This window comes from Siniperca chuatsi, linkage group LG11 (genome assembly GCF_020085105.1).
Source record: "Siniperca chuatsi isolate FFG_IHB_CAS linkage group LG11, ASM2008510v1, whole genome shotgun sequence".
Classification (NCBI taxonomy): Eukaryota; Metazoa; Chordata; class Actinopteri; order Centrarchiformes; family Sinipercidae; genus Siniperca; species Siniperca chuatsi.
Genome location: NC_058052.1, coordinates 20,267,433 through 20,326,732, shown reverse-complemented (window position 1 = coordinate 20,326,732; position 59,300 = coordinate 20,267,433). Strand labels below are relative to the sequence as shown.

General features: G+C 38.4%; 1 protein-coding gene and 1 long non-coding RNA gene across 2 annotated transcripts; one reads left to right on the top strand and one right to left on the bottom strand.

Annotated features, from left to right (window-relative positions):
* Window positions 1–31,426: 31,426 nt before the first annotated feature.
* oprm1 (opioid receptor, mu 1) lies at window positions 31,427–58,574 on the top strand. The gene is made up of 6 exons (XM_044215041.1): window positions 31,427–32,191; window positions 52,467–52,816; window positions 53,814–53,989; window positions 54,795–54,973; window positions 55,195–55,378; window positions 55,831–58,574. Exons 1-6 carry the CDS (start codon window positions 31,923–31,925, stop codon window positions 55,834–55,836), a joined length of 1,164 nt encoding a protein of 387 aa, XP_044070976.1. The 5' UTR covers window positions 31,427–31,922; the 3' UTR covers window positions 55,837–58,574.
* Window positions 46,204–53,804, bottom strand: LOC122884738. Its single transcript, XR_006379954.1, has 3 exons — window positions 53,081–53,804; window positions 49,019–49,103; window positions 46,204–46,505 (listed from the first exon to the last, which is right to left on the bottom strand). It is a non-coding gene; the product is annotated as an uncharacterized LOC122884738 (long non-coding RNA).
* Window positions 58,575–59,300: the final 726 nt, after the last annotated feature.

Sequence of the window (59,300 nt, the reverse complement as noted above, 5' to 3'; positions counted from 1 at the left end):
CATATTAGATAATTCTGATGTGCCCTCCCAGAGGCTATGTCAAATTATTGGCCGAGATACATGTGTATTACTTACCTGGACAACACTGAGAGAGAGAGAGATGCAAACCGCAAACAGCTTCTTTCTTTTAGTTTCTACGCATCTCCCCATGCTGATTTTGACAGAGAATCGTTCATAGATTCATTCATTCATAGGGAATGGGTTGTTGTGTCTGTACCAATGTTGAGACTAAACCTATGCCCTTGCATCATAGATGTAAAAGAAATCAAAGATGTAAAAGAATAACCTCTTTATTGTACCTTTCTGTTACCCTTAAGGAACCCTAAGTCATTTTAACCTGCAGTGAATCCATTTTTCTACCTTTTCAAAGGTTCCTAGAGGAAACTGAAAATCTACTCCAGTTGCTTCAGAAGTCTTTTCATCAAAACAAAACAGCTATCTATTGGTTTAGTGACACATTTACCCTCCCTTTGCTATCGCCTTTGCTCAACTGTTACCTCAGTGCAAGTCTCCGTGAAAAGCAGCTCAACTCTGTAATTAAAAAGCCTAATTAAAACCGGAGGGATGATCTTCCTGTGAGTCCCGTCTGCCCACTCAGAGCAGAGGGAGGGAGACGCAGTCGTGAGAAACCTCTCGTGGTGCGTCTGTCAGCAGCGCGACAGACTGATGTTCCACTGGGAGTCTGAGCCGAGGCGGGACCGAGTCAGTAGCTCTCATTGCGACTGCCTCAGTATTCACTGTAACTGCCTCTTTAAATCCTAACAAACTAATTAACTACTTCATGTGGGAAACATCTCCTGCAAAGGAAGTTCGAAATGAGTAAATCATTCCCAGAAGCCAGCTGGGCCCCTCGCTCCCACAGGCCCAATCAGTCAAAACCACGTTTGTACATCAGACCCTTCACACTCCTCAAAATGTTTGTTGTGCTCGCAGTCTTTGAGGAAGGACTCAAAGAACAAGGGTTGGCCTGTAGACATCTGTGTAAGGCACAAAACATGATATTGGAATGGATTTCTTTAAACAACAGTTGCAGGCGGATTATTTTTCTGGACTGTAACAGAAACCTGCAGCAGCCTGAGGAGAAACACACTAACACACAGAGTCCAAACAGAAGGATGGGGACTGCTGGAGTGTGTTATTGCTAACCAGCAAATACCAAGATAAATAGATACTAATTACACCTTTGTTTTTATGTACAACAACATAGATAAATACGTCAATAAGAGCCCCTTCCACTTTGTCTAAAAATGTCACTATCACTTTCTAATAAGGCATTTATAAAGGGTTTCTAAGTTACAAATGGCTTTGTTAATGGTTAACTCAACACAGCTTTTTGTCCCATGACGCATGAACACAAACAAACACACCTGTGGTATTTTTGAGTTTTTAAAACTATATCATTTCAGTTGACATTAAGATTTCCCGATCTACATTTGTCTGAATTAATATATTATTGTATCCCTATAAAGCTAAACTAAACAAAATCTTTTTCCCCTCCGTCAACTGCACAGCAATAAATCAGACAAATACTTTCAGGAATCATAGATCATAACTCAAAATCTCAGCATAAATCATTTTTGGATTTGTTGGTTTCATTTCACAATTTCCAGTGAGTGGCTGAGGTGACAAAGATCAGTCATGTTCAGATAGTTGTGTTCCATGCACATTTAGAGTAAGTTTTAAAAAAGTGAATGTCACAACTTCATCCAATTCCTAGTATTCATTCTGTTGTCTGCTGTTTTCTTCCCTGCATTTTACTTTCATGTCATTTCAGATCCAGTCACTCCCTCCTGCCCTGCAGTAACCTCTTTCATTCCCATCACCTGACCTTCCGCGCCTACCTGCTCACCTGTTCCCCATTTCCCTCATTACATAGTCTCGCACTATATATACCAGCCCTTTTCCATATACACTTTTGAAAAGTTCACTTGTTTTGACTGCCTTCTTTTTTACATTTTTTTTATAAAACCATTGCCTGCCTTTAGACTCAGTAAATATGCAATTTTATCTTAATTTGACTGTCTTTGTGTTGTAATTATTAAATTGTAAATGTAAATTATATACTAGTTTTGTATTATTTTACTACTTGTCTTAGACTATTGCTTCTCCTTATTTTTGTGCACTGAAGTTTCTGATGTATTCACTTCATCCAACTACAATATGACTACTGGGGCTGCAGAGAGTGACTGTAACTATTCTCCATAAATCAACAAGATTTTGGTTTTGATCACCTCTGATTTTCATGCATTTGACTTATTTAGCAATGAAAGCAGTTTAAAGTGGAAAGTCCTTACATGAATATTCTTAAATCCTTCCTGGCACAAAGCAGGTTATTGACAGAATGTTGTTGCTGCCATTTGTTTCAGGATTGATGGAGTTGAATTGCTGGAAGTTTAATGTTTTATTTGCAAATAATTCTGCAGGGACAGCGATGAAAATCTCCTGCATATCTTCAATTGGATGAGCAGGCAAAAACATTTTGATTAAAGATCAGCAATAGCAGCCGCTTATTATTTTGTGTGTGTGTGTGTGTGTGTGTGTTCATGTTCTTATATCCAGGTGGGGACTTTAACTGGAATGCACACTAACCCATGGGGTCACTGTGGGGGACAAAAATTGAGGTCCCCACGGGTAGAGGCTGCATTTTGAGGGCCGTGATGAAGACGTGATGGTTAAGGTTAGGGTAAGGGGCTGGGGAAAGCATTATGTCATTGACTGTCCCCCATGGGGATAGTGAAACAAACATGTGTGTGCATTAAATAAAAGAAAAAGTGACATCCGTACATTCTTGTCACGTTGTGAATTGAATTAAAAGTAAATATATAAGTTGTCATGAACATTGTTGATGCTTATCTGACAGAGATCATAAAAATACAACTCAGCAATGGACAGATGATGCAGCTGTGCCACATGTCGTATTTAATTGACGTCGCTTTAAAATGACTGCTCCGAAGCAAGGATAACTCATTCGTTAAATGCCTGTTGCCTTGACTCCTCTCTCTCCTCAAAGCTCGTCCTCACCTCCTCTGCTAGCATCTCTGGTTGGAGGGACTACAACGCGAGGAGAGGAGTGAGGAGAGGAATCGAGGAGGTACAAACTGAGAAATGAGAAAGGCCTATAGTTAGCGACTAGCTGGTGAACATAGTTGAGCATTTAGCAGCTAAAGAGCCAGATATTTCCCTCAGAAGTTGGTGAAGACCAAAACAGAGGTAAAAGCAGGGTCATGATTTCTGGAAAGAGACATTGCTGTTGAGTTTTTCAAATGTATTTGTTTGGCACCACAAGCTGAGTGCCATCCAATTCCATTGTATTCTAAAAAGGCAGACATCTCTGCGGCCGATATCTCCAAAACTCGGCAACTCACACCAAAACAATCCAGATGGATAAATACTGTCTCTGTAACATTATTCTCTTCTCTGTGATCCTTTATCCATTAAGCCTGTAATAAAAAAAAAGAAAGTAAGGGTCATCTTTTTCCTGCCTCAGTTATAAAATGTGTTGGCTGTACACGATACAGGGTTTGTGATGAGTTGCATAGCCTTTTCAACACTGTGGCATTTGCGTCAGATTACAGGCTCAAGCCATCAGCTACAGTTGTCAGGTGCACAGTCATATTGTACAAAACAACCATTACATGGTGTCTGAGGGATGAGAGTAGAGAGGAACAATAAAAAAAGGAGATAGAGAAAGAGCACAGAGAATATAATGATAAGACAGTGAGAGAGACAGATGTTTTCAGTGATTTTCCTGGCACCTACAACAATGTCGTCCCTATATGGACAAACAACAACCCTTCACAGCAGATTTGTATCCATACAAACACACACACACACACACACACACACACACACACACACACACACGCACACACACACACACACACACACACACACACACAGACTGACTGTGTTCCAGGAAAACAGCTTCAGGGAGTCTCTCCTAATCACCTACGCAGCCAAGCCGAAGAGATGAGGGTAATAAACCCCAAAGGATGCTGACTCATTTTATTGATGAGTGTAAACACACACACACACACACACACACACACACACACACACACACACACACACAGTACATAGCCTTTATATATTTTATTGTGTTAAGCACTACAAATATTTGTATGAAAAGTACTATACAAATAAAGTTACGTACAGTGTATTATATATATGATATACATTATAGCCTATTATATATGTGATTGTGTTGTATAGGCTACAGTTTATTATATAGGCCTACAGACAAACACACCAACAAATGTAGCCCACAGCCCCAATTGCAACTGTTTTCACAGGACTATACTTTTGGAATGATATTTTCACACAACTTATTGGGCAATAGACTAGACAACATGAAAAAGAGCAAATTAGTGCTGAGAAGAGAATGTTAAGCGAACGTTAGCAGCTGTTTGCACTTCATGTCTTTATATAGCAGTTGAATCGGGTATAGCTGATAAAAACATAATTAATATCAAGGTGAAATGTCATTAAGGAATGCAGTTAGAACAGCGCGCCTTCCCAGGCGCTACACAAACGGTGAAGGGCAGAAAGTTTGATTGCACATTTGATCATCTTAAATCATTAATACAACTTGTGATACAAAAGTATCACACGTGGAGTCCTGCTCCCACCATGGTTTGAACCAAAACAGGAAAGTTGTTGGCCAGAAAAGCAAAACAATCAGCTGAAAGATGCTAAAACACTCCATAGACCAGAGTCGGGTGATAATTATCTGTGTGTTTGTCACTACGAGTTACCTCTTTCATATTACATGTAGTAATTTGATCTATTAACAATATAAAAATATTGATTTTTAATTTTTTAATGACAAAAACTACTGTATGCATTTAATTTTGTAGAAATGTTATGATCACCTCATCAGGTCTTATTTAACTCTCACATACCAGTCAGGCTTGCATGGTCACTAATAATTTTGTATTTTTAAAGTATTATATTTTGCAGTGATTTTTGCCCAAATACAGTTTTGAAGGGAATTCTGCAGCATGTGGGTTGTGGATGCAAAGTGGTTTACAAATATTTAAGAAAAAGTTGCCACATTTGCTTGATTCACTGAAATACCTTTAACAAACACAACTCTCACACACGTATGAATTCACACAGTGTTAGTATCAGTAGTGCAAATATTTAATCATCATCAATCATCATTAATGTATTCATATCATTGGAAGTTGAATGAAAAAATCAATTAGTGAACTTTCAGTTTGGCTGCTGGCTGAAAAAAAGCCTTCCACCATAAAACTTTGCACAGATGTCCCCATAAATCTTATGAGTATATGCAAATACGAGTCAGCGTGCCTTCCTCTTAAAGATGAATGATGGTAATTTGTTTGTTGAACTTATGGTTACTATTGTAAAAACAATTTTCTGAAAATGAGCCCAAAATAAATAGAATCATTTTATAAAGGTAAGACATAACTCTCAACAGTTTTGTCATTATTTTGGCCAAAAGTAAAAAGCAACAAATCAAAGCAAAGTGCTGTACTTAAGTGAAATTTGACTGCACTTGTACAACACTTGAAAATGGATCCATTTTGATTTTCCATCCAACCTTCTGAATTCACATAAATCTAAACGCTGGAGCAGAAGGGAAGCAGGCAGTGGTGTATTCAGAAGAAATGACTGCACATATCAACCACACATTTAATCTCTCTTGCTCATGCTGTGCTAGATGTCATGGTCATACAGTATATGATCAAAAAGTGAAAGGAACATGTTGCTATAAAATTACTTCTGTGCCTGCCTGAACTGCAAATAGGCTCCATTTTAAGAATTTCAAATATGGAATATGTTATATAGGAATGTGTTGATTTCAAAGATATTTTTCATTTTCATTACACTAATCAGAATAAAGATATCATCATGGAGCAAACAGTTACAGAAAGTACAGAAGCAGCTTTAAAGTTGCAACAACTGCAACAGCAGTGTATTTTCTTATTTAAAACAGTAATGCAGAATTTGAAAGGAACCATTCTTCAAAATAAGAACACTAAATAAAGTTTCAAAGTAAAGTTTTAAAGGCAGAACATTTCGTTGTAATGCAGCATTATTTCATTGTCTCCTAGAAATTACGTGTATATATGTCTATGCAGCAAGAAAAAAAAAGGAAAGAATGGAAGAAAAGGTGGCAAAGTAATATAAGTTAGATGAAGAACTGTGAGAAGCTGAAACTGACTTCTCCACCTAGTGGAAATATAACCAGGCTCTCCATCAGGCTTTCTATCTCTCCTCAGTGTCAGCTCACATCAGCCACAGGACAGACTGACATGTTGACAGATCTGTCAAATTGAGATGAGGTGTTGGCAGCGCTTCCTTTCAGCTTTGGAGGAAAATAATGTGTGTGACAAATTTGCTGCTCTGTGTGTGTATGTATGTGGTGTGTTAAAAAAAAAATTCACATCTGACATGTGTTTATCAAGCCAAACACCCCATGACATGCATGTACATAACGCAAAGCTGGTCCAATATCAGCCTCATATAAGTGAAAGAAGAAAAGTCCTTTGGAGATTGCAGAGCATTGTTTCCATGGATACACAAACATAAAATTCAAAGGGATGTTGTTGGGGCAGATGACCCATGTTGGTATGTCTCATTATCTGGAGGGTTTTGAGTTCACAGAGCAGCAAACAGTATTATTGTTAGACAACACAAAGGGATATTGTGCCACAGTCAGGAGCTGCTGGGAATGTAGAGTTAAATAAAACAGAGGAGAGGAAAGGAGAGGAGTTATATCTCTGTGGCACCCCAGTCAAACTACATGGAGCCAAGCCAGTCAATTAAATTGGCCTTTTTATCTCAGATGATTCTGCTAAAATGACCATTTGTGCAGGTGTAAATACGAGTGTAAGATTTTGCACACATGCAGTATGCAGTCTGCAGACAAACAGTCATGTATGTGATCAGATTTAATTGTCATCATATGCACATTTAGTGTTGCTTTGGTCCAGGAAATACAAATGTGTAATGTACAACATCTTGTATTGTGTGTGTTCCTGCATTTACTATATGTAGCCTTCTGGATTGAACCACAAAGCAGAGTCGATTGTTTTACCACACTCTAATCATCTGCTGGTGGTTTATTAGGATTATTCAGATCCTTTACTTAAAGCGGCTATAATATGATATATTTTTTATAATAACAATTAGCTTATCAAATGACAACATGAAAGGGGAATTATCACCTGAACCTGCAGCTCCCCTCTGCTTTATGGAGCTTTATAGTGAGTTTCAGGTCATTGTTTAGCTGTCTGGCCCACAACTTTACTGTTTTGGTTCACTCTTACTGCTCTCACAGTGTTATTTTCAGCCGGCACAGCTTTAAAAACCCACTATACGCAAAAACATGACTCCAAGTAAAAGTAGCAACACCCCCACATACACAGATTTCTTTACAAGTTAAAGTCCTGCATTTACATTGGACTGGCTCATATTTTCTGAAGTAAAAGTGCAGAATTATTATCAGCAAAAGCTTCTTAAAATCAAAATAAAAGTACTCATTGTGTGGAAGGGACCCTTTCAGGGTATTACATAATTATATTATATTATTAAACTTTTAATGTTCCAGCTGGTTTAAGTGGAGCAATTTTTTTTTTACATAAAAACGTAATTATAGCTGTCAAGTAGATGTAGTGGGGAAAAAAGTATTTCCCTCAGAAAAGTAGTGGAGTACAGAACAAGTACACCACTGCCTTTCGCTCTGTGGCAGATTGCGTAAATGCAGAAAAAATATGTACAAAATGTGAGTTTCTTTTTAGTCATGTTTCTTTTCTTCCAGGTTTGTGTTCCTGCACTCTGTTGCAGTATTGATCTGTCTACATCTGTGGACACTCATTTTCCAGAAACGTGCCTTGCTATGCCACAGATAAAAGCACAATATGAGTTCAATTAGTTTAAAAAAATTTCAGTCACAGTTCATTGCCAGTGGGACGTTGCTTAAAGGATGCTCTGAGAAAAATTCAACATTATGTTCAGAGAAGGAAAACACTGCCCAGTCTGCTTACCTCTTTGCTTTTCTGAGATTAATGTGTTAATACTTAGATTTACTATTTAATTGCATCATAAATTAGAAAATAAGGTTTTCCAGTGAACTGTGCTGCTAAATTAAGGCAGCTGAGATAAAGTATTTAAACAGTGCACCGTTCAGTATCTCTTATCCCTTGTTTGCTGTTGCAGAAGAATTATGTTGCTCTCCTTAAGCGGTAAAGACTTAGTGTCAAACACTAATTTGTGACAATACAACCTGTCACCTTATTTGTTCTGTATTGCTCTGTGACTCTGAGTGTGTTTCCATAGAGTGCATCTATCTACTGTATATGTTACACACCTTGCAGGACTGAGTTGTTTTTTTTTAAGTGCACAACACTGTGGAAGCTAGTGGTTCATATTGAAACTCACTGACTTTATCAGAACCTCTTTGTATGACTGCTCTTATTCTAATAAGCCTTTCAAGACTAACATACATGCACATGCACTTACACATGCTATATATTATAACACCCACCTACACACACTAAAAGGGTGACGTATAACTTGTAATTTCACACTGTGAAGGTTGGGATGATTCTGATCAACAACATTGTTTGTGTGAAGGGATTAATTGGTACTTACTGTAATTACCTCCAAACACACTATTCTTTTTTTTTCATTTTATTTACATACAGTGACCATCAGAGGGGGCTGGAATCAGATATTCATGTCGATTACAGGAAGGTTATTTATCCCAACACACTTACCCAACACATTTATCCCCTGGAGACTTCCTGGACTATAACATTAAAGGCCCTGGACACCCATGTCAATCAACCACAGGTGCTTGATTGACATCCCCCTCACTCTCCTGTTAGCTTTGTTGCAGCAGTTGGGGGCGGGACACACCTTTGTCATTGTTATCATACAATGTAGGTTTTTGTGCCATAAAATGCAGGAATCGCAAAGTGATGTTTGAAAAATGATCAATATCCCAAGAAGAAAACATCCCTGTTAGTAGCTGATTGCATCAAATGATGTGGTCAGAGCCTTGGATTTAATAAGAGTGTGGATAGTTTAAATTAAGTTTAGAGTTTCATTGTGGGACTTGGCAGCAGCTCATAGAGATGCAGGCTGGTGACTTTGAATGGAAAATGCATCACATTGTTACGCTTCAAATTTTTCTGAGAAAATCAGGAGTACAGATGTACAGAATCTTGTTGATTCATGATCCCCTGCAGCTCATCAATAGTACTTGTTGAATCTTGTACTGACAGTTTCTTATAAGTGACGTTTTGCCTCTAGAAGCTGCAGTCATCTAATATTATGACATTTGGCATATGTCTAGTGTCTGGTATATTTTGATTGCAATCAGCAGGAATATTATACATGCTAACTTTACTGGGGGGGCCTTCTGTGCTCTTAACCTGTGCTGCCCATTGCTTATCTGGGACACACCCAGTTCATTCCTCGCTACCTGCAAGAGCTTACTTTTTATTGTGTCGGTTAGTGTATTTACTGCTTCTGGCTGCCATTTCTCCCAGGAGAATCTCAATGTCATGTCAGAGCCAACAAATGTCAATCAACTATGTTGGGTAGTTAAAAAGTTTTGAAAAATGCCAGGATGAGTAAAAAAGTAATTTTTACTGGTTTCCAGCAAGTTTTTGTGCAGTTATTACATACGATAAATCAACATACTTTATACATGTTATTTTATAATAACCTGCTTAGACTTAGTGTATACATTAGAATAGGCCTTTTTCACAGCAGACATTTCAACTTAGTCATAGTAGGATAAACACAGGTGTTACTAATATCTTACTATCTAACGATGACTCTGTTCTATTTAAGTGTCTCAGTAAATCATGACAGTGTGACAATACCAGGACCCTGAAAGTGAAGCAGCTAAATGGACTTCAACCATCATTCATTTCATTATTTACACCTGTGTGATTTTCTACTGTAACACGTCAAATTGTTTATGGAGTTTGGTGTAATTTCCTGCATATAGCTCCATCCAACTCCAACGTAAGAAAAAGTCTAATCAGCCAAAATAACCAAAAACACCTGCTGGATGCCAACACTCAACCCTAACCTGCTGGTAAAACTCAGTCAAGTCTTAATCCTGAAATGTAATGGGGACTTGCTTTTTGTCCTTTTCCTTGTCCTTTTTGTAACACACAATAGTACATGTACACACGCTGTAAGAACTGGGGTTCATGAATAGTCAATACTGCAGGCTTTGGTTTGATGTATAACTGTCATTATCTTCTGTTCACATTTTGCTCACATCACAAACTGGCATATGCTGAAACCTGACAGGAAGCAGTTTAATTGATGCCTTCACTGCCTGACATTTGTCTTTGTCCATACAGTCAGAAGGAGTCATGTGAAGTGCACAACAGCACTGTACATTTGTGGGCACAGCTAGTTTCCAACAGTAACAGAAATGATATTCATGCAGAAGTCATTTCTGTCTGGGTTATCCCACCATAATTGGTGACAATACATGGTTGTGAAGTGAAGGAAAAAGCAGACTCCTCATTACAACCTCTCTAGAGGACTGCAAATTAAGTTTGAAGCACACAGGAGACCAACCAGTCTGCATTAACTAAAAGAGAACCATGTCATACCAGTGAAATAAGCTTGCACATTGCAAGGGCAAGAGAAATTAATTTATCTGTACCTTAATGCAAAGGCTAAGTTCATGTCCAGACCTGCATTAAAAATGCAGTGGGGGTGCCATTGCAGGGGGCCCCAGAAAAACAACGTAGTATTGCCAAAAAAAAAGTTGAACAAGGCTCAACTTTTGCTGCAAAGCGACGTCATCTGGAAAATACATGCATAACATATTCCTGGTGGATGAATTTGTAATGTTAAGGCAGGGCTGTTTTTAGTGTCCCTGCGAACAAAGTAAACAACTCATTAAAATTGTATCCATTCAGACAATGTAGTTTTTAAATTGCCACAATATACTGCAGATGCTACATTAAAAAGCATTAAATTGTACAGGTGTTTTGTTATTGCATCTTTATCCCTGTAGTTGTTTTTGTGAAAGCAACAACAACTTTGACCCACCTACTCATCACCGGCTCTTTTCCATTTGCCCCAGTGCTCTTCCCTGTGATAATCTGCTGGCCACCACTGTGATTTCAATCAGTGGGAAAAGAGGTGAGAGATGGGGATTGTCTTGAGTGAGGAATAGTGCTATTTGTTGAATGGTTTTCTGATTGAAGCAACAGCCGAGTGCTCCATGAGGTTTCACACAGCAAAATACAGTTGCAGTTAAATTTTAATAGAAGCTATATACTGGGAATCACAGAATAGTTTAAATTAACATAATTCTCTCATTCTGTGGGTGAGAGGAGAGTTACAAGGTCAAAGCTTTATCTGCATCATCGGAGTTGATTTTGTAAGCCACCTGACAAAATTTTTTCTTCTTATCTCCTCCACTCAGTCATTCACCGGCAAAGGTTACCTGTGTTTCAGCTCAACAAAGCTGCTTTTCAGTTCCTGGAAGGAAAGAGGATGTAAATGTAATTTATCGCAAATGAATCAACATGCATGCACCAGATGGGCTTTGGAGAAGACATTTGTAAACACTGTCTCTAAGGAAAGGGTAACTGATTATCATTCTTTAACCTTGGTAAAAGAAAGGAGACAGTGGCGTGATTCAGAAGGAAATTGAATTTGCAGATGAGGGAAAGAAAGTGCTTACTGGAGAACATTAAGTGAGCATGAAAGTTTAAAGTGTGGCAATGAAAAAACAAAAAACAAACTATATTAATAGTATTAGAAATTAATCATCGGAATATTTAATATTTTAAATATTATGAAATATTTAAAATAGTAAATATTTTTTATTTTGAAATATTCTCCTCCCCTTGTGTCTTGTAGTTTTACTTCCTGTCTTTGTTTGCTTTCCCCTCCAGTTTTGCTTGGTGATAAGACCTCACAGTCTGCAGTCCAATAGGTCTTTTTCACAGCCGACATTTTTACTTGTCATAGCAGGAAAAGCGCAGGTGTTACTAATAACATTAACGATGGCTCTGTTCTATTCAAGTGTCTCTGTAAGTCATGACAGTGTGACAGTGAGCCAGCATGCATAATACCAGGATGCTGAAAGTGAAGCAGCTAAATGGATTACTGCCATTATTAGTTTTTTATTATTTACACCCACCTTTTTTTTTTTATTACTGTGATGTCAAAATGTGGATGCAGTTGAGGTCAGGATTCTGTGCAGGACAGTCAAGTCCTTCCTACCAATTTTTCAAACTGAAACCATTTCTTTATGGCCCCCTTTTTGTGATTGGGGTCATTGTCATGTTGAAAGAGCTTCTCCAAACTGTTGCCACAAAGTTGGAAGGACATTATTGTCTCAAATATCATTGTATGCTGAAGGGAATAGTTTGACGTTGAGGGAAATGGATTATTTACTTTCTTTTCCGAGTGTAAGATGAGAAGATCGATACCACTCACATGTCTGTACACTAAATATGAAGCTGCAGCCAGCAGCCATTAGCTTAGTTTAGCATAAAGACAGGGGGAAACAGCTAGCTTGGCTCTGTCTAAAGGTAACAAAAATATGCCTACCTTCTACAATCCAACACCTTTAAATCTCACTAATTAACGTGTTAAATCTCTTTGGTTAATCTGTACAAAAACCAGTGTTAAAACGAAAAGTTGTGGTTTTACGGGGGGTTATGAGCCTGTCTATTCCTTGGTGTGACCAGTGACTTTCTGGAGTCTCTGATAGTTGCCTGACAACCACACATTGACAACAAGACTTTATGCTAAGCTAACAGGCTGCTGGATAGGTATGAAAGTGGTATCAGTCTTCTCTTCTAACAAGCCAATAAGCGTATTTCTGAAAATGCCCAACCATCCCTTTTAAAGCGTCTCCTAACTGGAACGAAGGGGCCTTACCTAAACCATGAAAAACAGCCCGACATTAAAAGTATCTGGACAGGGGTGTCCGGTGCATCAGACTTTAATGAAGGAGACACACATTGGCATTAGACGTAAAAAAACAAACATTGTAATTGAATTTAATAAATTGCAGTAAAAGCATGACATTTGTTCAGCTACACTTGGGGGAGCATGTCTGCTGGGTGGGAAGGTCTTCTACTTAGGCTTCATTAGGAAGGCTTATTTAAAAATCATCACCAGACACCTGATTGTTGTTGTGGATAATAATCTGATTACTCAGTGTATGGAAATGGCTGCCAAGCTGCTTGCCTGCCACTCACTTTCATTATCTTATTGGTTCAGATGGATATGCAGGTTGGCCAATGACAAATTGCCTCAAACTGACACATCTGAGGCCCTTTTTTGTCTGTGGCTTTCTCCTTTGTGCCACCTTGAGCTGTAGAGTTCAGTTTTTTGAGGGAAGAGTTTGAGTAAATTTAACTGGCATGATTTATTCATTAAAAAATATATAAAAATCTGCAACACAATTGTTTGGAGAGGCAGAAAATTACTTTGGAAAGCTGTTGTGTACCAGAATATAAATATTCTGATCAGACCAGACCTTGACTACAGGGCCCATCGAGGATACCAGTTTTCTGATACCAGTTTTCTAAAACCATTTTGAGAAGCATTTTTCAAATGCAAGCCTGTTTGGCTTACAGATGTCCCTCCGGGGTCTGTGTGGTCATCGTTCACCAATGCCCAATAACAACCCCCACATTAAACTGAATTATATAATGAACACTAATGAAATGAGTCCATAACAAGTTAATATTAATTAACAGTGTCCTTCCTGCTCTGCGGACAGTGAGTGTCACGTCTGGGAGGACGACACAAACTCTCTTAAGGTTATTAAAACTCATTAAGTGGCATTTAACCGTAAAAACTGATGAGATACAGGATGCATGCTGAGCCCAGTTAGTATGAGCATGTGTGTGTCTAGAGTCAAGGAAAAGTCAGATGGGATACCAAGAACTGTCCAGTTATACTGTAAGCGTGACAAAATGAACAAGGAAGCTATGTGTGTCAGTAACTAATGTTAAACAGAGATTTTCCATTTTAAAGAATAACAAATATATATATTACAGATTATAATAACAATGAGGTGACAAAAATAGTCTGGATGAAGGTAGGTGTGTGTACTTGCAGTCAATCCGGCCTGGTGTTCAAAGCTCTCTCACTGGGTTCATTGCTTTGAGCAAATGACAGATTGACAAAGAAGTAACATGAAAAGCTGTTGGGAGTAATGATAGAAACTGAAAGAATGAGGCGAGAATGTGAAGGGATAAAGATCAGATTGGAGAATGAATGTGTGAATACGTTAGGTATTGGTTGTCAGTAAAAATGCACCTTTCCCTCTTGCTCGTGCAAAGCGATTGGTTGCTGTTGGATTGATGCAGTATAGCCAATGTCATGAAAATGAAGAGCTGATTTGCTGCATGCTTTTTTAATAACAATTTTTTTTTTTTTAAATCTTTGGACTTGGGGAAGATATTAGATAGTCATTCCAAGTTAGTCAAAAGGTTTAAATCTAAGGGAAGTCACAAGTCATTGGTGTGAGGATCAAACTTGAGTTGTTTTTTGATTTTGTCAAGTCAAGTCAAAAGTCATCAGATTCAAGACTCGAGTCAAACTCTGTGTCCAGAATCACTCCCTCGTACAATGATTCACTACTTCCTAACAATTCATACCTTTGTCCAACAAGAGAAAATTTTTGCAGCAAAGCAGCATAAAAACACAAACATGAAACACAGTAAAAAACACACTAAGACAACTGAAGACATTAAAAGTGATCTACTACGTACGCAATTAGGAATAAAACAAAGGGTGTATGATAAAACCAATGCAAGCTGCAAAACAAAGAATAAAGATAAGAAAAAGAAAATGCTAAACTGTGTGGGAAACCAAGAGGCAGTTTATAATGTATTAGAATTAAGAGCACTTGTTGCACATGGGATGAATGAGAACTTGAACCTGTTGCACCTAATTTTTGGAAACCTGCATCTCTGATCTGAGGAGAGGATGTCAAATTCCTTAAGGAGAGGATGGTTTGGAGTTCATTGATTTTACTAGCTGCCTTGACAATGTTTCCCAGTTGATTCCTGTTTTGTACATTTAGATTTACATACCAACAAATCGGCGAGAAGGTAAGGACTGATTCTATGAAGATCTGTAAAATAGCACCCTTAGGTGTCTGTCAACATTAAAAACATTTAACCTCTGCAGAAAATACTGCCTTTGTTGTATATTGCCTCAGTGTTCACATCAATGCTCAATTTCTTATCAATATGTGCCATAAGTGCCAAGATACCCGTAGTTCTCCACAAATTCTACTTTCTGTCCTTTAACACTGGTCTGGGAAGGTGGAAGTGATGTTAAGATAACAGACCCTCAGTAGTTTACTCTATAGTGAACAGTAAACTGACATTTCAATCACTTACTGTATGAATCACCCTTCTGCGTCATCACTGTCACAATGCACACAGCTTTTTTTGTTCCATTGTGGGAATTTGCAAGGGCAATATATAGTGCACAAATTTCATACTTGGAATTTGGAAACTCATATATAATGGCAGACAGGAAATATACTATATTGTAAGTAGGGAGTGATTCTGGACACAGAATCTGGTTGTAGCACTGGACCGGCCTGAAGTGGCCACAGTCAGAATTGCAGGTCTTATGTCTAAAGACTTTTTCCACATACACAATCATCACAAAAGAAATGACTGAGAAACAATGAATACATTTTTCTGAGCATCACAAACACTAACAGTTTTACAATGTTATAACAATTTTAAATGTTACAGTCAATAAATGGTAAATAAAAAAGGTTTCAAAGAGCCAAACTTATTTTATTTTCATGCCATTCATGTGTGCAAGGTTTGGCAGAGACCTGTTAAGAAGAAATCAGATTTCAAGAATGAAATTGTACTAATATTGAGAGACTGGTATATTCTACTGTGTAAGTTCCAGCCCTCGCTCCATGATATGTTTCCTCTGTCTGACTAAACACACTGTAGTTCTGAGATAGACAAAGAGAGGTAAGCCTAATTATATACCTTAGCTATTTTAATAAGCTTTATCTTGAAGCAGGGACTTCCTCCAACCATTTTATTTGTTGTTTAATGATGGTTTCAAAACATGTCCCATTGAATGAAGCACAATGCAATGTAGTCATCCAGTGGGAGGTTTCATAGTCCCACATCTACTGAGTCAGACTGGGTGTCCTCTAACAGGGAACAGTGAGTGAAGACCCCTCACATCTGCTTTTTGGTGTTCTCGTTTACCGGTAAATGGAGAATATTACTCATCCTCCCTTTTTTATCCTGTTGGCTTCACTGGAGTGTCTGCGCATAAAAAGATGACGCTGAAGTGAAGTGACAGAGAATACTGGAAAGCACAAACGCACTTCCACGCAGTGATGGCATGAATACAGAGAAGGATGGATGAGGTAAAGGAGAGAATACTAGATTATGTTGTTGAATGGATGATGGAGGTAGAGATAGATGGTGTAAGACTGTGTAATTGTGTGAAATAAGAGGAGGAACAAGTCCAGCTTGTTTCTCTCTCACTGGCAGTTCTCTAAGTCTGCGTAGACTTAGAGACTTGTTCTGGTCAAAAACGCTCCAAAAGGGGACAGAAAAATGTGTCTTCATAAAATAGAATAAATTAATACATAAATCTTTACTTATATAAAAGAATAGTATGGAAATAACAACCGTAACTCCTACTAACTCTTTATATCCTGGCTACTAATTTGAATTGCCTAATGCATTTTGGAGAAAATTATGCTCAGTGGCAATGTTTTTTCCAAACCAGGAAGTATGACAAACTGTAACATCACTAAAGTCCAGTGGTGGAAAGTAACTAAGTACATTTACTCAAGTACTGTATTTAAGTATAATTTTGAGATACTTGTACTTGAGTATTTCCATTTTCTGCTACTTTATACTCCCATTTATTTGATCACTTTAGTTGCTAGTTACTTTGCAGATTCAGATTATTAACACAAAATATAATTAATAAATTATAGTGTATTATAAATTAAGCTACCCGGCAGTATATCAAGTAGTTGAAATTATAGCCCCACCTTTACCAGTTGCACGTATGAATGCATCAATAATTGACATCCAATAATAATATATTTTATCTGAAATGGGACCATTCTGCATGGTAAGTATTGGTGTTGTGGGTTGTCAAGCAGGGACACTGGGAATACAAGGGGTTGGACCCAAATGTAGGCACAGAGGCAGAGCTTGTAAAATTCAATGATGTATTGGAGAACAAGAAGCTTACGTGGTGGTGAGGCAGGCAGAGATCAAAACCAAAAGGCAGTCCAAATCAGGTAAACACATCCAAATAGGTATAAACTCCAAAGTTCAATCAGCCAAAAAGTCCAAATACTGGGGTAGAAAGTTCAAAACACAAGGAAAGGGCAGGAACGCTCGACACATGGACAAAGACGAACTAGCAAAGAACAAAGGAAGAACACAAACTAAAATATACTCAGGTGAAGGGAGAAAATTAGACACAGGTGAAACTAATCAGAGCAGGGCAAACAGTCAGAACTGGCGGGAAAACAAGGCAAACAATCAGAACTGGCAGGAAAAGCAAACAAAGACAGGAAGGAAAATTACCCAAGACACATGTGGCAGAACACTTACAAAATAAAACAGGAAATAACACAACTAAACCCCAAAACCCCAACAAAGTGGTATTGCTACTGTTAAGTAAAAGATCTGAGTACTTCTTCCATCACTGCTATACTCAAAACCTAACCAAGTGTTTTGAGTTGCCTGAACATAACCCAGAACAAGACCAAAGACCAAGAGTTTTTTTTTTTTTTTTTACAACACTAGCAGCTCTGTGAGGCTGCACTTTGGCACAGCAATGCTTTGTGCTAAATGCTATGACAATGACAATGTTAACATGCTGATCTTTAGCTGGTATAATGTTTATCATGTTCACCATGTTAGCATGCTAGTACAACTGAGCTTGGCAGGAGTAGCACAAGTTTTGGAGGTCATAAACCAAAGTATTAGACATTTTGACGTGATGAAAAATCCGGGGATCAGCAAGTTATTACAATTCATCTTGAGGGAAACATGAGTGTCTGTACATCATTTCATGGCAATCCATTTTACATTTGGTGAGTGATGGACCAATCAACCTGAAAATGTTAAGAATGCTTCAGTTTCTAACTTTAAGAACTCACACCGCGAGGTGCAGATCAGTCTGAGCTTCGATGCAAGTCCATTAAAATTAAAACACGCCACACAACTCTTCTCCAGTACACCATGCTTTATTCACCAAACTTTTTTGGTTATCTTGTCTTCATCAGGGTGGTGATTGAGGCTGTTTCCAGTTTCCTTATTTACAGTTCATTGATCAGTCATGATCACAATAGATAATAAGTAGCCTATACAAAACAACATTATCATCATCCTTAAATAACCATAAATACAAAACATAAAATATTGCAACCATCTTTTCAGAATATTCTCTATCAAATACAATCTTTCATCTTAACCCATCGATGGGTAAAAAACAACCATTGTTTAATACAAAGCAACAAATTCTGTATTCTTTCAATCATTCATTCTTTCAACCTCATTTTTGAAGACACAGCATACTCAAATCTCCTTCATCTCTAAATATTTATAATTAATTTCAAAGTCAGTCTGAGGTTGACCTTAACACATCCATCCTTTTACAAAATGTCCTATTGCTCTCAAAAAAGCCTTGTTCTTTGAGAACAAATGCAATCCAGCAGATTCTACAAATAGCCAAAAAAACGTTTGGTGAATAAAACATGTTTTAATTGCTAGGAGTTGATAATGAAATATATTGGCAGTTTGAAGACATGGTCATTCTGAACATTTTGCATCAGTAGAGAACAGTGGCATTACGTTTCCCATAAATGCATTTGTTGATGCAAATTAGTTGTGCATAAACATAATTTTAGGAGACATGGTTGGGTCTTAATGTGTCTGTGCTCCAAAAACATGTCGATAAAATATTCAAAATTACTTCTGTCAGTCCTCAGATTCTTAACAAGTGATCTGCAAACTAAACAGAATCAGAATTCTGATTCTAAACCAAGACTTTGCCTGTTGTATTGTGATTTGTTTTCTTCATTTTTTTGTGGCCACAGGGTAGCATGTGAAGTCAGAAAAGAGCTAAACCAAGATTTGATTGCTTGGTTGTTACACAGAGGAGGATTAAAATGAAAGACTGACAGATGTGGGCTACCAGCCAATAGCAGGGCTGGTGATGCTCGTCCAGTGCTTAAAACTCAATCATTGATAGTGCTGAAGGCTCCATTGATATCTGAAACAATTAAAATTGAACATTCCCCTATAGCCACTGTCACCTGTTACATTTAGAAAGACTCCCTCTGTCTTATATGAAGCTTTAAATTTAAACTGATAATTCTCAAAAAATGAAATATTGCTGTAATAATGATACAAGGTCACAAGGTACCTGCAGTACCAATGCCAAAGGGACTCACAAGATGAGTCACTCTGATCCTGTCATCATGTTGTCTACCTTTAAGGCCACTGTACAGCCAACCTGCTGGTGAAAGTGATTTGGACAGCTTCTTTTGCAACAAAGGAAACATTTGTGGAATAAACCGTGTACACAAGTTTGCTGATTTACTTTTTCACACCCCTGCCTGCACCATGTGCCTGAATCTCACACATAAAATAACACAGAAATAGTTGTTTCTCTTTTGATTTTTTTCTTTTTGTTGACCTTTTTAAGAAATACACGTAGATAGAGTATGAAAAGGTAGTACATTTTCAGTTTACCTCAGTTACCTTTAACTGCTTCATCGTTGGTGTAGTTATGGTTATGATCTGGTGAGTTCACTCCAAATGTTTATATGTAATGTTTATATGTGCTTCTATTTTGTTCAAATTCTATTTAGCTGTTTGTGTTTGCTGTATGTTAAATGCATTTTGACAAGCAACCATCCTTCCACAACTCATGTTGATAACGAGGAATTTTTAAAATCTTTTTAGAGAGAACTAAAAGAAACTGCTCAGATTTCTCAGGGGAGGCTTCAGAGTTACAACAGCAGCAGTGAGATATGAGAAAACAGACAAATGCTGCTCTTGCTCCTTTGTTTTTCTTACCTTTGCAAATAAAAAAATAAAACTTTAAAGTCTATGGTAGTTTCACAGAATGAAATTCAATACATTTATCAAGGACACAGGCTTCATCAAGGGCACCATTACTTCAAAGAGGGAGAGCTGCAGCACAATGACACTGATAGTATGTGCAGTATAATGAGAAAGCGAACCATAACTCTCAAAAGGTGACTTCAAGGTGACCACTTATCCCTGAGTTATTTAAAGAGGAAGCTTTAAATCACAGTCATTTGTCAAAAAACATGTTTTGCATTCCACAATCTCTGTGTTACGGCCATGTGTCTTAATTTGTTTTGAGACAGGAAGAATCCAGTGGGATCTGACCTTGAGGTATATTGAAACGAAAGATACAAAATATGCAATGTAAAGTGATGACAACTTTCATTGTCATCACTGGGGAGTTTCACTGCCTATGTTTCATGTCAATAGTTAGGACTAAGTGTGTGTCTGATCTCCAAAAGACATAAAATGTACAGTAAATGTTGTTTGCTAAGGAGTTTTCTTGTAAACAAACTGTTATGTTTACATCCATTTCTGTGCTAGTGTGGAATGGTGCGGTTTTCTTGTACTGCACATTTGCATTACCACTCTCTGCAGGCAAGAATGTGTAAGCGCCTCTATGTGTCCTCATGCGTTTGCCTGTGGAGCACAAGACACAAACAAATCGTGGATTCGCTCGTCGAAACAGTACTCTATAGCACCACTAGTGGTAAGAAAAACTCCATAGGATACCTTTAAAGGTGCAATCTGTGATTCAAATGTAAACAAAAAGTATCCCCATTATAAAGAAAAAGAATATCACTCCCCTCTTCTACAGTAAAACACACAAAACAACTAAATCTGATGCTGTGAAATGTATGTGAAATCTGATGCTGTGTTTGTATACATTGCATTACAATAACCTATTTGAAATATGGTTGAATTATTAAACTTATAACTCCTGAGGGAAATATATGTCTCTTTAGCTTCTCTAGCTAGTTGCTTACTTTGCCTGCTGGGGCAGGTAGCATACAGTGGGTTTATAAGAGCTTTATGCTAAAAACAGCCTGCCTGCTGTGGCTGGAAATGAGGTTGTTGAGAGTAGTAAGTGAACCAAAACAATACACTAAAAGACCTGCAGAGTCAGGTGATAATTCTCTGTGTTTGTCACTATGAGCAACCCCTTTCACTTTACAAATGGTCATTTGATACAGTGTAAATATACATTTACATTGATTAGTGCCACTTTAAACCTTTTAATCATCTTTGTGAATATACCTCAGATTTAAATAGTCAGAAACATTATAGAATATATAGAACGAGTGATGTGAAGCTAAAAGTTAAAGTGAGCTGAACAGAGCATAACATAATTATGTGATGACGTGAACTAAAATGCATTAAAGCTGATTAACTGAATTGAACTGCAAATGAATGGAACTGTATTAAAGTGAATAGAGTTTAACTGAATTGAGGTAAACTGTAAAGAAAGGAACTGAATAGGAGTGTAGATATAAGAAGTGATGAATGCTGTCTTGCTTCAGTTTACTGGAAGCGCTACACTGATGGAAAGAGGATGAAGAGCAACGCGTGACCCCCGGGCTGCCCCTCTGGCAATCTCCGCTTTGTTTGACAATATTTACACCACAGAAAGACAAAGACTGTATACAGATGTAAGCGGCTTCCTCTGGGGAACAAGTAAGTACCTGCATGTGACACTTGTTGGAAGCATTGCAGAGGTGGTGATCCTAAGTATGACATTAACATAATCTATAATCACAGGAATTGCAGGAGGATTGTGAATACCCTTAGTTTTAGGTTTGGTACAGACTGTCTATGAGGCTGTTCTTGAGAGTTGTGGGGCAAAAAGTGGAGGTATAAAGGGTTAAAAGCAACATATTACAATTACTCTCAGTACTTTGTCAATCTGTTGGTCAGACGGTCCACCGGCTTGAAATATCTCAATAATTGAGGATTGCCATGACATTTTGTACAGACGTTCATGGTGCCCAGAGGATGAATCCTAATGACTGGTGATATCCTGACTTTTCCTCTAGTGTCACCAGCAGGTCAACGTTTTCACTAATCCAATGAAATATCTCACATAACATCTATTGGATGGATCGACACAAAGTTTTGTCCACACATGTTGACCCCAGCATGAATTCTAATAACTTTAGTGAGCCCCAGGTTTTGATAATCTAGCGCCATCATCAGGTCAAAGTTTTGATTTGTCCAATACTTTGGTTTATGACCAAATACCAGCTGTTCTTGGTGTTTAGTGCAAATAAGCAAATGTTAGCATGCTAGCCCGCTAAACTAAGATGGTGAACATGGTTAACATCATTTCTGCTAAATATGTTAGCATTATTATTGTGAGCATGTTAGCATGTTGGCATTAGCATTTAGTTCAGCTGCTAGTGTAGCTATAGAGCTTAATCTTGTTTTCAAAGCAGTTGAGCAATGAAAGATAAGTTCATAGTTTGGGAAGTTCCAGTTCCAATCAGTGGCGTTGTAAAGGGAGGGAAAGCTAGGATGGGGCCCTTGAATCCCTTCTCCAGACCCCCTCCACCCACCCTGTGTTTCCAGTTACCTGGCCTGAACTGTGATATAGGCTACTTTCAATCACAGTTCAGGTCACAATCACAATGGCATTGAATTACATAAAGTAGTTCCTCAGATATTATTACTAAATTATCATTATAGTATTACTATGCATAAGACCTGCTCAGTGTTCTAAATCAGTCATCAGAAAATGTTGGTAGCTGAAATTACAATGGTGAGGTAATCAACATCAGACTACAGTAGCGATTTCAACCTGCAAAGATTCATTTATTATTAACATTTGGGGTTGTCAAATGGGTTTTGCAGGTGTGGTTTGTTATAGCAATTTAGCCTACATGGGTGATTTATGGGGCCCCATTATTATATTCTTTCATGGGGTCTAAAATTTCTGGCGGCACACCTGCCCACAATACTAACTGCCAAACTGTTTTTTCGTACTGCTTGGATTATCATCCTACAGAGATGAGAGTGAGAATTCAGGAGGCAACGCCAAACAAACCCCCAAATCTTCCATGACAAATCTACCATCTGACATTTTGCAGCTTAAAGCCAGTGAGACAGAAAAATATGTACAGTACCACTTCAATAACAATACAAAAATCAGTCAAAGTGTTTTTCAGTTTAAGTATTGTACTTAAATTTTAAGTAGCATACATTGCAGAGTACAAAATACGTTTTACAGCTTAAATACTGTGAGTTCTAAGGTTTTATTTCTTGAAGCCACTGAGATGAAATATATCCTTTGATTTATTATTTACCTTTTGCATTCAATATTCCCTCCTCTTACCATTCACATTCTTTCATCAAAGCCTTGCTCATAATATGCTTGTCACATATTTTATCATCAGTGGCAATGTCAAAAAGTTTTGTCACCCTCTCTTTGATGAGTGTAAAATATTCCATCAAAGTGAGGATCCATAAATCTGTTGAAGCAAAGGAGGGGGTAGCAAGAGCTGCCCGAGGCAAAGAGACAGACAGACTTTCAAAAGGACTTTAACCTCATTACAACAAATGTCCTCATCTTCACTGCCCTAAGAATTACTGTAATAGAGCATGACGGGTCAACAATGCTATACCACTAGCTGTACTTTAAACAAGGAAATCAACAGTAGAAAGGGGATAATAATGTAAACACATGGCTTGGCTGTAGCTAAGAAATTATTTTCACAATCTTTTAGTTTTATAAATGTTGACTGTATCTATAAATGCTTTTAATGATGAAGCAACAGCTGCTCCTAAGGTAGCTGCTGATTTGGTTAAATCCTCTCTGTAAATTGATTTAGTAAAATCTTACATTTAAGAAGTATCTGAACGATATACTGTGACTGCTGATGTATAGATAACTATCATGTTGCGTTTTCCGTGAATTGTAGTGTGGCGAGAGGGTGGGTGGGACTGTGTGGGTGGACGAATTGTATTTTTGTTTGTTTTTTCTTTCTTTCTTTCTTTTATTCTAAATTCCTTTCTATTTCATTTCTTCTCACTTATATGCTTTTCGTCTTGTATTTAAATGTCAGTCAATTGTATTAATATATGATTGTGCCATTCTGTGTGAATGGTGTGAAAAACTAATACAAAGACCTAATTTTGATGTAATTAAATAGCTTTTGCAAACAAGACTACATGGATGCAAGTTAGTTGTTTGTCATACCCCATATACAATGAAAATATATCTTTTGCAAAGTTTCCTCTGAGGACAGGGGGATCATGTCTCTCTCTTATGGTTACAAGTTGAGTGACTCAGCAAAAACCTTTCTAAACAGTTGTCATCTAATTGTCCAGCTGCCATTATTTAGATGAGAGAAGCGAGGAGCTGATAAAAATGCTAATACTCTGGATTGCCTTCAGTTATTACTGTGCACTCTGCAATAATCTTTATGAGCAGCATTAAGTGCTTTGTGACTTTTTTACCCTGGGTTTTGCATACAGGCTGACTGACTGGGGGAGATACAGAGAGGAAAATCTGCAGATGATTTCCCTAACCTTAACTGTGGCTGCCATGCACAGATGTTGTAGAGAGCAAGAATTGTGAAATAGCTGGCATTGAATGTAATCCGGGGTTTTGCAGAAACATCCAATATTGACATTCTCGTCTGGTGATAATGTTGCCTCTGCATGGTTTTAGGGTGAAATATTCCTTATATATGTCAATCTATATTTTAATTCATTATTTTCCTAAAATTATGCTAGAATTAAACAGCGCTAAAAGATTAGTCAGTAAAGGCAGTGCTCTTTGCAGTAAAGATAAAAATGCAACATTATCTGTCAAAGTATCAATATCAATAAAACTAAATGTGATTTTAAATAGAATTATCACATTTATAATACAGAAGTTTAAACGGCATTTCTAATCATTTAGTTAGACTGCAGCACCATTAATATGGAAAGCATGATAACCAATGTCATTACGATTTGTTAATTTCTAGACTAATATAAATGAACATGCAGGATATACCGCAGCAGGCACACAGATTCAGTTTTTTTTTCTTTTTGGTTCTTTTGGTTAGAAAAGCCACTGATTCATCCATGCTGGCTGGTTAACTTATGACCATTGTTCCTATGTTGTTTGTCAGATATAATCATGATTTTCAACTCTGTTCCTCTTAACCTACTAAATAAATCAGCAGTTTTTTGACTAATGCACCTACAGTTTGGGCACAAATGAAAGCTCTTTTAGTTCAGATGTTCAGATATAGTGTTATCCTAATTACCAGACTTTCTGGCAAATGCTGCTAATTTGCATTTAGAGTTGAGTTCAGCGTTTCTGTTTCTGTCTTCTGCATCTAAAATGCTCGTCTCAACCTGTTGTCGATTCTGTTCCTAAAAGGAAAATAGTCTACTGTCTAAACATTAGTTGTGATGCTTTGTAGTCGCTTTGAACAAACACGCTTCAATTTGAGCATTTGTTCTGAATGCAAGTCACTTGAGATAACGTCACAATAACCACGCACTATGCACATTCACATGCCTCATGCCTTAAGATGGTTACATAAACTTCCCCAGATGAAACGTATTTCATCAAATGCAATATGAAAAATTGGTGTAGCCAGCCAGAATGAATAAATATTTGTCTTGTATAAATACGTATGAGTCTGAGTATTGTAAGAAGATCAAAACACTGTGAGGCCATAAGGAGAATACGTCTGGCAAACTGGTGATACATGTGTCCGTTTCTGTGTTTGGTAACAGACACCACTCACAGGACGGCTGTGCCTCGCTGAATATTTTCCAATACTGTTGCCAGTTTTAGTTATTTGGGGATTTCTTGGTGTAAGACATGTAAAAAATGTCAGTGCTATGTGATTTTTTACACAGAAAAAGAGGATTATATTTCTCTAGAGTAATAAAGAACCAGGAATGGTTATTCTTGAGTCACAGTAGGCCTGTAAATGTGAATCTAAACAGTGCTAAGTATTTCCAAATAACTCAATAAACAAAGATATTTGTGTGCATCAAATATACATATTCACTTTATGCTTTACTTTAGCAGATTTTGAAGTCAAACTAATAAATTTACAGTCTCCTCAAGAAAAAGAAATGCTCAAGAAAGACAGAGGAGATGGTCTTGGTGTTCATTGGCTGGATTTACACAGTCACAAAAGCTTTACACAGAATTTCCAGAGAATCTGCAAAAGAAAATGCAAATGAATAAATAAGTGGAAAACGTGATGGAAATGGCATTAATGTTTGTTTCATGTAAGGCAAGTTCATTTGTATAGCACATTTCATACACTAAGGCAATTCAAAGTTCTTTACATAATGCATTAAAAACAAAAAGGAAAGAACAACAGCATAGAAACATAAAAAATGATAATTAAAAGAATAGATTAATTTGAGTCCCCTCAGCGCTCCACAAAGATCTGAAGATTTTGTCTGCCGTCAGTTTTAGTGCTGATAGACATTTAAGTCACATGCTTCACGTACGTCATGATTTTTTGGCAAAGTCTGTTTCCATTGCACTTTGTTACACATTGGTTATATCAATACACCGACTTTTCCACCTCAGCCAAGAGCAAAAACGTTTTTGTGATATTTTGTTTTTCAATTTTCAATTCAATTTCATTTATATAGCGCCAATTCATAACAGAAGTTATCTCATTGCACATTTCCTATAGAGCAGGTCTAGACCGTAGTCTTTATAATATTATTTACAGAGACCCAACAATTCCCAACATGAGCAAGCACTTGGCAAAAGTGGCAAGGAAAAACTTTGAGCAGAAGCAGACTCAGGGTGGGCGGCCATCCGCCACTGCCGTGTTAGGTTGAGAGAGAGAGAGCAGGAGGAAAGAGAGAATACAGTAGTACAATGCAATTTTTAAAATAATAATAATGTAATGGTAGTGGTAATACTAATAAAATAATAATAGTAATAATAATAGCCCTGCGACGAGTTGGCCACTGTCCAGGGTGTACCCTGCCTAAGGCCCAAAGTCACTGGGATAGGCTCCAGTCACCCGCGACCCCTAACGGGACCAAGCGGTAGAAAATGGATGGATGGATGGATAGTAATAATAATGATAGGAATAATAATGATAATTATAATAATTTAATAATAATAATTGTAGCAGCGGGTGTTGAGCAGGAACATTGGGACAGTAGGAGACCTACAATCATAGATCCAGACTCTTCGGCTCATGAGGCAGAAATTCGTGCTGAAAGCGCCAGAAAGAGAGAGGAGATGTCGAGTTAGTCACATGCATTATTGGGATAAGTTTCCACTCAGAGTTTTTATTTATTTATGTGCAAATTGAAAATGCGCATTAAAAAAAAGCTGCATGGAAACACACTTAGTGATGTTGCTGGATTGGGTGTAATTATACTATTTCAGGTTTCAGGTCTAGGTTGGTAGGTTTTCCAAGGGTCCGTTTCAGAATGGAGACTGAAAGTCTTAAGTTGTTTATTCACCACAAACAGCCAATGCACTGACAGCACAGAGGTTTGCCATAGTAAGCTAACAACATACACCAACTTAGCACATGTGTGTGTATAGTGTGTATGTATTTGTGTGACAGCTCAGGGAGGGATGATTTCAAAACTGACCATAAACTCAAGGTGTTTCTTTTATTTTCACTCTCTACTTTGTCTTCCTGTCTGTTCTTTTTTTAAAAGTATTTCGACAGTAGAGAGATTATAGGAAATGAGGGACAAGAGAGATGGGGAATGTCATGTACCTTATTGAAGTGTTGAGTCAGACACCTTGGGGAAAAGTGTGAATTTTTGGTTCAAGCTGAAACGTGTTAAACAATGTTTGTGTCTTTCCACTGACTTATATACATGCATACCACTTCTAAAATTTGCTTTGCATTCAGTCGAAACACCCCTTAACACAAGTAGGCGTTTGTTTTTCTTTTTGAATTAAAACAGATAAATGAAAAGGAACTGGGAGCTGAAGCATTTATTGCAGCTGGTTGTAGTAAAAAAGATATAATTGATAATTTGATTCTACATCTTGTGGTTACATCCTATTTGTGCAGGCAGGTAAAGTGCTGTGACTTTTATGTTTATAGTCACTAAAGGAAACATATCCAATATGCTGTGACTGCAGGGTTAACAACTACTCTAGACACACACAAACATACTCACACAGTTCACCTGTTGAGCCTCTGGAGCCTGTGAAGGTGTTGCCTCTGTGAAATGTAATGTTCATCCTCACTATGGCAAAAGGAAGCCAACCACATACGTGTGTAAAGAAATGTTTATTCATAAGACTTAACAGCAGAGGAGGAAAACATTCTTGTAATATATGCCACTTTTATTTTTTTTTCAAGTGTGTCTTAAAACAATACTCACATTCCCATGTGTACATTAAAAGGGTTTTTGGTCACTGTAATCATTCCACCTCTTTGTGTTGACTCTAAAGCAGTGCTATATTCAGGATTTTACTATAATACTGAGGTCTCCAAAATGTTTGAATTATTTTGGATTTTTCATAGTTAGCTGTTCAGTTATTTTCTGCAAGTTTTGTTTAAACAGAGCTGTTCCTCTAAAATCAACAACTGCTCATAAAATCAACAGAGCTAACAAATATACACTGAAAATATGCACTTTAACATTTTAATACTTTTACTTTTACTATCTTTGAAATCGTATCCTTCATATTTCTTTTTTCCCATGTTTTCTTTTTTACTTTTTTACTTTCTTTTTTTTGTCTCACTATTATTATTGCACATTAGCATTTTAGCACATAGAGTATGCCACATTTCCCTGCACATATTGAAAATATGAGTATGTGACAAATACATCTTTGAAACTGTCCCAGCACTCAGGACAGTTTTTATTTTTTCTTTAATTAATACTAGATTTGTTATTTTTCTCCTCTGAGATTACTGATTTGTAAAGTGTTCCCATTTGTTTTCCAATATGAAGGTCTCAATGTTGTTTCATGGCCCTCTCCAAGCTGCCAGGAATTAAATTGGTGGAGAAATACTGGATCCTGATGGAAAAATACTGGATTTAAAAATACAGAAATTTAGCCTAAAATTAGTTTTAACTGTAGGATGTAAACTCCCACCAGGTTGCTGAAACCCCCAAATTCCCAGAAACATTACTGAAGACATGAAATCGTATTTCCTCAAAAGTAACAGCAGACCTGCTATATTAAGTGAACCCTTCCTAAAGTGCCTCTACTGTCAGCGACAGGGGACAAAATCCACAGTCCTTACTCTGCATCCTAAATCATGAACTAAAGCTAATATGAGCCCTCAGCAGCCAGAGTCAAGGTCAAAATTGATTTATATAGCACATTTAAAACAACCACAGTTGAACAAAGTGCTGAACAGGATTGAAATATCAAATAAATGAATATAAAAGTAAATAAATAAGAATAAAAGAAAACAATAAACATAATAATAATAATAAAAGAATTGTGGCACAATAGAAGATGATGGTATCAAGCTCAACTCGAATTGAATGTCAATGAGAAGAGGTGGGTCTTTATCAGCAACTTAAACATTTCTAGGGTCTAAGCAGCTCTTATATGAAGAGGGAAGCTGTTCCAAAGATTAGGGGCAGCCACTGTAAAGGCTCAATCACCTCGATTTTTGTGCCTGAATCTCAGAACAGCCAAAAGCATCTGTTTGGTCGACCTCAGTGCTCAATGAAGATGCAAGAGTTCTGCTAGATAAGATGGCACCATTTCGGACAAATGAGGTGGCAATCTTCCAAAGTCCTCTTGGTACGAAATCCCCTCTTGTGTTAAGATAGACTTGAAAAATCTGAACCTGTCCTTGAAATTTGACGGCCATCTGTGCCCTGTTCATGTTAATAAGGACAGTAGCGCCTCTTGGTGCAATACTGCTCGGTCTCGCGCCAATGAATCATATACCTATCAGCAGAAAACACAGCCAAGCTGGAAGTTGACCTTATTCAAAAGGCTGCTGAGGCATACACTCAAGAAAAGCATTGTGGCCACAGAGGTAAATGTACTTGGTAAAACATCAAGCTCAGAACTGAAAGGAAATGTTTTTTATGTGGGCAGCAGTGACAAAGTAATGTAACCTCCCAACTAAATGAAACCCTGGTGTTTGGTCTATCTACATCTATATGCAAAGTAATAGAATTCTCTCTCCTTATCAGCAACAAAAAAACTTTCTCCATTCATTATTCTAACTCATTTATGCTAACTCACTAATACAATTAGCTGAGGGGTTTTTGTGTGGATTTTGTTGATTAAAGCGACTGTAAAAACAAACTTACAACAATGACTTTGAGCACTAGTTATGCTCATGTTGAACGGTTTTGCTCCAAACAGGCCTCCAGCACGTCTAGTAAATGATCTTTGCCCATTTTGTGCCTCTCTGAAACTGTAATGAGACAAGCAGGGACATTATCTTGATTAAAATCAATCCCTATTGGATTACACTGTGTTACATTCCCTTGCTTGGCTTCACTGATTAGAGTACAGCACAGAAAACAGAAATCAGAAGCAAGGAGACTCATCAAAGCGCTACATGTACAAGAATGGACAACTTGACAGATGATCCCTGGACTCCTTCTCACCATCCATTACTGTCGTCAGATATTACTCAGGGCACTTGCTGCTGTTATGGTGTTTTATTATCCAACTGGTTTTTCATTATCTTGTACTATTATTGTTGGTTGTTTCACTGAATAGAAAAAGTAGTGATATTTATGTTCAGTTTGCTTCCAGCACATTGACACTAAAGGGAGAGGCTGATGGTACAATTGATCAAATGTCCAATAGTGTATCTATGAGTGTGTGTTTGTGCGTTTGTGTGACAGGTGTTGTTTGTGTACCAACAATAACAACAAAAAACACGAAAACCCCCAATCGGAATCAAGGACTGAAGGAAGTAACCAAGGAAAGAAAGGATGAAGGAAGGACAGGAACAAGGAAAGAAGGCAAGGAACAACAAAGGACGGATGAAGAAAAAGAAAGGGGATGAGAAAAAGCAGAAAAGAGCGAAGTGGCGGATGTAAATATAGAAAAGAAGTGAGACTGGAAGGAAAGAAGTGAAGGATGAAAAGATGGAAGGAAAAGGAATGAACAAACATAAGTGATGGGGGGGTGGAAGTATAGGAAAGGAGGAAGAAAGAAACAAGAAGGGAAGGAAGGAAAGAAGGAATGGATTAACATAGATGGGGGGGCAGGAAAGAAGGAAAGAGACAAGAAAAGTACAAAGTAAGGAAGGAATGAAGCAAGCAAAGGGAAGAGAAAAGGAAGAAGGACAGAAGGAAGGAAAAAAGGAGAAGAGCAAGGAATGAAGAAATAATGGATGAAAGGAATTAAGGAAGGAGGAAGGATGGGAGCAAGGAAGGGAAAGAGAAAGGAGGAACAGAAGGAGGGAATGAACAAAGATGAGCGAAAGGGGGGGTGGAAGTGTACGGGAAAAGGAAGAAGGAAGGAAAGAAGGAAATGGAAGGAAAATGAAGGAATGAACAAATGTGAGCAAAAGCGAGGAATGGAAGTGTAGGAAAGAGAGGAGGAAAGAAAGAAGAGAGGAAGGAACCTAGGGAGGAAGGCAGAAAGGGAACGAACTAATTCATTTTCACACCGTCGCTCCTGTTCCGTGCAGGCTCGCTGTGCCGCGCGAGGGTCGTCAGTAGCCTACACTCATTACATCACACGCGGCCACATTCTTCAACACGGTGAGATTTAACGTTACCGGCGGTCTGTCCCGCGCCTGAAACGCAGCGTTTTTCCAAGCAAACTACAGACACGCACCCAGCCCGGCATCACCGGCACCGAGTCCGCCGACCGGCACCCGAGGGGAGACGAAAGACGCGCGCAGCACCTACCGCACATTCCGAGCGAGGACCATGGAGAGCGCAAGCAACGGCTCGGACGCGGATTACCGGAGCCAGCTGCCCGTGCTTTACAACAACAGCAGCTTCTGTCGAAACTTCACCGATGGCAACAACACCGCGAGCTTCGCGGAGGCGCGATGCGACGGGGATCGCGGACTGACCGGCAGCCTGGACGGTGAGGCCAACCCGGTTATCATAGCGATTGTCATCACCGCTCTCTACTCCATAGTGTGCGTGGTGGGGCTGGTTGGAAACGTGCTGGTTATGTATATCATCGTCAGGTAAGACAGAAAAGTACTCACAAAAACACTGATATGTGTGGATGTGTTTTCCCAGCTATGTTGCGCATAATTAGGCCCTTTACACTTTTTAAACATAGCCTGCTATTCTTTTCTAACATGACTGTAAGTGATGTGACTCTACAGCAACCTGTTGCTGTATTAACCATAATGCACTTAAAGGTGTGTGTGTGTGTGTGTGTGTGTGTGTTTATGACCATGTGAATGCGGTGTTGACAGCGCTGCCAGCTCTGCTGCCGTTCGTGCGTAAAATGCCTCCAACCTCGCAAGTTGCTCCAGCGCGCAATAAGCGAGTGGAGCGAGGGGGATGGAGAGGAAAGGCTGCTACTCAAAACTTGCATCCTCTTTTATACAGCAACTGCCAATATCCATAACAACAGAGGAATGATATATGTTGTATATATGTAAAGGCACAGTATACACTTTCTCTCTCTCTCTCTCTCTCTCTCTCTCTCTTTCTCTCTCTCTCTCTCTCTGTCTTTCTTTCACAATACCACAACTAAACAGGAAAATCGCACTGATATGATAAGATGCTACACAAACAAAAACATTATGCACCATGAATCCCATCAGATGCTGCTGTTTTCATATGCATGCTTGCACAGTGGCTTCAGTGTCCTCTGTTCCCTTGTGTATGGTTGTGCTTATTCTAAGTTTCATATAAATTAGATGAGAGACCTGAAATAGTTTGGAAATTCTCTTAAAACAAGCAATTTACATACAACTGATGTGCTAAAAGTTCGCCAAATGTGTTGCTTTAGCGTCAACTCCAGCATTACTGGTTTTATTACAAAAGATGAGTAGATTATTAGTATTATTTGGTCTCTCAAACCTGTGATAACAGCACTTAAACTACATGTTCCAATATGTCGTACAGTGCTTCCCCTTCTTAAATCTAGGCCACTTTCATGCCGATGTCTGCTCGCTCAGCTAACATGTGGACATCTCATTCATTTGTTTGTTTCTAACAAATGTCACACTTTCAAGACATCATCACAGGAAGAGCTTTTATTCTCTTTAATCAACTGTCACAAGGAGTGAAGGATAATAATATATGAGTGGTGCACAAATGAAAAAATTCAAGGCCACTTGCTCTTTCTACAGAATAGGTGAGACTTCTGATCTGGTAGTCATTTCACATGCTAATTAACTTTGTTTTTTTACTTAAAGAAACCAATTGACTAAGGACACATGCGGGGAGAAATAACACAGTATTGGTCTATTACTTTAAAAGCCTCACACAAGCTGGATATTTCCCATTTTCATACAGTGACACTGATTTTAACAACATTTACACCCAACAATCAATCAGAATATAAAAACACTTTTGTGTTAACTTAAGACATAATTATATTGAAAATCACCTATTGTGCTAATGACATCAGCCCACTGAGGTGGATTTCACTGGTATCCTTTAATTTACACATGAAAATCTGACATTTATGTTAGTTAAAGGCTCCTCGGCTGATACTACGTCATTTAAAATGAGGCTCTTTCAGGTAACAAAAGTCAGTGGTGAAGCAGCTAGAGTGGTGGAGTAGGAAAATGAGGACAAAACAGGTGGGAGATGAACTTGGAAAAGAGCTCGACATGAGTGAAGGGTTGAGGGGAGAAAAAATGATGGTGAGCAATGAGAAAGTTGAGGAGAATGGAGATAAAGGTGAGGGTGGTCCACCTTCATTTTTCCAACTTGTGATTGCCCACTTTACTGGTCTGATAGAATCAGTGAGTGGCTGAGTAAAAGATTCACTGTGCTTAACAGACAGGTGCTTAAATAGCTTTGAAATTGAAATTACACTAGAAACAGAAACTAGAAGAAGAGGAGACGTCTCTATTTACTACTACAATATACAGTATTCTATCATTACTTCTTTACACCTATAATCCTCCTCACTTCCCCAATGTTTCCAGGGCAGATGCAGCATCCAGTGAATGCTCATTTGCCAGACTGCACACATCATCCCCTTCAGTCTGAGTGCTTCCCCAAATAGTTCTGTTTTGCTAAAGAATGCACAATTTTTTCAGGATGTTTTCTGTATTTATTCACAATGTTTTCTACCCCAAATTACTTACAACAGATATGCCCAGTAAAATTACTTGTGTAAAAATGTACTCACATAAAAGTAAAAAGTAAGTCTTTTAAAATGTACTCAGAGTAAACGTTACTGCATGCGTTACAGTCCACTCAGCCTCTCTGGTCCCACTGCGCTCCTCAAGGTTTTCAAACACTTGAAAAGCTGCATGAGGCTCAGCATTCACAATTGTGACTGAGATAATTGTCAAAAACTGCAGAAAGGCCTCACACACTGAAGGTAAAACTTCAAAATTTAGCATTTAGCATTTTAGCCAGACAGCATGACCAACAGGTGCATGGCTGTTGGTCATGCTGTCTGGCTAAAATGCAACATTGTGGGTGTGTTTGAGTTAATTAGCGTGCTCACCGAGTGGTGCTGCTGGTGGGTCTGCAGCCGCAGACACACCAGCAGCTTCTTCTCTGCTGCAGCTAATTAGGCTCCTTTGTTGTGTTTCAATCTCACACGGTTTATCATGACTTTTCATTTGACTTTTGTTTTTACTCTGTAGTGGATGCAACTTGAAATGTAGCAAAGTACAATACTTGAGATAAAAGTTTTGACTTGTACTTAAAGTACAAGTAAAATTACAGATTTTTTTAACATGCTCAAAAAAGTACAAGTACACAAAAAACATAACGAGGCACTTCCTGGCACTTCCAAAGCAACTAAATGAAGTGGAAAACGAAGGTAGAGCACTGGGCAAATGGAAGTAAAATCACCTTTTGAAATATCAGTTTTGCACCAGCATCGTTTAAATGACAGGATCTATGTCTGCAGCTGTCTGGCAGAGGTACAAGAGGGTTTATAATGTATGAGTTGGTATACAGGCTTGCATTATGTATTCTAAACTAGTTTGTCCACAAAGCAGATGATAGATGTGAAGGGCATTACTTGAGCTTTAGCTCTCTCATCCTTGGCTGTTTCGTAGAAACAGATTTAGGACGACATACCCGTCCCTTGCCTTGTCTCGACAGTAATGGAATGGGTATCAGCCCTGATACTAACAGAACCAGGAGTTTTGTGTGTGTGTGTGTGTGTGTGTGTGTGTGTGTGTGTGTGTGTGTGCAGGCATGCATGCTTGTGAGTGTGTTTGTGACCAAGAAAAGTTTTACAGATTTCTGCAACTTTTTGAGCGCGACTAATGAGACTTTAAGGGAATTGGGAGGAAGTTAAAGGCTGTGTCTCATTCCTCTGAGAACCACAATCCATCAGGGTCATTAACATTCATCTATCTCTTTGTCTTTCTCTCCATCTCTGCCTGTCTTTTGGTCTTTTCTCCCTCTGTCAGCAGATTGAAAGTGAGCATCCATTTAGCTAATGACACACAGTGGATATTTACTTGTAAATGGAAATGTAGTCTTGAACTTTCCATCCCCACTTTACAGTCATGTCCTTGAATGCAATGTTGCTAGGTTAAATAGAGACAGCAGTGGATGAGAGATGTTTTTCCCCTCACTGTCTGAGTAATGATAACCTTAAAACCATAAAACATTTCTGTCTCACTCTTTATCTCCCTGTCCATTTGCTGTCTCTTGCTCTCTGCCCTTTGTCTGTTCGCTCAACACTTACATCCGCAAACTTCTTGTGAGCAAACAAAAACAACCAGAGATCTGCATGCTCAATCGGAAAGATCAATCGCGGTTCAACAGAAACCACTGGGTTCCACAAGGAATAGTGCAGAGAGCTTCCTGTTACCATGGAAATGCTGGGAAGCGTTTTGAGCGTGATGAGTGCAAAATGACTCCACCACCTCCCCAAACCCCTGCCTCTATCCCCCATCCAGCTAGATGAGCAGCTGTACCTGGTTGGTCACATTCAGCAGCCAAAGCGTTTCTAAAGCTTTGGATGCTTTTGTTTAAGAGGCTTTTGAACATCTGCACCCGCTGACCTGGAGGCACTAAATGCTATTACTTTGCACTGCATGTAGCAGTACAACAAATGATACCTTGTATGATTCTGTTACTTCTTTACATAAGGCAACATTTCCATGTCAAAGTCATTTCTAAACATATGTGTCCCTGCTGTTTATGTGAGAGTTTGAACCCAGTCACATGAAATATGATGTTAAGATGAGAGTCAACACAATCTGGTTCACAAGACTAATGTCATAGATCCTCACTAATGTTTCTCTCTAATGGGTTTCTCGTAGCTCCCACTGCCTGACATGACAAATAGTCTCAGGCTGAGTTTCAAACAACGAACCTGCAGTCTTTTTAAGTCCAGGTTAGCACTCAGCAACAAAACCTTTCACAAAATCCTTTCTAATACTTGTATTGATTGCAAGCGATCCAAAAAGGTGCGATTCTTTCTGAATTTGAAGGATAGGGTCACATTTTTCAGGTCTATCAACAATAGTACCATACCCATATGTACACTGTAAGGGTATTGGTTGCTGTAATTGTTTCTCCTGTCCATACTGGCCGCTTCCTAAAGCGATTTTGATGTAAGTGATGGGGGACAAAATCCACAGTCCTTGTTTTCATGCATACATTTCTTCTAAAGTTCAGTTAGTTCTAAATCAGTTAGACAAATCAAGTGTGGTTAAGTACCAAATTCCCTTCAGCAGAAGATAACCACTTGATTTGTCTAACTCAGACGAAGAAAAAATGCGTATAAATCAGCCATGGGAATCACCAACTTTTTAAAATCCTCTCTTTGATGACACAGACTTGTGAATAGATCCTGGTTGCTTTAAAAGTGTAGATAGCTTTCATGTATATTCATGAACATCCTCATACGTATATAGGTGTGAGTGATGCTCATGTGGCTTTTAACACATAGTGGCTGGGACACTGCAGAAGCATTCAGCATACGGATTTTTCCAGGTATACACAGAAGAGCTGTGAGGGTAAACCGACTGAAACAAAAGCAGACGTTCGTGCCTACAGGGGCCCTGAACCTCCTGCCAGCCCAGTATAACATCTGTCTTTCAGAGTTGCATTCCACCATGTGTTTGTGCATAGTGCACAGCACTTGGCACATCCTTCTCTTACCTCTTCAGAGCCTGTAAACATTTTAGACCATAGCACTCTGACCTTAGTTTTGTAACAGCTGTACAGTGCTGAACATGCAACCATTGTGTACTATGGCCTTGATTGCTGTTAACCAATGACAAGCGGACAGCTCGATAATTGCCGCTCGTCTGTGGATTTTATGCTGCAATTACTTTGTTTGCTTTGGAGTACTGACAAACTCACCTGGCACAAAATTAGTCAAGACAAATTCAGGGCCTAACCTCTGCCACCCGGCAACAATATATAAATATCAGCTGTTAATGAAGATGAATTGTTTGACTTGTGCGTTTCCCAAAAAAACTGTCTGAATTTCAGTGATCATTATTATCATCAGTATGGAAGGGTTTAACAGCTCAGTGTGAGACTCGGAGAGAAGGGAATTCTGCATGCTGCTCTTTCTAAATTTGTGTATCTGCACACAACAGGGTGGTACAGAGTCTAATTTCTTGTTCTTGTTAGGGAGACAATTACGAGTAGAGAGTGCAGAGAGGTAATTAGGCTGTCCTTCCTGTGTGTGTGTGTGTGTGTGTGTGTGTGTGTGTGTGTGTGTGTGTGTGTGACTATGAGTAATGAGCTTCTTAACTTCACCGGATGCTGCTGGAGAATTAGAAGGCTGTCAGTCTGGATTCAACAGGAGGTGTTATGTTGAACTCAGCAAAAGGACGAAAGACAGAAAGAAAAAAGACAAATACAGAAAAACAAAGAGAAGGAAGATCACTCATTCATGACCAGTTACATAAGGTTGTAAAGTCTTCAGAATTTGACAGACGAGGAATGTAGTCATAGTCACTGTTATGCACTGGGGAAGTTAGAGAGAGAATGAAGGAGTGATGATTAACTAAAGAGGAGGGAACAAAAGACAGATTTTGTCTTTCTCTGCTTGATGATTGATTGGAGCTCTCTGCTCTTTTGTCCATCTGTCAATTACAAAGTGACTCACTCAACTTGGCCTGATTCTGCTCTTTATACTCTATGACAGGTACTGTTAAACATGTCTTTCTTCATCAAGGCTGACATTTCAAAGCACCAGAGGGTATCGCAGATTTGTTCTCAAATTCCAGTTCACACACAGTTGTAACTGTACAAAGCTTTTAGTACATCTTTTAAAAAAGTGATTTTCTACAAGAATGGCTTCTTGTTGTAACGTGCCATGGATGAGCAATCAAAATAAGCCAAAATGATGACCTAGTCCGAAGAAAAACACCCTTTCACTGCTGTGTACAACAGTTGCTCTTACCGAATGTGGATTTAAGACAGGGGCCAGGGACACAGAAAGACCTTTTTTAGAAGATCTTCAGTACATTAACAACAGTGTTCCTAAGCAACAAGATGATAAACTCTTCTTGAGGTCCCTGTTTTCCATTGCCAGCGTCACCGAGGATCTGGGTTTGGCCTAAATTGGTTCCCTATTTCTTTTTGTCATATTTCCGGAGATGGAAAACCATTACAGGGGTGAATCAAAATGAAGTGGGCAGCAATTGTCAAACCCATGAGCAGAACACAATACAGTGGTTTTTGAGTACATGTGGTGTGTGCGATTTATGGCATTGTGATCTAGATAATCCCATTTGGAGGCTGTTTGAAGTGTTTTTCAAACTAAATTCAAGCATTTCTCAACCAGGCCAAGTTTGGATTGTTGTGGTTTTCATTGCTGGTGTGTGTCCTAAAACATTCATTTACAGGTCTTTATTTATTGAGTTGTTGTTTTTTTCTAATTCTTACAAATAATGAGCAAAACATCAACATCTCATAGCATGAAGTAATTTACAGCACTGCAACAATTTGATAACAATTTCAGCTGTCTTAACTGGTTGTTTTGGATGTTTTAGCCTTTTTAATGCAAATTGAACACATTTCACATTACTGCTGACAGTTTTCTACAGATTGTTTGATAGATTCAGTTTAAATTCATTTCACGACAATATGACAATCAACTTTCAGGGACATGAAACTTGCTTGAAACAGGTAATCCATCACGCTGCTGCTGCACTCGAGGTTTGGGGAAAATATGTGTGCTACAAAAACTGCAAATTCCAAAACATCGCACAACAACACACAGATTGAAGGCTACATTTAATATGCCGATTGCTTTGAGAATCACTGACTGGTACTATGCTACAACACAAATATCCATCCAGTGTGTGTCTGGTGATGTCTGCGGACGATTTGTGTCAAGTACCCGGCAGTTTGTACGACCTCTTTCATTAGCCGGTGTGCACGTGGTACACCTTTAACAGTGACTGTGGATCAATTGTACATCTGCTGAGTTTCCACCCCACTGGAGATTGTCTTCGTGTGTCCATGGATATTGATCTCAATCATCAATTCCAGTCAGGCCAAACACTGTTGATGGATATTTTTATTAAATGTTTCTGCCAGTGAACACATGGTGGCTCTACAAAGGACACAGAGAGTGTTTTTATGGTAAGGCAACAGTTTACATGTTGGGAAGGAAGGGCAGATTTTTAGAGGTACAAATCCCGACCCAGCTGAACCCGACCCCAGACTATATTTTGCTTAATTTCATCCATTTCTGACATGAGCTCACCATGCTAATGCAAGGCATGGCCTACACTCTGTCTCTTTCCCTCTTCCCAGTGGGCATTTCATGTCTACTTACAACACATTGCATTGTACACTCAGAGAGAGAGAGAGAATTTTTTTTAAATGATTTGCATTCGAAAATAACCAAACCCAATCCTGGTACGAGCCTGAAGTTTTACACAACAAAATGGTTTGAACAAGACTCAAAACCTGACAGTTTGTCGCAGGGTTGGCCTCTAAACATCGATGATTTGAATCATCAGTCAGTCAGAGAGTCACAGCTCAGGGAAGGTGTGTTGTCAAACTGAATCCAGGCAGCTTCAGTCAATTTCAGAGAAGACTCATAGTGACAGGTATACTGGTATGCTGATCCACACACACACACACACACACACACACACAAATGTCATATACATGAATGTATAAAGGTCCTATGCAAACACACACTCCTCATGTTCTTTAGGAAAGTATAAACTTGAAAAGAGAAAGACAATATGTAATAGAGAGGAGGAAGTCATGCACAGTTCACTTTGCTTACTAATACAAGGACTAATGCAACCAGCGCAACATGTTGCCACTTTCTTGATCCTAAAATACACTTTGCCTGTCGCTTTAGTATTTCTGGCTGAGAGGATAATAATTAATCACCACACCCTCCTATTTTTAGTCCACTTCAGCGAACCCTTTTGTACATATCGCTAGTACTTGGTATATGAATGAAAATAGCAGGTGTGCTTGGCTACGCTCTCAATGAGTGTGCACACATGACCTTGTACTTTGTGCTTGTCTTTGTGATTGCTCTGCTAAAATAGAGCCCACTGTGATAAAGTTATCAATCATTAAATGCTGTCTTTTTCTCTTTCTGACACACAAAAACCTCAGCAAAAGTTTTTGTAACGATGAAAAGTTGAAGTGTTTAATGAAGTGGCGGGTTCAGACGTGGAAGTGCTGTCTGATGACTGAGAAGCCATGAGTCTCTCTCTGTATGTTTGTGAATCCCATTTCTCTAAAACTGGATTCCAGATTGTGATGAGAATCCATTACCAGTAACTCAACATGGTTCCTCAGGAATCCTTTCTAATTCTTCCCAAGTACTTCATTATGTGCTTTATTCCTTGCTTTCTTTATTTCTCTTTTCATTTGAGGAGCCACTAATGTCTATCTATGTCTTCCTATCGACCTACCTGAACCTCCACTGGAAGTAATGCAAACTGAGCATACAGATGAAGAGCAGCCAAGTGAATTATGCTGCGGCAGAGATTTGAGAAGTTTCTTTGATACCTTTTTCTTATTATGATCATCTGTCTTCCCACATAAAGCTGCAATAAGCTACTTTTGACCGCAGAGGGCAAAAACAAAACAAACTCATGTTGTGAGCAGTTTCATGTAGGAACTATTGGTAGAAAGGAAATAGTTCCTACATGAAACTGCTCACAACAAATCTGTGGAGTAACTGGGTCATGATTTCTGAAAAGAGTTGAGTTTTTCAAATGTACTTTTTTGGTGCTTTGAGCATCACAAGCAGAGTTCCATATAGTCCCATTATATTAAAAAAAATGCAGACTTCTCTATGGCTGTTATCTCCAAAACTCGACAACTCACACCAAAACAATCTAGATGGATAAATAGCACTACAGGTAAGAGGAAAAATATGGATTTTTGATTTTGGGGTGAACTGTCCCTGTAAACACAAAAAGGAACGAGCAGAAACTTTAGTTTTAAGTTGGTAAATTAGTTCCTTTGCTACTCTTTAGTGAAAAATTATGTCTGTATTTGGCTCAAATGTTTCTTCACCAGTTTACTTTGGCTCTTTATTGTTTTGTTCTGGATGGGTAGCATGCAGTATTAGCTACTGTACTAAGCTGTCCCGAATTTTAGCAGCATTTTTTTGGTTTTGTCAGTCCTGATAACCCAAAGCTGAGTGCTGCAAAGATGGGTATTTATTCTAGCAAGCCTTTCACATAACTGTATCATTTGATTCATTGTTGATTTCAAAAATATTGCTTTAATGCATCTTTGATATTAACTGCTCTTACTCTTTTCAGCTTATTACTATTCAAGTATTCTCCTTTTGTTGCTTCAAGCATTCTTTAAGCAAGTGTCATTCATCGTAATACATGTAAAACATCTCTAAGAGCCTTTATCTCACTGTCAGAATAAGTGCTATATCTCAGTCAGTCTGTCATGGCCACTGGCAATGTGTGTGGGTCCATTTACCAATGTTTAAGGCCATATTAGGATCTGTTTCCTCTGCAGCATATTCCCACTGGTACCTGTCTAATGACTTCCATTTACTGAAATGATTTCCAAGACATTTAAAAATTTAGCTTGTACCACAAGGGAAATATGCTTTGCAAACATATTAACACTAATAATACAGTAAGTATCAACTGTCATGTAGACAGAAAAGAGATTCATTTATTGTCTCTAATGGTTAATGCCTCCTGGTATATATTTCAGTCTTTGCCAGCCCAAGGCTGAGACATGAAACAAACACGTGTTATTATTGTGATTTTCTCTTATTTTCTGTTCCATGATCATGCTTTTATTTTTGGCTTTTCATGCTACATCATACATCTCAGGATCTTCTCTACACCTAATGCATCAAAATAATATACCTAATGTGTGACCTTAACACTCTGAGGTGATGTTCATCTTCACTTTATTGCTCTGAAGACAAATCATTCTGTGGTAAAACTCAGTAAATGTTTTACAGTCAAGAGTTTTATCAAGCATTTTACTACATGAAGTATTAAATAAAGCATAAATTACTTAAGCTTTAATTATGTACCTTATAAGTCATTCGTACCTTTTTATAATCACATTCAATTAAACTGTTAACTGAATGATCCTCTTGAGAGCCAAATTTAAAGGAATCCACCAAAAACACTTGAGAGGTAGCTCTGAAACGTTTGTAGCTTGCTTCTTCACAGAGGACGGCAGCTGTAGTCGGCTTGGATTCACAGCAGACACAATTGATACCAAACGTGACTCAGATTCATGGCAAAAAATCAAGTATCAAAATGTCTGAAGAGACTTTTCAAACCATCTTGTTCTGCAGTAACCCCTTTCCCTCCAGTCCCAGTCACCTGACCTTCCCCGCCCACCTGCTCACCTGTTCCCACTTTCTTCATCACCCTTGCAGATATTTAACCAGCCCTTTTCCACTCACTCCCTGCCACATTGTCAAACTTTTTATGTGTGTTGTACTTTTGCTTTTAAGCTACCAGTACCTGAACCTGTCTATAATCCTATATATACCCTCACTTTGACAATAAATTATTGAACTCTACCACTCTGCCTGCATTGTCTGTGTTTGGGTGCAGTCCTGCATTTCCTGAGTCATGACACATGGAGACTCTCCCTATAATATCTCTGGGTGAATGAGGATATTGTGGGTAATGTCAATGAGCATGTCGGACTTATGGCAATATTGGATTTGATATGATCATCAATGTGATGGAGTACTTCGAAATATTTGTTTTTGACTGATTAAGCTAATTAAATACCTGATAAATCAGTCTGGTTATTTTGTCCATACAACTTTTAAATAGATTTTCCAATGTACTATAAAACGATGTTGCATATATATCTATAACTTGATGTAAAATGTCATATACCATGATGGAGAATTGTATCCATATCACACACTCCTAACATAAATACTACATAGAGGCAGTAAAAGCACAGACAAATCTCAACATCCTATCACTGCTCGCCACAGAAACACAAGCCCAGCAGTCAGACATGCACACAGTCACCCTGTGCACCCTAATTCATCATGCTCCTCACAGTGTGCATGGACAGTGTTATTGGTCGGAGCCAGAGGCATACAGATGTCTGTTCATATGAGCAGCCTCTGTTTCTGCAACCAGGACTTAATAGTTTATCTGCACCCAGCAGCAGCCCATGAATCATACACGAGGCCAGACATACACTGGCCAGCTCCGCCTGCTGATGATAAACTATGTTTAGCTTGCTGTGTAACAAGAGCCATGAAAATTAATCAGCTTCTGTTCCAAACTGTTGACCACAAGTGTGTAGGTTTCATCTTGACATTTGTTGAAATATGGTGACAAGACTGTTGATTCAATACAGGTTTGTTCCGAATATAGATAAACAAAGCTCATACTGGTGCTAATAGGGTAGCCTTAAATGTCCAGGTTATTGGTCTCTTAATATTTGTTAGCGTTCCAAAATTATCAATTTGACACATTTAAACGTCATGCCAGGCAACAAAAACCCAGAGGAAATGTTTACTTGAGACCATCTTACCATGAGCAGGGCATTAGCTGTAAACTATAATAAATCCTAATCCAATTTTATTTTTATAAACCCTTAACAACACAAATTAATAGCCTCATCTTTTTTTCTCAATCACTGCTTTTATGTTTTATTACTGTGCTATTAACTCAGTCAAACGAACCTGAATTAGGTTTATGTTTATCTATCAAGATTTAACATTCTCCTTTAGGGGCTTTGGCCCATGAATTATACGAATTAATAGTGGAGGTAATATTCACTGGCTGATGTTTAATCCATTAGACAGCATCAGCTAATGGGAATGAAGGAACATATAAACACAGAAAAGCATCGAAATGTCCGATCGAACCCTCAACACAACACATACTGTACATGCCACATGTATTTTCTAGTTTGTAGATGTTGTAACGTTTGGCGACAAAGAAATAAAAAGTTTCTCTTGTTGCTGCCTCATTAAAGGTCCAGTATGTAGGATTTAGTGGCATATGTGTAGCAGTGAAATTGCAGTTTGCAACCATTTGAATACCGCTCGTTTCACCCTCCCCTTCCAAGCATGTAGGAGAAACTACAGTGGCTGCAAAACTCTGCCGCAAAAAACGTGAACGGCCCTATCTAGAGCCAGTGTTTGGTTTGTCCAGTCCACTGTAGAAACATGGCGGTGCAACATAGTGACCTCGGTGGAAGGGGACCCACTCCCTCTGTAGATAAAGAACACAACGATTCTCATTTTCAGATTATACACTAATAAAAACTTACTTACAAATATTATATTCCATTTCTACTAATAGCTCCTCCTAAATGTTACATACTGAACCTTTAAATCTGATATTTTTTATCCAGAGAAACATTAGAGCCAAGCACTGTTACAACAAATGTCCACTTTGCCTGGTCACTGTTGTTGCCATGGTGAAGCACAATCTTCACATATGAAAACAAACAGTTATCAACTAATTAACATTCAGGCACATTTGAATGTCTCCATGTCATGTACAGTATTCATGAACCGTGGACTTGCTGTGTGGGTAGAATGCATTTTCTCTCCTAGTTGTCCCACGTGTGTTCACATCAGTCACTGCCTCTGGGTTTCTTTAATCAAACAAGAAGGAAACAAGGCTCGGACATTATTGGCAGCCAGAAATAATTGGGCCAATGTTCATCCATTGTTAATGAACAGCTGGGATTGGCCTGGTTCATCCCAATTACACAGACAGTACATGAAACATTTATTGGCACCAGTAGAGATTCTAAACATGTATGTGAGTAGTGTTTAAGGGGTCTGTTCACTTAATATGATCACATTTCAAATTGTAAGAAATATCTCCAATCATATACAGTCAACCGTCCTTTCCCTTTTTTTAGCCACACTAGCGGCATGGCTCTAGGGATAGCAGTGTTGGTCGGTCGACTGTCGGTCCACCACTTTGGTCCGGACTGAAATATCTAAACATGGTTAACATTATACCTGATTAACATCAGCATGTTGTTATTTTGAGCATGTTAGCATTTAGCTCAAAGTATTGCAGTGATAAAGTAGAGTGTTGTAGAGCTGCTAGCAAGGCTGTAGACTCTTAGTCTACTTTTATTTTTTTTTACGTTTTTTACCAAAACACACACGCCATCCTTCTTCCCCCATCCCCAAACCCACCCCAACCCCTGGGTGAGTGAAAAACAAAAGAAGAGCTAAGAGTCTGTATATGCATACTGTATATATGCACTCCAATATACATTATTTACAGCGAACCACAAATGGTCATGTGTTCTATGTGGGAGCCAAAGTCCTCTTTTTTACTTAAATTATAACAAATATGTCAAGATGGATGTAACTTTTTGTTTGATTTTGTTTAGCCATTGAGGTATTGTAAGTGGGTATTCAGATTTCCAATTAAGTACTGTGCATGTTCTTGCAGCTAAAAGTGCAAGATCAATATATTTCTTCTTGAACTTATCCTAAGGGTCTGACCTGCTTGTGCAGAGTAGACATGGCGAGGTGAAATTGGAATATCAAAGTAAACACAACAATATTATATTAACTACACAGGTCCAAAAGGGTTCTATGTATACTTTTGAGTTGAGAGAATTTTTGTACATTACATTGTAGAAGCAGTTATGAGTTTCCGAACAGAAAAGGGACCATTACTCCTTACATTACCTAAGCTCAAAGTCTCTTTCCCTAAGGTGGGACTCAAATGCGGACAAAGACAAAGACAGGGAGTGGATTTCCTAAAGAAATAATTTATTGTTCAGTTTTCCAAGGAAATTAATGAGGTTGAGAGGAAGATCCAGATGATGGAGGCAGAGGGGAAATGAGGGAAGCTGTGGGCTGATGTGACGAGGCAGAGCAGAGGTCAATGGCTGGAGGTAAACATGGCAGAGAGGCTGGCGGGCAGGCAGGGTATGATCCTAGGTGCAATGAGAACAAAGTTAGCAAACCCAAAAACACACGAGAGCAGAAAAACTTGGATACACAATTCAGAGCCTGAGACGTAAACGTAGATGTTGCCATATTGTTGACTGAAAGTTGTCCGACAAAATAGTTATTGTTGAAAAGAAAAGAAAATCACAAAATAACATACTAGGAATATACAAGTAGAGAAAGTTGAACCATTAGAATAATAATTGATAAAAAAATAAGTGATTTAACTGCCTTCCTGTTACACTACCGGGCACACTAAAATTATTTTACATGCACAAATGCACCCACACACACACATAAGTAGCCTATATCCCACTGTGTGTGAAGGTGGTGGGGTGTGAACATTTTCAGTGCGCATGTGCACATTGTCAATGCGTTTGTGCCTGTATTTCAACACAGGAAATAAACACAAGGGAAATAAATGAGCCGTAACATTCCCACATTTCCCACCTCTCCAGCAAGTTTTTATATATGTTGGAGATGCTGTTCCATAGCATAGCGTTTTTGATTGCCAAATCTAACTGTATTGACATTTTTATTCTGATCAACATCACGAGGGCCCAAAACAAGAAATGAAATTCTCATTAAAAAGAATAATAACCAGTTAAATAGCTATTTCTGTGTTTCTACATTACAGTTTCAGCAACAGATGAGACTCATTAGGGAGCCAGACTAGAGGTTATTGTAATTTTTCTTTCAATAATTTGTCATACAGCGTAAATAGAAGATAATTTTGAGCTCTTCAGTCAGAGTAGAGGTAAAACCAAAGTAGTTTATCATAAGTACAAATGTGCCAAAATGGCCATATTAAGATCTGTTGAATTTGTACATATTAAAGCAACCAATTCTCAACTGCCCTACCCAAGCATTTTTATGTAAATCTCTTTAAATGAGAAAATTAACACTGTCCTACTGACACAGTTGTGTGTCAGATGATTTGGATGTTTGAATAATGCATCCCAGAGGACAGCCTGGGAGTTTAGGCTGAAGTTTCTCTCTCTTTCGACTGGGAGCACATGTGATGAGTGTGTAAATCAGCTTCTTGTCAGAATCGTCTAAGGGATCATTTACTGTCATTATCAAATCTGTTTTTTTTCATTTAAGGAGAAATAAAGACAGATGAGAAACAGGAGGAAGGCGAAGGCGTCCCACTCCCTCAGGTGGGAACCACAGCTAATGGGTTGATGGAAGGCTATGAATTATAGGACTGTTTTGTATGATTTTAAGGTCCATTACTGCACATCTTCCTGCCGCCTCCGTGCTTCAGTGGCCCAGGAAAAGACCAAGTCAAAGTAGTTTAGAGGCAGATCGAACAATTTCTGTTGTCGAGTGTTTATTCACAGAAACAGCGTGATTTACTCTTTGCAGGGTTACTTCTGTCTGGTCTCTCTGTGGCTTCACTGTCACTTTCTCTTCCTATCAATAATCCTGAATGTTTGCTATAAACATTTTTATTTTTGGTCTGTTTACTAATATATAATGAGGCAATGTTATGTTATCTTATCGTCTGGTTATGTGGAATGAACAGAGCTTCGGTTTTCTTGTCAAGAGTTTTATTCCAAAATGAGAAACCATCCACGGGAGATCTGTATCCTCTTTATGAATGATACTTATCAAATGATTGCTGCTGGCATGGGAATTAATTTTACACTTCATAAAGTAATAATAGCCATTGAAGATATGCACAGCTCATAAAAGTGTTTATTTATATATATATATATATATATATATATATATATTTCTGATTTCTTAAATGTCATGTAAATGAGAAATCTGGTTTCTAATCTTTTTTTTAAAGTATGCATGTGCATAATAATAGACTGTAGGTAGGAGAAGTAACAGCGGAGTAGCTGGATGAAAGGAGAAATACTTACAAATGGTGATGTGTCCTTGTATTTATAACGGTCTGTCTGCAGTTCTGCTCTCACTGCACTGTCAGTTTGCTCCGATTGGGTTTGTATCTAGTTGATTTCCGGTGTCTGGTGTCAATCAAATCATTGACCTGCACCTGCCCTGCCTACGTGTCTGCATTCAGTGTCTTCTATCACAACTACAGTTAAAATGAGAAAGATTAAGGCCTGCGGTTAGGGAGATATCTGATCTGCTGCATGTATATGTGGATTTACAATAACTAGATTACTACAATGCATGTAAACATGTTCTCCAATTATCCATGTAACCTGGTTTCTATGCGCAACCTGGTTACTTGTGTGCTTATAAACGCACTGCATGACACACTGTCACTATTGCATCACTACTTTTAGCAAGCACGGATTGTGATCGCCACGCAAGGAACATACAAGGTGGAGGACTTATGTCGCTGAAAACTCATTAATAAAACACATTGAGTTAATTTAGAGGAGATGAGGCCATTCACCCCCCTGCAGCATGCTGTTCATATGTAAGCCTTAGACATACAACACACAGGAGAAAAACAAACTATTATCTGCAGCCATGTTAATGACAGTCTCAAAGTCAATAAGGGGATGTTGGAAATTACCTCCAGCTCCAGCACAGTACTGTGTGTATGGTGACAGCTTTTACTTCATCTCGAGGTGTCTCGACGGTCTCCGTGCAAATAAAGCCTGAAATAAGAAACCCACTAAGCTGTCAGTGTTGAAGTTAATAAGAATTTAATGAACTAACTGTAATCTCTGGTTGTTAAGAGGATTTGGGATTATTCAGGAAAATAAATAACAAATTAAATAGGTAGAATGACAGTAAAGTTGAAGGTGATGTTATATATCGTTGTCACTGTGTCTATCCAGATTAATTCATTAACATTACGGCAGGGATTTGTCTAAAGTAAGTCTTTACATGGAATAGTGCAGCAACAGTACGATCACTATTGTGTTGTTGGAAATTAAATTAGAGGAATACGTGGACATTTTGGGAAACACACTTATTCGCTTTCTGGCAGAGTTTTAGATGACAAGACTGATACATTCTCATATCTGTCCATTAGATATAAGGCTACAGTCAGCAGCACCTCTAAAGCTCTCTAATTAAGATGTTATAGCACATCTGTTTAATCTGTATAACAACCCGAAAAAACAGAACCAGCAACTGCCTGGAGTCTGTGTTGGTTGCCTGGCAACTGCTCATGTAAAGCTAAGCTAAGCAGCTGCTGGTTTTAGCTTCATATTAAATGGACAGATAGGAGAGTGGTATCAATCTTCTTATCTGACTATCACCTAAATAGAAAAAAAATCTGAACATTTTAAGTGCAAAATTAATAGGAGAAAGTAGAATTTAAGTACCTTTCACAGGCAGAATCTAATTCCTGGATAGCTTTATTATAGCTTCATTATTTGGGTTGATTAGCTCTTTACTGTGTAATGCCACTCTGTGGAGCTCTATGATAGCTCGTAGGCATACTGACCTCACTGGGGGACCCAGCAGTAGAAATACTCCTCAAATTTAACATTATGAAAAACAAAAGCAGCTTTATTAAAATGTCATCCTTCACTCTGACATGTCAAATGCTCAGATGTGGTCTTGAGCTGCAGGCTGTGGCTCCTCCATTTTTAATCCATAAATACATATGTACAACATTTTCACTACATTTTTCTCATGAACACTGGATGACACCTAAAAATGTGTGTTAATCTTAAGAATAACTAGATTGTGATTGTTGTTGATTACTTATTTCGATTGAGTCTTTGGCCTACGGGTTATGACATACAAAATAAATCATTTCAGATCTTTTTGACATGATCTAGCTTCACACTGGCCTCATTGCAATGTGGACAGCAAACGCTAAACATAATATATTTCTTTGCTGACAAGAGCTCTAAACAGTCAAGCCATTTCAATCGTCTGTGCTCTATCTTCTTTGCTAATGGAGCCACGCTCTTTCTTCTGTTTTCTATAAACACTCCACTATCATCCATAGTCTTTCAACTACCTCTCGTCTTTGCCCAATTTTCCATAATATTGATTGAAAGGACCTTTTTTGTGGTACATTATAAAGGGGACCATCCTTGAAATCCTTTGATCACCCATAATTTAGATGACAAAAAGCTACTGCAGAGTGAGAAGCAGGTTTACTTGAAGAAGGACTTCTTTGTCCTTTGTCCCTTCTTTGTCAGCAGGTTGGAAAGTGGACTTGACCTTTTTATGTACCTTTTAATGAGTCCGTATAGTAATTCTCAAATTTATTTTAGTGTAAGCAATTTTGTGTTCCTTCATGTTTCCAATTTGGTTTAGGATTACAGCCTAAGGAAAGTAATTTCTTTGTGATATCTTTTAAAACCTCAAGGAGCCTGGAGCTTTACTCCCGTGGACAGCTTCTTTTAGCCATTAGAACTAATTAAACAAGAAGTTTTGCTATTACAAAATGACCTCGTAGCTGATGCAAGGGGCCGGAATTATTCACAAAACATCCCAGGATACTCTGCCCAGCTCATGCAGCACCTTCTTTGATTGCATCTTACCTGGAGTAACAGGGGAAGGATTTTATCTGTGCCTTAAAATTCTGCAGATGGTGTTCAGAAGACGGGAGTTCAGTGATTGAGGCTTTTCTTGTGCAGAAACATTTAAATAATTTCTTGACGCTCTACTTGTGTCCTTGTAGTGCCGTCATTTGACTTTTAAGGATGCATCTTTATTGCTACTTTCTGGATAATTTACAGATTGTTACAAGTGCTGTTCCAGTGATTCAGAGACAAAAAGAAGACATTAATTTACTTAAACTTTTTACTTGTGTTTGTATAAATATGATGATTTATTGATTCACATTTGCAGACCAGTGCAAATAAGAAATGTACAGATTGATTTAAGTTATCTGCATTGCCGTAGTCATAGTAAAAAAAAAAAAAAAAAAACTTTTTACTTAGTTTTGCCATCTTCTGTATTACAACATACACAAACATAACTTAAAGCTAGGGTAAGTAATGTATTTCAGAAGCATTTTTAGTTATATTTGTTGAAATTCTTTTTACATCCTGACAGCAATCAATAAATCAAATGCCCTGGGAAAAGAAGAAAAAAATGTGGTATCTGTGGCTGCCTCATTCAGCCCGAATTAAATGATTGGCTGGCCTACCTGCCTGTCTAACTACCCACCTGCCTACATGCGCACTCTGCCCGTGCACTCATTGCATGAAAATGTGTTTTGGGGGAGTGGCTTTAGAGGGAGGCCTGAAGGGAGGGGTGGGATTTTTTTCAGTTGGATACTTTAAAAATCTAGCCGACTTTTGCTAGTTTCTCCAATGTTACCTACCCTTGCATTAATAGTAAGTGTACAACTGCTTAACGGCCCTGTTTTAATCTTTGTTCAGATATTTCAGTGGGTTTTTAAATTGTTTATTTAGTTTAAGAATAGAAGAATTTTATCAACCCATAAAGGAACACTTAATCCTTCAATTAAAAAAAGAGGTTATCTGAGTAAGTATCTTTTTTTAAGTCTCTTGTCAAAACACATTTTTATCGAAAAGCATGTCCTGAGATGGCTGTTTATTTTGTTGCTTTTATGTATTTTTATTTCTTTTATATTTTATCATTCACTGTGGTATTTTATTTCTCTTTTGTGAAGCACTTTGTACTTTGTTTTGATAAGTGCTGTATAAATAAAGTTTTATTATTATTATTAATATGAAAAATTAAACAACAGCAACAATATCAAAATCCCATTATGTGGCAAGGAAGAAAGGAACATGGTTTCACTGAGGCTTACATTTAGCAGGAAGTGGTGTGAATCTTCTTATAACTAGATTGTTTGGATCAGAGACTCAAAATTACTACAAAGAGACACAAAAATACTGCAAAGAGTCACAAAAGGACTACAAAGAGCGTAAAAATTACTACAAAGAGACACAAAACAACTACAAATGATGGAGCCACGCCCTTCTGGGCGTCTTGCTCCTGTGTAGGACTTGTGGGGGCCCTTTTACATGTCTGTGCCAAGGGGCCCATTGTCTCATAATAAATCCATGCTTTCTGTGCAGATACACTAAAATGAAGACGGCCACCAACATCTACATCTTCAACCTCGCTCTGGCTGACGCCTTGGTCACCAGCACGCTACCATTCCAGAGTGTCAACTACCTGATGGGGACCTGGCCATTTGGGGACGCGCTGTGCAAGATGGTGATGTCCATCGACTACTATAACATGTTCACCTCTATCTTCACTCTCACCACCATGAGCATCGACCGCTACGTCGCTGTGTGCCACCCAGTCAAAGCGCTGGACTTCAGGACACCGCATAATGCCAAGATAGTCAACGTTTGTAACTGGATTCTCTCCTCTGCCATCGGGCTGCCTGTCATGTTCATGGCCTCCACTGCCGTCACTCGTAAGCATGCGCACACATGTGCACCGTTATTCCTACACTGTAAGGTGTACAAATGCACAAATGTTTTTATTATGTATAGAGGAATTGTGTTTGGACTTGCTGTTCTATCCTTAAGAACAACCACAATAAATATATATATATATATATATATATAGATATAGCTAAGCTCTCCTGGAATTAAAGATAGATCATAATTTCTTCATGGCAAAACATGTACTGTATATTTTATATAACGGAAAAGAATTGAATAGAGAAAGTGATTACCTCAAAACAGCATCAAGTAGCAAATTATCTTGGAGGATTTTGAAAAGCACTCATTTCTTTCTTAGTCCTTGGTAGACGATGACTTCAACAAGGCTTTGTAAACAAATACAAGCACAAACCAGGAAGAAAACATTCAGTTCATTCTCTGCATTCCAGCTTCAAAAAGCAATTATGTACTCCAGCAGGCTCTATGAAAGGAGACAAACCAGAAGAGTTGTTTAGGTTGTTCTGTGTAATTGCACAAAATAACTATTTAATGTTATAAGCCTGGATGGTGACTAACTGTCTGCATAGTCAATGAGCTACCTGCAAAGACAGGCTTCTCTGACAGGGTTTCTCTGTGTAATAGCAGTAGTAATGGAGAGAAAACTGCCACTGAAATTGCTGGTGTGATGGAGGTGAGAGAGTAATGAAAAGCTCCACAAAACATAGTTTTCATTGAAGAGTTTAGTTTAGTACAGTTAGCTAAAAAACATTTTTGGTGAGACTGTATAAATAATATATAAGATGCATCCATAAATACTATTATTACACTTGTATAACATTGCATTTGGCTGCATTGTGTACAACCAGATTAAACAAACACATTTCAGAGCAAGGAAGCATAGTTGTTTAAAAAGAGCTAGACAAGTGAAAATAAGTGGATAAAAATAACTACTTGTAAAATTGCTTGTGTATACCTGTGAAAACGTGAACATATATGTGTTCAAGTATTTCTCCTCACCCTGCACAGCCTCCAGCATTGTTGACTGCAAGCTGATTTTCCCCCACCCCTCCTGGTACTGGGACACCCTGCTGAAGATCTGCGTGTTCATCTTTGCCTTCATCATGCCCGTCCTGATCATCACTGTCTGCTATGGCCTTATGATCCTGCGGCTCAAGAGTGTGCGGATGCTGTCGGGCTCCCAGGTTAAGAAAAATCTTTTTTTTCTTTTTTAAACATGAGCCACATTAAGTGAATATAGTGAGTTATTTTTTACATTTTGCACCAAAGGCTTTTAATTAGATGCAAATGGTAATTTTAGAATTAGTGAGCATTTAGAGAAATTTGAAAAGCTTGAGTCTTGGGCCAACGCTACTTACTGAATGACTAATTGATTTTATCTTTTAGAGTAATTAAGCAAAATACAAGGCTGCCCAGAGCATTCCTGCAAATACGGTGCACTCATAACTCCCAAGAGAAAGCAATAACATCTACTTAAGCCTGAGGTTTTGATTAATTGCAGTAGAAGGTAAAATGATAATTTCAACAACGATAATTTCACACTCAGTATTTGAGAACTTTACCAAACGCTGGCTGCAAAATGTGCACATTGATGTGATTTGTTCCTACTCATAGCTCTTCGACCACCATTCCACTTCTCTTCCTTTCCATCAACCTTTTTCTCTGCCTATTGATTCTCTCCCCTTTACCTCTCCTCTTATCCCCCCTCTAACCATCTTCTCCCCATCCACCCTTATACACTCTCTAATTCCTCTGTCCTTTTGCTTACCCCCACCTTCTCCACTTTCCTTTCCTCTCTTATCCACGACTCTCCTCTGTCCTTGCTCCATCATTATTATCTTCCCAACCTTGCCCTCTCCTGCTTTCCTCTTTGTACTTCTTCCTCTTTTGTCCAATACTCATCTTGAACTCCCACTTATCTCTAACACTAAACCACCTACCTCCTTCACACACACACACACACACACACACACACACACACACACACAGGAGAAGGACAGGAACCTGCGTCGGATCACCCGCATGGTCCTGGTGGTGGTTGCCGTCTTCATCGTATGTTGGACGCCTATCCACATCTTTGTCATCATCACAGCTCTGATCAATATCCCCAGCTCTACCCTGCAGACTATCACCTGGCACTTCTGCATTGCCCTGGGCTACACCAACAGGTAGCCTGGCACCTGGCAGTAGCCTTTGACTAATATATTCACTGCAGTATTGAAACTATTACTCCTAAAAATTCAGGTATAATAGTTCAGATAAATAATTTAAGTCATTTCTTAAATGATAATGTTAGAGTTTTGCTGGTTAGGTGAAAATGATGTTGGTGAGTTTATGGGGAAGCTGATTTTCTAGTGTTAAACTGTGATCTTGTTTTTGCCCCCTGCAGTAGTCTGAACCCAGTTCTTTATGGTTACCTGGATGAGAACTTCAAGCGTTGTTTCCGTGAGTTCTGCACCCCAAGTCCCTCAATGTTGGAGATGCAGAACTCGTCCCGGACCGGAGCCACTAGCCGCAAGCTCCCGCAGCGTGAACACAACAGTGCAAACACAGGAGAAAGGTCCAATCAACAGGTACACATTGTCTGTCTTTATACATATCAGTACATGTATCTGCTTAAAGGAACAGTTCAACATTTTGGGAAATACGCTTATTTGCTTTCTTCCAAGAGTTAGTTAGAAGATTGATACCACACTCATGTCTGTAATGTCTGTACAGTAAATATGATTCTACAACCAGCAGCCAGTTACCTTAGCTTAGCATAAGAGTGTGGTCCCAGTGAGGTTGCCAGGTAACTAGCGGAGAATCCACAGAAGTCACTTTGCCTGGCCAAGAAATTGTCCAAGCTAACCAGCTGCTAGATGTAGCTTCATATTTACTGTACAGACATGAGTGGTATCAATCTTATCTAACTCTTGGCAAGAAAACTAATAAACATATGTCAACATTCAAGGGTACACATAAATATGCTGTATACAACATAACATTAATGTACTTTCTCTTCTTCTAACTCCTCTCTCTGCAGGTATGACTAGCCTTGGAGGGGTCGTCGGTGGACTCACACTGTTGTGGCGGCGTTGCCAACGACGATCTCAATTCAGAGGACACGCAGGTCACCACAGGGCTCTGACCACAGAAACACAAACCACACTTATACAAAAAAACAATTCAGGACACGACTGAGACTCAATAGCACAGACCATTTTGACGATGTTGCAAGCTTAACTGCAGCGTTGCATCAGGTCAGGCCATTCACCTGCCAATCAGTCTAACTGTTACTAACTGCATGGCTGTGCAAGGCTTTTACTCTTACTGCAAGTGATACAGAAATGGGTCAGGCTAGACTAAACAGAAAACCAAGCATCGTTACAATACCATGGCCTCCTAACAGAAGAAGTTGTTGCACTAAGTTGTGCATTAATGCTATTACAGCTTTACAAAATGATCTAGTTTTCCATAATGTTATTAGTACTATGAGAATATAGACTATACAGAATGAATATGTGCAGTAAAGAAAGACAGATGTTCAGACAGAGCTATAAAAGCCACTTACACAAAACACTCATGTTTCTGTCTGCTCTGTACAAAGCTGCCTCATTGGTCTAAGCCTCCTCTCCTAACCCTCATCCTATCACTAATTCGCTACATTGTAAAAAAAGATCAATGAATTGTCTTATGTTTGCAGAGTTCATATGACTTGAGGCCAATCTGTCATTTTTCCTCCTGATGTTTTCTTTTTGAATTGTTTGCACATGTGAGAGGACAGTGTAAATTGTAGGAAATGTGAATTTATGGCGGTTACTGAACGGTACAGGATCTACTACTGAACTGTTAACTGAATGCCCTCTGTTGCGATTTACTGCCCCCTCTGTCTTTGTTCTTTCCTTTCCTTTCCTTCTCCTACTGTTTAAATTTTGTCTCTGTAAATAAGTTTTCTACCCTGTTGCTGAACTTTAACCATTAAGTAGACATAAAGCAGAGCACTGTATGTTCTCTCTGCTGAATTTGACAAACTTTTGAATGTACAGAAGGGAAACCAGCTGTGTTTATCACACTGGATCCTTGTGCGGAACTGTGGATCCTCTAAACCAGCAAAGAAGATGCATCAGCACTGTTTGCACAGCACACAGAGCATTATGCTATTGTGGCATATAGTGCAAACATATGGTACTACCAGTGTATGATTTACTACATTTTAACAGCCATTACACCAGATAGGCTATGGGATGAAATGGAGTCACTTCTCGTCTGGAGAAGTTAACAAGTGAGCCAAGCAGGATTGTACATCTGTCGTAATCTTTAGAATTGCTTGTGCTTACGTGTTGTGCTGTATGCTATACTTGGCAGTTGCCTTTACAGTAGTTCTTCTTGATATTCTGTGTACCAGTATTTTTTTCAACGATCTGTAAAGAAAGAACATGATTGTATTAATCTCCCATGTAAAATACTGTAAGTATTCTGTTGCTTTTTTATAAACATGAAAATTGCCAGAAAATTATTTCTGAAGATGATGGTGGTCCAAGTCAAATATAACTTCTAAATGCACCTTTTGTCTTATTGAACCTGCCTTGTTAACTTAAGAGACGTATATTAATCATAAAACAATGCGTGTAAAACCTTAATTGTGAATTCAAAAATGTATGCAGTTTAACTTTTTTTTGACTGAAAACGCATGTGTCACGATGTCATGTTGTATATACAGTCAGTCTATTTTTGGTATCACTGCTTTGAGTACTTTTTGAATGAATATTCAGTAGATTGTTATTATTTCCAGTCTTTCAGGCCACCAGCTACCACAACATAATTAGGCTACAGTTTAAAAACACGTGGCCAAATTGTTTAAGATTAAAATATTACTTATCTCAAAAACAGCAGCTGAATTTGGGGCATCGAGTGTCACATGCTGTATTTCATGCACAAAGTGTTTATTGTGTGACAAAGTGTACACTATGTTTCATCTGACAAAACACATTATGTGCACAAAACAAATGTTGAGGAGCTAGTTGTCACCTTGTTAAGCAGTGTAATGCATTTTAGGGCCAAGAATGCAGACAAGGAAATTATTTGGCACATGTGTGACTCAGTAGTAAACATACCTAACACACACCTAACAAACAAGAAGGTCCTGGGTTTGAACCCGACTCCGCCTTTCTGTGGTGTTTTCATGTTCTCACCACGTTCATGTTTTCTCTGGTTTCCTCCCACAGTTCTAAGAATGCAGGTTATGTGAATAGGAAACTTAGATAAAATGCCCAAGGCTGTGAGAATGAATGTGCAATCGTTAGCATGCCTGGCTACCTAGCTTACTACAGTAGCAACTGTAGTAAAATAGTCCTGGTTATGATATTTATTCATCATGAGATAAAGAAAATGAACATAACACACACTGTCTGGCACAAAAAATTAAACTAATTAAATTAATCTAATTAATATCATTAATCTAATCTGTACCATTAAAACACATTGCAGCAGATGACACTTGGTGCACCATACAGAATATACTCTTGAAGGTAAATTTAAATCAAATAAATATGATGATGTCCATGATCTGTATACATGGCGCCTCTTTGTTATCATTTGCTTGTTTACCTGATTTAAGACTCACTATCCTGACTTAACTTGTATTCTTGTCTTGAAATGACATTTCTTGTAATCTAGTGTGCAATTTCTACTTTATGGACAACACTCTGTAACACAATACATATAGTTTTACTGTTAATCAATGCAATCCTTTTTTTTTCTTGCATCTGAATAAAGTAATCTTCTGCATTGTGGTCTGTCCTTTCTTCAAATATAAATAGCCTACGTCTTCATTCTCAACCTGAAACACAACACAGCTTTTCTTCTCTGTACACTCAGAGATGAGGAGTACAAATAACAAACCAATAAAAATGAATTATGAGGAAATCTGCTCGTTCCAAAATATGTCTTGTAGGGCTGACGCAGACATAATTCAAATCCAGCAAACGTCAGTTAATGCAGGAGCTTTTTCCACATCAATCACTTGTTACCTCCTAGAACTATAATTTATTACCATATGATTGCTGTAATGTAAAAACGTATTTTCATTGTGACATTAGGGGATCATATTGTGTGTAGGTGTATTTGGCTATGGTTTGTGTCACAGCAGAAATTTTGACTAGTCATTGCAGTAAAAGCAAAGGTGTAACTAATAATATTAACAATGGCTTGTTCCAGTTTAACTATCCTAGTGTGCCATACTAGTGAGCCAGCATACACAATACCAGGACCCTAGAACTAGTACACCAAAATGTGAGTTTGACAAGATAAATGTCCACCATGTCTGTGAGGAAGGAATAGATTTTTGATGCAATGATTTTTTTCTTGGCACTCTCCCTCATGGGAAATCTCTTGAAAACTGCTGAAAACTCAAGTGGACTTCTGTAAGATTGACAGGTCAAAGGTTGATGGAGTGAGGGAGCAATTATGTTCACTCAAAGAACATGTGCATTGTAATCTTCCATAATTTTTTTT

Bases quoted from the DNA above. Each gene is read 5' to 3' on its own strand.
- oprm1 (XM_044215041.1), top strand. From the start codon at position 31,923: ATGGAGAGCGCAAGCAACGGCTCGGACGCGGATTACCGGAGCCAGCTG. The intron at 52,817-53,813 runs GTAAGCATGCGC...CACCCTGCACAG, and splicing joins GGCCTCCACTGCCGTCACTC to CCTCCAGCATTGTTGACTGC. The intron at 53,990-54,794 runs GTTAAGAAAAAT...ACACACACACAG, and splicing joins GGATGCTGTCGGGCTCCCAG to GAGAAGGACAGGAACCTGCG.